The 72,089-nt window shown below is 32.3% G+C and overlaps 2 protein-coding genes across 2 annotated transcripts; both read left to right on the forward strand.

The window, feature by feature from the left end:
• The first annotated feature begins 14,932 nt into the window (after positions 1-14,932).
• Positions 14,933-19,049, forward strand: LOC131651443 (uncharacterized). Its single transcript, XM_058921108.1, has 2 exons — positions 14,933-15,036; positions 17,867-19,049. Exons 1-2 carry the CDS (start codon positions 14,933-14,935, stop codon positions 19,047-19,049), a joined length of 1,287 nt encoding a protein of 428 aa, XP_058777091.1.
• A 23,627-nt stretch (positions 19,050-42,676) lies between these two features.
• On the forward strand, positions 42,677-46,793 carry LOC131651444 (uncharacterized). Its single transcript, XM_058921109.1, has 2 exons — positions 42,677-42,780; positions 45,611-46,793. Exons 1-2 carry the CDS (start codon positions 42,677-42,679, stop codon positions 46,791-46,793), a joined length of 1,287 nt encoding a protein of 428 aa, XP_058777092.1.
• The last annotated feature ends 25,296 nt before the right edge of the window (positions 46,794-72,089 follow it).

A 72,089-nucleotide genomic window follows, 5' to 3' on the forward strand; every position in this document is an offset into this window, starting at 1 on the left:
ATTGGAAAGAAATAGATACATAATTGTGTAAATGATTGAATTTATTTAGTAACATAGAAAGAAAAATGTATTACATTAAAACTATTGAAATACTGTTGATTTTTTTTTTCCTAATGACATTTGTCTACATATATGTAGCTATTGTTCGTTTAGTTATAAGTTAAGTAGAAATTTTAGATTTTTAATGAAATCATTCCATTTACTTAAAAATATTACTTGATAGATTTTATTTGTCTAAAATTTTAATATTTAAATTAAAATTTTAAATCGGGTTTGAGTTTGATATAAATCCTAGCGATATAGTAAATCAAATACATTTTACATTGAGTGTTAGTCTGATGTGAAAAATATACCTACTACATCGGTTGACTATTACATCTGATGTGAAATATGGGGTTAATTTTTTTAAAATGTAGGTTTTTACATCGGTTGCCTTTCTAGCCCAATGTAAAATATGGGTTATTACATCAGTTGCAAGGCGCGCCAGAGGTAATATGTATACAATTATTCATACCTGTACTTTTTTTTTACCAAATTTTTCATACATGTACACAAGAAACTTATCATACATCTAACAAGAATTTCAAAACTAGTATAAAATTTATTCAACTCTCACATTTCTTACATAACAAACATGGGATATGAAATCCAACACAGAAAACTATATGAAGCTTATTTTACACACACATATGCATCTCCTAGTTATACAATGTGACATAAGAAAAGTTAAATTATAAGGAGCCTTTAATTCATAAATTACAACTTTTTTAGAACTGATTACTCTTGCAGCCTGCAACAACAGCTTCTTCAATAGTCAGATAAACTCTCCCACCTATTTTGTCGACAAACTTCGACACCTTCAACTTTTAATTGAGTGGTTTTCTCCAGCAGAGGAATTATATCTTTGATTGCTGAAATCTTCTGATCGGTAATTAAGCCACTTGCGTTCTCAAATTCAACCGTTGATTTCTCTGGATTTGTAACCAAAATTAAGGCGACAAAAATTAAGGAGGGAAGAGTTTCACACCTTTCTTGTGAGGTCAAGAGCTTCACATTACCAATCTGCTCAAGTTTCCTGTCAATTGCAACATCCACTCGACCGATGTAGAAAGCTACTGCACTTGAAACCTTTGATAGATCATTCATACCATAAGCCTCAAGACCAACCAAGTAAGCATTAGTAACTGACAGATATCTAGGGTGAGAGAATATGAGTTCAAAATACACAAGCAATAACCCAATATTAGTGTTGCAGCTTGTAAGGATCAATTTTTGTGACATAATTGTAGCATTGACATTTTCGATTGTATCGATATATCACTGTTCGTATCTGCGTTAGAGCTTCATATATAAGAATGTCCATAAATAAGAAACTTACCGTGACATATACACTTATCCCAAGAGAAATAACATCTTTTATTAAAGAAATGGATTCATCAATTGCAGGAATTTTAAAATAAACATCTGGACATGCAATCAATACATATTCATATAGACCCTCCAATTCAATGTAAATTGGTTCCAAGAGTTTGCAAGCATTATGTACGTCTTTCATAACCAATTACCGTAGATACTTTCTATGTCTTTTCCTGCCTCTACCAAGTCCCTGCTAAACCAAAAATTAACTCAATATTTGATCTAACTTCTCTAAATTGAATTTCTCACTTTAGACTATAAAGGGAGCAATAACAACTATTTCTAGAAGAAGGAAAAAAAACCTCAGTTGTTGATTGTAAGCATTGGATGGTGATATAGTTTTTTCAAATATCTGCAATATGAAAACATTATCATAGTACATGGTTGGTATAAAAAAACAAAAAGCGAAATCATGATGTTTTCAAGAGAGTAAATTATACAGGTGAAGAAAAAATAGAAGAATATTATGGGGTTGATCAATCAGTTTAAAATATAAATATTCTTTAAAGGGTTAAGCCATGAGCAAAGAATCAATAAAAAAACACAATTTTGAACCAAAATACTAAAACCCCTAAAAAAAGTTTAAAACTAAACAAATCTAAAATTCTAAAACCTTAGAAAAAATCATCAATATTGTGAAACAAAAAGGATTTGGAGAATAGGATTTATACAAGAATCAATTTGCCTGAGAGACGTTGAATTTGTGGATAGAATAAAAAATTTGAAGAATCTAAATAGCCCAATGAAGTTTATCAATATAAAAAACTTATCTGATTCTATCTAATCATTATGCATTTATGCCGATAAAATTATTTTGGTTTTTTACAAAGATCAAAGACATAAAAAAGAAAATCATTTCTATCAAGAGAGAAAAAAATAAACCCTAATTTTAATTTCAAAAATTGACTCGATGACTTGAGTACAAGACTTTCGAGTTCTAAGCCTCCTCTTGCGCTCTAATCCTCTATGGTATGGTGACAAGGTAATCCTTCATGTGGTGAATAAGTGGTGGTGAAGAAAGAGGAAGGTGAAGAAGAAGCATGTCGATGAGTACAGAGAAAAACTGAGGCGTATTCTTTAGGTAAACGCCGTAAAAAAACCGCCATAATTTACGTGTTTCTTTGAAGTGATCCCACTTAAAGAAACATTTAAAACTATGTAAGTTGGAAGTGCAAACAAATAAGTATTCTTTAGGATTCTTCTCTCTATGTAGTAGTTTCCATCTTTAATTTCTTGCTGCATCATCTTCCAATCTAGACAAACATAACATTAGTTAGACGAATTCACATAGATATAAAGAAGTATGGTTTTCAAAATTTTAATGTTCATACCTTTGAGTGGAGCATTGAGAGCAATTACATCATTTTGTAACTCATATGACAGTTTGAACATTTTTTCTACTCAGTCATATGACAATGGAAATGTCATGACAATAGCAATGCAGTATATTATAACTCCAAAAATAAAACAAATTCAAAACAATTGACAGTAGCAATGTAACTAATGACAGTAGAAATGTAATATGTAACATTAGTAATAAACCAAAATCGTGCAAAGGGTAAAGTGCCATAAACTTAATGTTTATGCAATGAAACTTAAATCAAAACCAATGACATCATTAAAATAAACATATCACAGTATAGGAATGCAAACATAAACCAATTAAGTTAAACACATGCCCTCAAATCAAAGTAATAATAATTGGGCTAAACACATACCCCAAAAATCCAAAGTAGACATACCTTAGGCCATGAAAATTAGTTCCATAACAATTGTGCGAATCGAAAATGTATTTCCAATACTAAGGGACATTTTTGGAGTTTTGTGTTGTGCGTTAAAACAACATGGGATGAAAAAGAAATTCCCTTTCTTGACCTCTGCTACCAATTGTTGTTGCGTTTTGTGTCTAGAGAGGAGGAGGAGGACTCTAGTCACTTGTTTGTTTTGTGCCCAATCTTGAAGAAAATTTGGGAGACTGTTGGATCTTGGATAGGCGATTCCAACCCGTTGACAAACCATGAGTTAAGAAATTATCTTGCTTTCTTCGACAAAATTAAGGTTTTAGAAAAATTAATTGTTGGTGTTATATGGATGGCGGTTGTTTGGAACATCTGGATTATGAGGAACGCAATTTCGTTTAGAGGAAGCATTTTAAATTTTTACAGTGCGTCAGTGCAATTGTGTTATCCTCTTGGAAGTGGTTTAGAGTAGTTAATGTTTCATTTGTGTCCTGTAATTTTCATTTTTGAAACATTTTGCCTCTATCGTGTATAAATAGGTAATTGTTCTTTCTGGGTTTTCGTTCTATAGCCTTTGGTTTCTGTGATATATATAGTTATTTTAAACTTTATTCATTGACAAATTAAAGACATCACATATCCAATTTCTAGTTTAAATTTTATTTTTAAAAAATGAGGATCATTATTTTAAACTATTTAATTTTTAAATTTATATTCCATTCTCACAAGATCAATTAATTTATAACTAAAGAGTTAAATTATGAATTTAATTTGTCTTAACAAATACATTCAATCACACTGGATTTTACATTTGACAAATTTCATTATAATTTCATTTTCTTTATTTATGTAAAATATTATATTATTTTACATAAAATTTAAGAAAATAAATTTTCGTTAACATTTTTAATTATATATAGATTTATAAATATATTTATACTTTTTATAATTAATATTTATTTATATTAGTTTAATAAAATTTATCTATATTAATCTAAAGTTGATAAGTGACGACAAATAAGGCTGCAGAAAATAATGCTACCGAAGATTCAATCTGGGAAGTAGATATTTTATAATGTTATAATATTAAATATATATTTAATGATATAAAATAATTAATAAAATAAAACAAAATAAATTAAATATCGAGAAGACCACGTCCTAGTACTGGTTATCATTATTGCATGCCCTACATAGTGGGGACTGGTCATGTATTTCATTTCCTATTTCTCATTACCTCTCTTATCATATACAAATAAGACTTGTTCTATTTTGTGAAAGAAGTTACCCTATTTTTATTTTTGTGATTCATGCTCTTCAGTCTTCACATGGCCAATTAAGAGTTGTTCTCTTTTCGAAAACTCATTCGATTATTAAAGAAAGAAATGTAATGATGAGAAAAAACTGAATGCCAATATTTATTTGTTGGAACTGATTAATGACTTTGGTGATCCACCACTAGGGGTGGGAATAGGCTAGGCTAGACTAGGCTTCATAAGGCCTGGGCCTGGCCTACGATAAATTTATAACGTCTGAGCCTGGCCTATGACCTACTATAGGCTCGTGTTTTCAGCCTGACCTGGCCTTTTTAAAAGCCTGACCTAGCTTGAAAGCCTATTTAAAAGCCTCTTTCTTATTAATGTTTTCAATTAATTCATATTACTTAAGAAGCCTTATAGGTCGCATATATATGAACATTTAGACCGACTTATTTAGCATTTTTTTATAATATATATATGCATATATAGACCAATCTATTTAACATTTTTTCTAATATATATGCATATATAGGCCAACCTAGTTAGACTAATTTTAAAATATATGAAAATATAGGCCGGCCTACAAAGCTTTATAGGTTTTTTTAATAGTCTAGGCCTGGCCTATTTTTATTAAATAGGCTTTTAAAAAAGCCCAAACCTGTCCTTTTTATCAAATAGACCTGACCTGGCCTTAAGTAGGCTAGGCTATAGGCTCCTATAGGTCGGTCTGGCCTATTCCCACCCCTATCCACCACCATTATCTATTTTCAATGTTTTATTTTATCAAAATTAATACAAGTCTAAAACCTTTAAGATTTACACCAACTATGTACATTAAATATAGTTGCACATTAAATATTTACACGGATTAAATAATGAGAAATGTTATTCTTAAACCACTTTGTATATTTATACAATAAATAGTGTTTTTTTTTTTAAATATAATGTTTTCAAAAAATAATATGATTAAAGTAATATAAAAGTTAATATGTATACGAGAATATGCAATTTTAAAAGTGTGTATGAATATTTTAATTTGGACACACTTTATTTTTCAATCTTACACATAAATATACAATGCATTGTTGTTTGAGAGGTGTTTATGGAGATTGTGTAAGGGTGTGTGTAGAGATTGTAATCCGAACACACTCTATTAATTATTTTTAAAACATGGTACTTATTTTACTAATAACCAACAACTCAATTCTATCAATGTCTCATCCATGAAAAATACTAAAGTAACACCTATGGTGGCCCCATGCTTCATTTGAATTTTAATCTTTGTTTGATTCATCTTTTTATGAAGATTTAAAATTCAAGTAACAACAATACATATAATGTTCTATGAACAAATTTCAGGTTTCAATACATATGCGAGATTGGTTTGTCCCTACATATATGAGATAAAAATAGAAGTTAAAAATAGACTACTTGAATTTTATTTTTGAAAAATGAGATAAACCTTGTAATTTTTTGACACCAATATTTAATTTGAAGTATTGAGCTTAGTATTAACAAATTGCGGTTTACAGTGGAGAGCCAAAATCCTGCCGTATCGACCACTTTACGGCATTGTTATAAGATACTATAATAGAAAAATATATATTATTGTCCGGTGTTATTTATTGTGACGAACCCAAAAAATACTATGTATAATTTTCATAGCGGTCATGGTGTTGCAATTTCATAACACTAGCTTTACTGTGCTCTTGATGGATTAGAAAATAACTATGCACAAATTTGCTCTAGGACTTGCTAGTGCTTACTTTGCCATTTAAGAAGTACACTCATAAGGTAAAAGAGGGACAGATTTTCTGGTTTGATTCCAGAATCTGATGCGACAGTTTTTAAGTACTTTTTTAAAAATATATTTAAGAATAAATATAGACATACACTTATTTTTTTTCTGTGATTTTTCTTTCTTCAATAATTTAATGAGAACTGATATGGTTAACTCGTTTCACAAAAGTGAAAACTCTGAGCTAGTCATGTGAAGGAATATCTAGAATTTACAAGTTTCATTAGTATCTTTTCAATTTTTATTTACTCTTTGCTCTTATCTCTCAAATATGATCCCTATTCTTCTATTTGAAATGAATGAAATCAATTTTATTACTAAAATTAATACAATTAATTATTACTTTAAAAATATATAAAATTAAAAAATGATTAATTTGAGACTAGAGTAATAATAAGGGGATGGGTGGTATGGGTTTCCGCGGTATCGGCGAGTTTAATACGAGTTTGCTGGGCAAGCAATACTGGCGGCTTCTGACTGGTGGTAACACTCTGGTTGCAAAGGTTTTTAAAGGTCGATACTACCCGAAGTGTTCGTTAGAGGAAAGTAAGTTGGGGTTTGCTCCTAGTTACGCTTGGAGGAGTGTGTTGAGTGCTCGAGAGGTTGTGCAGATGGGGGCCCGCTGGAGAATAGGTAACGGGGAGTCTGTTACGATTTTGAAATATAGATGGATCCCGGGTAACGCTGGTTTTACGGTAAAGGGGAGAGTGTCGGGTCTTGCTGAGGATGCAAATGTGAGTGCATTGATTGATAGAGACTTTGGAACCTGGAAGAGGGATCTTATTTTCTCCTGTTTTGCTGATGAGGATGCGGGAGTTTTCTCTCCGAACTCAATTGCTTTTGGTTGCGTTCTCAAAGCTCCAGATGGTGGTGTTATTCTATCGGCATGCAGGAAGGAGTCTTTGAATACAGACCCGTTGACGGCAGAAATGTTGGCTATTCGCTGGAGTATCCGTTTGGCTTTGGATCTAAAGATTGAAAGATTGGTGGTGCAGTCGGACTGCCTTAATGCTGTAGATTGTGTTAACTCTGTTGCGGTGTTTGCTACAATCGAACCGGTCGCTGAAGATGTTAGATATTTATTGAGTCATTTTCTTTTTGCTTCTCTTATGTATGTGGGGCGTAAGTTTAATACTGAAGCCCATAGTTTGGTTGGTGCTGGAAATATCCTAGGTTCAAAAACGTGGATTGGGGCTATCCCATCCCAAAACTCTTTTGTATCTGCTGTTGCTTCTGCTTAATAGAATCTTTGTTCACATCAAAAAAAATAAAAATAAATAAAGAAATCAATAGTTTTAGTTGTTGCCTTCATAGCTAGTATCCTATTTTATGCCACTATCTCATTATGGATGGAAATAGTTCACCATAAGTTTTTCCATTTGAAAACTTTTTTATCAAATTTTCCATGTTGTATGTAGTTTTATTAGATTGTGTAATGAAATTAATCAAACATGTTACGTGGAAAGTAAGTCGAGTTTATTATAGACTGAAAACATTAATTTTTACAAATTGAATCATTTTAATTATCAAATTATATTCATCTTAAAGTCAATAAACAATCTATATTGTTATATAAAATATATATAAATAAAATGGAATTCAAAGTCTCTTATACCCAGTAAGCAAATAAAACTCACAATCATCTGCATTTTAACTCTCACTAAATTTTTAAGGAGTAATTTTGTGAAGAAAATAAATTACGATAATCATGTTTAAAAATGATAAATTAAAAACAACATTTTGAGAAAAAATATCTGGGTAATCAGGTTTGGGGGTGCTCTACACATAGGCACTAAACCCCATGGCGCTAATATGTTTTTGTTTGTTAGGATGCGCCACCCCCATGGTGTCAAAATGCAAGCCCAAAATTCGACATATTGAGCAAAATTTTATGCCGGAGATCATGGATAAGGTTCTTCGGAAGACTCTTGTCAATGCTGGATATGCATTAACTCAACCAACGTTCCAGCATTATCGACGTAAAATCTTATTGTCAAATCCAGATGCAGGCAGATGGATAGATAATCTTGCCAAAGAGAAATCGACTAGGGCCTACGACAACGGGCAACGATGGGGCACATGACTACAAATCTTATGGAGTCAATGAACGGTGTTTTAAGGACATCAGACACCTTCCAATTACCGCCTTGGTGAGAATATCAACCTACTTTAGGATGGTTTCTCTTTCCGCAATATGAGGTGAGCGGTGGAGTGCAGTTTCAGAATCGAGACAACTATTCAGCGAAAGCTGCGTGAAATTTATCTGACAAAGCCAATAGCCACAATGTAACATCTTTTGACTGATTCAACCGTACCTTCAGTGCCAAGGAAACAATTGACTAGAATGAGGGCCTGCCGAGATAAGAATACAATGTTCTTCTAGAAGAAGGGTGGTGCGACTGCGGAAAGTTTCAAGCCTTTCGCATGCCTTGCTCCCATGTCATTGTAGAATGTTCGTATGCGCACCGAGATGTCTTAGCACTCTTATCTCCCATTTACAAGACGGGAACCAACTACAAGAAATAGTTGAATTTGCCAGGGAATTTAGCCAGGGGCAAAACACTTCACAAAAATTTAAGGTTGCTTGGGGTAAAGCCCCTCGCAAAGTGCAATTCAGAAAAGCAGAAAGAAAAAAAAATTATCTTGGGGTAACCCCTCGCAAACTAGAAAGAGGGAAAATTTAAATTTTGAAAAAAGCATTTTCCGAGGGGTAACACCTGGCAAATGGAAATGGCGCTAAAAAGTCAAATCTGAGGCAGATATTAGCGAAGGGTCACTCCTCCTAAAAAACAACTAGGACATTAGCGAGGGGCTTGTGTTTCCGATGTAACTTTTTAGCGAGGGGCTGCCCCACGCAGCAGTTGACTGTTTCATTAGCGAGGGGTCACCCCTCGGAAACATCCACTACATTAAGTATGCACACAACAACTCACCGCTTCAGTGTATTATTATTTATTTCTGCTTCTTCCCTTCCCTTCCCTTAACACTCTCAGAATTTTAGTTTGTAAATGATAATTTTATTTTTAGAGTTAATTTGTAATCTAAATTTTGGTTTTATTTCTTGTGTTTCATGTATCAACTAATTTATTTAAAGGGAGCAATATTTTGGGATTAAAAGCATCAAGAACACAACAATTTGTTCATCAATTCCAGGTACACATTAATAAACTTTTTATATATTTTGTGTATATATTTAAAAGGTGCATTAGATATATTAGATATATTTGGTGTTTATATATTTCATTTTGTATGTTTTTTGTTTGTTTGTATAATAATAATAATATAAACTATTTTTTTTAAAGTTAATTTCGAAATAATTATTAATTAATAGATATTTATATGATATTAACTGTTAAATAAAAATAGAAAATAAATTTTTTATGTTTATGTTAAGAGATATATTGTGTTGATTTTAAAGTGTGTATATTTATTTGTATTTATGTTAGAGATTAAATTTTTTTTTTGGTATGTTAAGTAACTATAAAGATTGTCTATTTATTAATTTCAAAAAATAATATCTTTTTATTTTAGAAAAAAAACTGTATATAAAAATGATATCTTTTTATACTATAAACATATTTGTTTATATACTGTAAACATATTTCTTTATATAAAACAGTTTATTTAAAAAAGTATATATAAAATAATATAAAAAATAGTATATTAAAATAAATAACAAAACAGTCTATAAAAATAAAATGTTTTAAAAAAATATCTTATATATTTTGAATAGTTTAAAATAATATATAAAAAACAATGATTAAAAATAAACTATGTATTTTTAAAAATTAATACAGAATACTTATTTATAGTTTAAATCAAAACAAAAAACAGTATATTATTTATAGTTTATATAAAACAGTTTATTTAAAAAAGTATTTAAAAAACAATATAAAAGAAAAGTATATAAAAATAAATAAAATTCAGTATATATATAAAAACAGTATATAAAATATCTTATATATTTTGAATAGATTAAAATAATATATAAAAATAGTGTATAAAAATAAACTATGTGTTTTTAAAAATTAAAACAAAATATTTATTTTGTATAGTTTATAGTATATATAAAAAAAATTATACAAAAATAAAATGTTTAAAAAAACAATATATAAAAAAGTAGTATAAGATTTTGCATAATATAAAAAACAATATAAATGTTGTAAAAAGTATATTTTGTATATAATATAAAAAAGTACTCCACAAAAACAATATGTTTAAAAAAACAGTATATAAAAAAAATAGTATATTAAAACTCCTCACAAATTTATGTGCTTTTTTGTATAAATTTTTTTAAAAAGCATTACAAATATGTATTCATATAATAGTTTAAAAAATAATATGTATTTAAAAAATTAAAATTAAAATTATATTTGATAGTTTATATTATATTTAATATATATATATATATATATATATATATATATATATATATATATATATATATATATATATATATATATATATATATATTTGTTAGTTTATTACATATGTGTATATATATATATATATATATATATATATATATATATATATATATATATATTTGATAGTTTATTGTATGTAATAAAAAATAGTATATAAAAACAATATATTTATTAAAACTGTATATAAATATTTTAAAAGCAAGTATGTATGTTTAGGACTAAAAACAAGTATATATATGTTTAGAAAAAGACAAATATTGAATATAATTAAACATGATTCACATGTGCAGTATGGAACATTACCAATTCTATCCTAGTTGGATGTATGATAGCATGTTTCCTGGACGACGTGGGCTTAAACCACTTTTTATGGAAGGAGTTGCCGCGTTTCTCTCGTATGCGTTTGCTCAAGAATGTTGTCGCAGGGAAGGAGGGGTAAGGTGTCATTGTTTAAAGTGTGGTTGCAGAAATATTATTAGTGACCCTAGTGAAGTGAAACGTCACTTGGAAAGAGTGGGTTTTAGGCCAAATTACTGGGTTTGGACATCTAATGGGGAAACAATGCAGGAGATGAATAGAGAGGCTTCTAGCAGTCAAACACATATAGAACCAGATATAAATAGAGTTGATCCAGGGAGTAGTTCATCACAAATGCAATGCCAAGAGCAATTTAATCTCGTCGAGGAGATGTTCACTGACGCATTAGGGGTGAATGTGGCGTATGATGAACCACAAGACTTAGATGGAGAAGAGCTCCCGAATGAGAAAGCTCAAAGGTTTTATCAGTTGTTGAAAGAAATAAATATACCAGTGTTTGAGGGGTCGTCTGACTCTAAGCTATCAATGTGTGTGAGACTTTTGGTCAAATTGGAATGTTCCTGATCAGTGTTTAGAATTCTTTGCGAGAATAATGTTGGACGCGACTCCTGTGAAAGAAAACATGCCTACAAGTTATTATGATGCAAAGAGGATGGTGTCGAAGTTGGGATTAGAAGTAAAAAAGATTGATTGTTGCATTAGAGGTTGCATGTTGTTTTATGACAACGAGTTTGGTACAAATGATGGGGAATTGGAGGAATGTAAGTTTTGAGAGAGTCTGAGGTATTTAGTTAGCAGTAAAGAATTTAACCAAAGGCAAAATCGCATTGCAGTGAAATCTATGTTCTATCTACCAATAATACCTAGGTTGCAAAGAATGTTTGCATCAATGCACAGTGCAAGCCAAATGGCATGGCACCATACAAACATAATTAGTTCAGGCATGATGCGACATCCATCTGATGGTGAGGCATGCAAACACTTTGATAGAGTTCATCCTGAATTTGCACTTGAACCCAGGAATGTCCGACTTGGATTATGCTCAGATGGTTTCACTCCTTATAATTTTTCAAGAAATGCATATTCTTGTTGGCCAGTTATTGTTACCTCGTACAATCTCCCTCCTGAGATGTGCATGACGAAACCTTACATGTTTTTGACATGCATCATTCCTGGACCGTCGAGTCCAAAGGCGGGAATCGATGTTTATTTTCAACCTTTAATTGATGATCTCAAGAGGCTGTGGGTGGGAGCGTGGACTTATGATGTGTCTCGTAAACAAAATTTTAATATGCGAGCGGCATTGATGTGGACAATTAATGACTTTCCTGCATATGGCATGTTGTCTGGATGGGGTACACATGGTAAAATGGGATGTCCGCATTGCATGAATCACACAAAAGCGTTTACTTTGAAACTTGGTGGGAAACGTTCGTGGTTTGACTGTCATCGTTGGTTCTTACCTACCAACCATGAATTTAGAAGGAATAAAGATGCTTTTGGTAAAGGAATAAAAGTTAAAGATCTACCTCCCCCTCGATTGTCATCGACTCAAGTATGGAATAGTATTTGTGACCTACCAAACGAAACTAAGGCTAGAGATCGCAATATGAAAATCATTTTAGCAGAAGCAGAAGAACGGCGAGCTTAATTCAAAGTTTCACCTAATTATTACAGAAAAAGTTAAACTAAAGAACTAAACGCTATGAAAATTGTTAGCCGAAGAACGTCAAAATTCACGTTTCGATTATGAAAATGGATCGATGATCGAAACTTAAAGAACGAAAGTAAAGCTAGATATAGATTGCAGTATGAAAATCGTTTATCGTAATCATTACCGAAGAACTGCTAGAAAATGGATTGATGAACGAAACCAAGGCTAGAGATCGCAATACGAAAATCGTTTTAGCAGAAGCAGAAGAACGGCGAGCTTAATCCAAATTTTCACCTAATTATTACTGAAAAAGCTAAACTAAAGAACTTAACGCTATGAAAATGGTTAGCCGAAGAACGTCAAAATCACGTTTCGATTATGAAAATGGATCGATGATCGAAACTTAAAGAACGAAAATAAAGCTAGATATAGATTGCAGTATGAAAATCGTTTCTCGTAATCATTAACGAAGAACTGCTAGAAAATGGATCGATGAACGAAACTAAGCCAAGAGATCGCAATATGAAAATCGTTTTAGCAGAAGCAGAAGAACGGCAAGCTTAATCCAAATTTTCACCTAATCATTACCGTAAAACCTAAACTAAAGAACTAAATGCTATGAAAATTGTTAGCGGAGAACGTCAAAATTCACGTTTCGATTATGAAAATGGATCGATGATCGAAACTTAAAGAACGAAAGTAAAGCTAGATATAGATTGCAGTATGAAAATCGTTTATCGTAATTATTACCGAAGAACTGCTAGAAAATGGATCGATGAACGAAACTAAGGCTAGAGATCGCAATATGAAAATCGTTTTAGCAGAAGTAGAAGAACGACGAGCTTAATCCAAATTTTCACCTAATCATTACCGAAAAAGCTAAACTAAAGAACTAAACGCTATGAAAATTGTTAGCCGGAGAACGTCAAAATTCATGTTTCGATTATGAAAAAGGATCGATGATCGAAACTTAAAGAACGAAAGTAAAGCTAGATATATATTGCAGTATGAAAATCGTTTCTCGTAATCATTACCGAAGAACTGCTAGAAAACGGATCGATGAACGAAACTAAGGCTAGAGATCGCAATATGAAAATCGTTTTAGCAGAAGCAGAAGAACGGCGAGCTAAATCCAAATTTTCACCTAATCATTACCGAAAAAGCTAAACTAAAGAACTAAACGCTATGAAAATTGTTAGCCGGAGAATGTCAAAATTCAGGTTTCGATTACAAAAATGGATCGATGATCAAAACTTAAAGAACGAAAGTAAAGCTAGATATAGATTGCAGTATGAAAATCGTTTATTGTAATCATTACCGAAGAACTGCTAGAAAATGGATCGATGAACGAAACCAAGGCTAGAGATCGCAATATGAAAATTTTTTTAGCAGAAGCAGAAGAACGGCGAGCTTAATCCAAATTTTCACCTAATTATTACCGAAAAAGCTAAACTAAAAAACTAAACCCTATGAAAATTCTTAGCCGAAGAACGTCAAAATTCACGTTTCGATTATGAAAATTGATCGATGATCGAAACATAAAGAACAAAAGTAAAGCTAGATATAGATTGAAGTATGAAAATCGTTTCTCGTAATCATTACCGAAGAACTGCTAGAAAATGGATCGATGAACGAAACTAAGCCAAGAGATCGCAATATGAAAATCGTTTTAGCATAAGCAGAAGAACGGCGAGCTTAATCCAAAATTTCACCTAATCATTACCGTAAAAGCTAAACTAAAGAACTAAACGCTATGAAAATTGTTAGCCGGAGAACGTCAAAATTCACGTTTCAATTATGAAAATGGATCGATGATCGAAACTTAAAGAACGAAAGTAAAGCTAGATATAGATTGCAGTATGAAAATAGTTTCTCGTAATCATTACCGAAGAATTGCTAGAAAATGGATCGATGAACGAAACTAAGGCTAGAGATCACAATATGAAAATTGTTTTAGCAGAAGCAGAAGAACGGCGAGCTTAATCCAAATTTTCACCTAATCATTACCGAAAAAGCTAAACTAAAGAACTAAACGCTATGAAAATTGTTAGCCGAAGAACGTCAAAATTCACGTTTCGATTACGAAAATGGATTGATGATCGAAACTTAAAGAACGAAAGTAAAGCTAGATATAGATTGAAGTATGAAAATCGTTTCTCGTAATCATTACCGAAGAACTGCTAGAAAACGGATCGATGAACGAAACTAAGGCTAGAGATCGCAATATGAAAATCGTTTTAGCAGAAGCAGAAGAACGGCGAGCTAAATCCAAATTTTCACCTAATCATTACCGAAAAAGCTAAACTAAATAACTAAACGCTATGAAAATTGTTAGCCGGAGAACGTCAAAATTCAGGTTTCGATTACGAAAATGGATTGATGATCAAAACTTAAAGAACGAAAGTAAAGCTAGATATAGATTGAGGTATGAAAATCGTTTCTCGTAATAATTACCGATGAACTGCTAGAAAATGAATCGATGAACGAAACTAAGGCTAGAGATCGCAATATGAAAATCGTTTTAGTAGAAATAGAAGAACGGCGAGCTAAATCCAAATTTTCACCTAATCATTACCGAAAATGCTAAACTAAAGAACTAAACGCTATGAAAATTGTTAGCCGGAGAATGTCAAAATTTAGGTTTCGATTACGAAAATGGATTGATGATCAAAACTTAAAGAACGAAAGTACAGCTAGATATAGATTGCAGTATGAAAATCGATTCTCGTAATCATTACGAAAATGCGCTTTTTTTATTTTTTATGTTTTTTTATCTTAGGCAGCGCTTTTAGTTATAAAGCGCTTTCGTAGGTGGTCCTTTAAGAGCGTTTTTTAAAAGCGTTGTCGTTGCTAAACGCATTATTTTAAAGTGCAACCTGTAATTTAAGCCTCCCTGTTTGACCTGTAATTTATATTTATTTTCAACCTATAATATTTTCGACCTGTAATATATTTTCAACCTGTAATATTTTCAACCTATATTTATTTTCGACCTGTAATATATTTTGAAGCTGTAATATATTTTCAACCATAGGTAGGACAATATATATATATATATATATATATATATATATATATATATATATATATATATATATAATACAATTATAATCCAAAATAATATATACATCATTATAGTTCATTCACATGTAACTAACTCATGTCAAACAAACTAAATCAGTAACATCAACAATATTATACTTCAAATATTGGCAGCAGTACATTAACAAAGTTATTAACCACCAAGACTATAATATTATACTTCAAAAGTTTGATCGTTTCTCGGCCTGGTCCTGCAAAGTATGAACAGAACAACACGGTCAATTAAAGGCTCCAACATCTGTAGTTCAAATTTTCCAAGAAAACAAATTGTCATTCAGTAACATCAACAATATTATTAGCAACAATTTCATGTGATTTGCAACTCAATCCACCAATATAATGTGTCATCAATCCAGTCTCAAATCAAACTATCAGCACCACTTAACAACAACAAAAACAAAGTTGATTCATATAACAACGTCATCATCGTCAACTAATATTAAGCAAAATGAACCAACATCCACCAAATAAACTCAAACACAAAGTCATTATCAAAATAATGTATTCATAAAACTGTTCACATAATAATGTATTTATACCTCTATATGATTAGTTGCTGAATATAAAATTGACACAATTCCTCTTTGATTTCTTCCAACTTAAGTCTCGCATAAGAAGCAGCATAAAAGTCATCAAATTACTACATAACAAAAACATTATATGAATGATTTAGTTAAATGTAATAAATTATAAGAAATTATCTTAAGCTATAAATTCATACCGTGATTGGAATCTCTAATTGATTCGTTTGAATGATTTTTTTCATAAACCTAAAAATATAGTATCCACAATCTGAACTGTTTCGCTATTGCGGACACTATATAGAAAAACAAATAAGATTTTATAGTTGTCTTGTTTTATCAAGTAGCATAAATATTATAAGCAAAATTGTGAAAATTAATGTACCTGCACTTTGATCCAAGTAATGTTGTTTGATTTAGTCTGGGATACCTGTGCGTCTCTTTGACTTCGGAACACTTGTATTGATCTAAAAAAAATATAAAAGCATATATTTAGATCAATCTCACAAATAATTAAATATATAAATATGCACGAATATTTAGAATGATCCCACTTACGTATCAATCATTGACTTCATAGCCGGATAATTGGTCCACTCACCATCTACCGAATTCAGAAAATATACCACGTATCTTATAGGATTGATAGCAAGCAACAACCAGTGTGCTCTATAAATTAAAACAAAAGTTTATATAAAAATTTTGCCACGGAAAAGAAACAAAGATTAGATGAACCAAGAATGAGAAACTAACCCTACTGGTCGGGTATTATACGCCCAAAGAAACAGACATTCTGTATTGTCGGTGGACAGGAATCTATCGACTAAGCGCTGTCTAACTGATTCTGGTTCCGTAACAATTGTCTGTCTGCTGCAATGGGCGGAAGACACGAAACGGAATCTGTTTGACAATGCAGTCCCGTGCAACACTTTGTCATACAACAACCTTAAATAAACACATAATAAACATTAGATTATTTTCATTGAAATGTGTAAATAAATTGTTCAACTAATTAAATAATATTTCAGATGAGTGAATATTACCGGATGTATGAGTGAATACTACTGACGCCCGTATGTAGATCATTCATTATATGTGTAGTGTTGAAGAAAGAGTCCATCAAGTGAATGAGATTCATGCGGTTCTTTTCTTCACTGTTTTAAAGAGTTCAATTTTGAAGTGGTGGTTGTGCTTGTGCATGTGAGAATGGAGACAAGTATAGACAAGTGAGTATAGAGAGGTATAAAATTTGAACTCAGAAATCCCCAAAATATTTGATTCTAACATCAAAATTCTTGTTATTAGCCTTAAGTTTTAAAAGACGATGGGTAAGTGAGAGAGGGAGCGGCGCTGAAGGTGTCGGGGGTTCCATCTCCGTTTTCGTATCTTGGTTCTTGACAGCTTTTCCGGTTAGGTGCTCTTTCATGGCTGGTTTTTCTTTGTCCTTCGGTTAGCTCTGAGCATCGGTTACATCATCTCTTCAATTTCGATTTAAACTCCTGGTCTTAGGATCAGGGATCTTGTTGAGGAGGTGGGTTGTTTCGGGTGTTTTCTAGGGTTAGCCGAGGATTCTGCTTTGGATCTGGGGCTGTGCTTGTGCTTTTTCTGCTAGGTTTTTTCGATCTTGTGTAGGTTGGGTATGCAGACGGGAGGGTGGTCAAAAGTAACCTATTTGAAGCGTTCAGCGGGGCGGTGGGACACCTTTCCTTATGGGGGGAGGAACAGAAATTCTTCAAGTGGCAAAGAGGTGATTTCCATGTACATTTCAGAGTTCCCTGAGTTTTACTCTGCTAGGGAGCTTTTTGAGCTTTTCGGTTGTTCTGGCCAAGTGGTGGAGGTAGCTATTTCTCCCAGAAGAAACAAGTTCGGTAAGCGATTTGGTTTCGCTAGATTCATCGATGTAGAAGATGCTCGAACGTTAGCGGTTCGTCTGGACAATATAATTATTGATGGCAGGAAAATTCATGTATACTTGCCGAGGTTTACGAGAGTTGCTTTCGGTTCAGGAGGTAGGCGTGAGTTTTTGGAGAAGGCGAAGCATCCTCAACCACAAATTAGGCCACAGAGAGCGGAAGTGGGGAAGAGTAGGGGCAATTGGCAAGCTGGTCCTATCAGTAATAATCCACTTTCCTATGCTGAGGCTGTGGCTTCTGAGAATTCTGGTTTTGTATCAAAAGTGAATGAGCAGGTCCTTTTCGATTTCAATTCTGATTATGTTCTTAGAGGTAGGATGGAGAAGGCTTATGTGGGTAAGGTTTGTATTCCGGGGTCTGCGTACACAATTCAAACTCACATGGAATTGGACGGGGTTTACGCGATTAAAGTAACTCCATTAGGCGGTAATTGTTGTTTGCTCGAAGAAAGGGAAGAAGGGTTCATTGAAGACTTGATTGGTGAAGGCGAGACTTGGTGGAAGTCTTGGTTTTCCGAAGTCAAGAAGTGGGAGGCGGATACGATAGACAAAGGTAGGGACGCGTGGTTTCGAATTTATGGTACTCCAGCTCATGTGTGGAGTTCTGAGTTTTTCGTAGCTTTGGCCAAAAATTGGGGGAGTTTCATCTGTTGGGATGAGCACACTGCTAGTGGCGAGGCTTTTGTTGTGGCTAGAGTTATGGTGAATATCCCTGTATCTTTATCGATTCCTGACTCTGTTTCGGTTAATATAGACGGAAGGAGGGTGGTTCTTTTTGTTAGGGAAGATGCGGCGGGTTTGTTTCGATCGTCGACTCGAAATCAGTTGCATAATTCTTCAGTTAGCGTGAGTTCTGACACTACAAAAAATGCTCCATTTGCGGAGGTTTTTTTTGCAATTTGAGGGGGTTTGAACCATCTTCAAATTGTTTAGCGGCAATTTTGAAAAATCCTGCAATTACGTGTGCCGCAGTATTTTTGCGGGGGTTCTATGCAAACGCTGGTATTTTATGCGGAGGTTAATTTGCAGAGGTTGTGACGTCTTTGTATGGAAATTTATTCTGCGGAGGTTTTTAACCTCCTGTATATTTCCCAAATATCAAAATGCACATTTCTACTGTGAGGGACTAGGTTATTTACCTCAATTAATTATAATGATTTCAAATATTTATGTAATTTCTTAATTTACAAAATTTGCAATAAATAAATCATAAGGCTCAAAATAATTTCTTTAAAAGTATAGTCATAAATATTAACATAAATGTACTCTAAATATTAAATGTATGAATACATCTCGAATTTCAAAATAGCTAAATAAAAATATTATACTAAGGAAAAACCTTAAAAAAATCAATTGTTGCTTCAACTGGTTAATCATCTTGCATCCATAAACAAATTAAACCCACTTTATGCATTATTTGGCTTTTTTTATCTCTAGTTCTACTTCTGGTTAATCATCTTGCATCCATAGACAAATTAAACCCACTTTATGTATTAGTTGGACTTTTCTATCTCTAGTTTTACTTCCAGGAGTTGTTACCTACAGAAAGCAAATGGCGTAGATGTTTAATATAAATCATGTAGAAATCAATGTCTCGGAAACAAATTAACATCAAAAAGAACAATATACTACTTACTTTAAGCATCAAATGGCATAAAAAAGAATAATAAACTACTTACTCTAAGTAATTTTTACAGTTTCATTTTTCTAATGAACAACCGCTGCATTTTTCATGGAGCTTCTAAGTTTCTTGGCATAAAAACAACATAAATTCTTGGTTTTAACATGAATGATTGTCTTACAAATTGCATAAACAAATCTGAAAAATATTATACTACTACCAGGAAGTAAATTATCATAACTACTTAATGGATTAGTAGAGTCATGCTAATGGTTTTAGATGTATACCCACACATACGACATAAACCATTCTATAAGATTAAAACATTATAGTTGAATGCCCATAATTAGTCTCTCATACCATGGAATGAAGAAACTAAATATAAGAAACTAATCAAATGTATTCAAAATTTTCATTATTTTCTCACACCCTTTTATCTAAAAAATCACAACCTCATCAGTAATTTAATTGGAAGTGTATGGTTATATCGTGTGTCTTATGCAAATGGGGGCTTAACAAGCTACCAGTATGTAAACTTAAGGTATATAAATCTAACGTATGTATATGTATAAGAAACAAAGCCAACTCTATCTTTTGATCCAAAACTAGGCACTCTATATACTCACTGCAAAGAAACATATATCAACTACTGGAAAATTCAATGTATGTAAATCTAAGGTATATAAATATAGTGTATGTATATATATATATATTTTCTATTACTTTAAGGATGGTAAAATTCAATCTCAAAACAGTAAATTTAGCAAATTATTTTCTACCATTGAGCAGCATACCCGTGGGAGTGGTTGACCTAGATTCAAGAGATAACTCGTGGGCAACTTTTGAGTAGAGAAATCCGTTACCATGAGATATCGATTGAGAGAGAAAATGAGAACTGCAAGGGACCAAAAGTGCACCATTCCTAGACCAGCAACATAGATACAAGTTTTTAACGTGAGAATCAAACAATTTCAAAAACATGAAGGCAATGTTTAAGTCTTGTGTTCTTCCCCCAACACCATTCAAAATTTAGAGAAAATAGTTACTTTGCCATTTGCGTATACATAATCATAGTTACTATGAGATAAGACTGTCCAGAAAACTACTAAAAGAAAATCAAAAACAAAGTTTATGCAGAAAACAATTTATACCTTGTTTATAGTCATGTAACTTTCCAACATCTTCACAAGACTCAAATAATAAATCCAAATTGGGATCAAAGTGTACAACAGGAATTTCTAGCAGCCAGCGCTGACGTTCCTCAATTTATTTGCTCTAACTTATCCACACATCCTATAAGCGTGTAATTTGGTCAAGGAACTGTGATGATGTTTGTGGCACATGAATGAATAAAAAAAGTAAATCGCCAAGAAACCAACTAACATGGAGCTACCCACTTATTACTGAACATATCTAGTTAAAGCTTATTGCACGTGTGCCTAAATCTTAGTTGAAAACGCAAGTCATATCATGTTACTGCAAATTCATATAAGGATTCAGAAGTAATAAATTAAAAGACAACGAAGTAAATAAAAATGTAGCTAGATACAATCAACTTAAAGATGCACTACAATAATAAAAATAATGATGGAGAAACAGAAAAGTAACACATTTCTCTAAAGGCATATACAGTTTTAGTGTGATTATAACATCCAATCAGCTGGGCACCCCTAATTTCTTAATTTGTATAAACTTATTTTCATTTATTAGAAAACATTTCACATATGAATGATCATACTCTATAAAAGCTGACATATATACACAATAACAACAATCAATCCATTTGAAAGCTCGTACTAGTTTGACAAAATTGCCTGTATTCATCCAAGTAGAATAAATATATTAATTGTTGGAAAACTCCCATGGAAGAAACTTGACTCCTCTACACAATTTTTAAGATTCATAACACTAAAAGTAAATTCCTATTTACCTTATAGAACTCCTAATTTGAATCTGATCTATCCATATGACATCTTTTTAGATTAATTTTAAAATTTCAAGTTTAATATAGTCCTTCTTCCCATTTTGTAAGGTTAAGTAACCTTTCTTGTACCTGCACAATTAGTTACCTGTGAAACTTACATTCTGTAAAATTCATCCAAAGAATTAATTTAAAACATTATTAATATAATACTCTTGAAAGGAATCAATTTAGATCATAAATACTCTTGAAAAGGATGGGCAATAAACAAGGAAATAACAACATATCTCAACTTTAAACCACAACACTAAAACCCTTAACAGTTATGAAGATAAAACAGGGTTAAGCATAATAAAACCCTAAAAATGACATTTTTAATTAGCACAAATTAAAAAAATTAAGAAATCATTCCACTAACAAATAGTGATAACAACATAATGAAAAGGTTGAGCGATCAAACAAGAGAGAGAGTAGAGAGGGGGCTAGTAGTAGTTTACCTGAGAATGTATTCGTTGAACGACAAAATTACAGAGAAATCAACGAGAGGGACGATAGATCAAGTGAGAGAGACCATCGAGCGAGAGAGACGATTGATCGGATGAGAAAGACTGAAGAGTGAGAGAGATCGGCATGTGACAAGTTTTCTTCAACCTATTGTTTCGTCATTCTTCAACCTATTTTGTATTTGTTTTTTTTTCTGATAAATTCTTTAGGTAAACTGAATGGCTATTTTGTTACTCACCTGAATGACTAATTTTAAAAATCAAAAATGTTTTTTTGGCACAAATAAAATAAATAATAAATTGAGAGCTAAACCGTATTAAACGCAAGAATAAAAAAAGTAAATTCTAAATTAAAGGGGTAGTACGACGCTTTTTTAAATAAAATTGCGGGGATTTTTAAAAAACCCCACTAACTAACTCTCGTTATTTATTAAATTTTTTGTAGTGTGAATCCATAGATGAATGGAATGTTGCTTCCTTGAATTCGGAGGAGGTGGTGGGATCAAATAGTGAGGAAGACGGTATAGAACAGTTTTCCGCGTCGGCGAGGGGACATACAGTCTTGCAGAGGGAGGAAGGAATTGCTTTGTCTGAGAATGTTCCTCTGGTTAATAATCTTTCCAAGGAACAGAACGTTTCATGTGATCGAATGGTGGGGCAAGACGGTTCGAAGGATAATGCTAACGTTGGATTATTTGACACTTCTTTGGCCAATTTCCGCAACACTGTGGAGGCTGGGGGATCAGGAAAAGGAGCTTTAAAAGGACTTTCTGCTGCTGTGTTAAGTGATACCATTGTTTCTTGTTCTTCTCTGGCTAGCGGAAAATCAAATCAGGGGGTCTCTTTTAAGGCAGCTGGAGACGTGAGTATGGTTTCAGATTCTATAGACGGAGGGCATAAAGATGTCAGTCCTGTCCGGTTTTGATAAGAAATTTGGCTGAAGCTGGTGGGGGGAGAAGCAGAGGGAAGAGGGTAAAAATTAAACAGCTGGCTGAACTGTACAGTGGTGGATGTGGTGGTTCTATAGGATTAAATTATCGGTTAAACACATGGGCTGCGAGGAAGGCGGGTGTGGCTGGCAGTAAGGGTTCTATAAGAAATGATAAAGGTAAAATCCATGATCACAACAAGAAGATGGGAGGTAGCTTGACTTGTGGGAGGTCGGAGGATTTTTACGGGGAACACCCGGATGAATCCGATATTCAGAGGAATAATGGGAGGCAATGGGAGTTCGTGAACTGCGATGTGGAGGAAAAACTAAAGGCGGCTTTTATTGCTTTGGGGGTCGTCGAGGTGGAGGGGCAGTACGAAGTTGTGAGTAAGGGTGTAGACTTGGACTATGGGAATGTAATCGTAAAGGAAGGAGGGAAGGTGATACACAAGGTTGATCAATGATTATCGGATCATTAAATATAAGAGGGGGAGTGAATGCAATCCAAAGGAGGAGAATTAGTTCCATCATCAATACTAGTAAGGAGGACATTTTTTTAATTCAAGAAACAAAGGTGACCGATATGAATGAGAGTATCGCTAGTAGTTTTTGGAGATCTATGAACATTGGCTTTTCTTTCTCGAATTCGGTAGGTAGAACGGGTGGTTTGATTACCTTGTGGAAGAACGACTCTTTGTCGGTGTTGAATAGTTTCAAAGGCGATGGATTTTTGGGAATCAAAATCAATTGGAAAGATAACCTTTATTACGTGGTGAATGTTTATTCTTCGTGTGACTTTATCAAAAAGAAATCCTTGTGGGAGGAGTTGTTACAATTGAAGAAGAATTGTGTGGATGGTGAGTGGATATTGGGAGGAGACTTCAATGCTATCAAAAATTGTGGAGAGCGAAGGGGGAGGAGGACAACGAGCAATAGGAAAGAAGCGGTTTTATTCTCGGAATTTATTTCCAAGAGTGAATTGGTGGATGTGCCTTGTAAAGGGAAAAAATTATCTTGGTTTAGCGGAGATGGGAAGGTTAAAAGTAGGATCGATCGGTTTCTTTTATCAAGTGTGGTGGTGAATAGATGGCATGTGACCGGTCAATTGATTGGAGATAGGGACGTTTCGGATCATTGTCCGATTTGGATAATGGTGGACAATCGAAATTGGGGTTCTAAACCATTCAAATTCAACAATGAATGGTTCTCTCATGATTCTTTCATTCCTTTTGTTGAATTAGAATGGAAAAATTTAAAGGTGGAAGGAAGAGGAGATTTTATTCTAAAGGAAAAGCTTAGGCTTTTTAAAGACAAACTCAAGAAGTGGAGTAGGGAGGTTTTCGGGAGGATAGACTTGGAGATTGAAGAAGGAGTTCGTGACATAAATTTCAATGACGAAAGGTTAGATCCCAACTCCTTAGTCTCTTTTGAAAGTAACTTGGCTAGTAGAAAGGAAGCGTCGAATAGATTTTGGAGGAATATGAGGATAAAAGAAAATATGCTACTTCAAAAATCTAGATTATCTTGGCTTAAGGATGGCGATGCAAATACTAATTTTTTCCATAAAGTGATGAAACAAAGAAGAAGAATAAACCACTTAGGTCCTATCCTTTCTTCAAAAGGTTTAGCGGAATCGGTGGAAGGTTAGGGAGGAGGTGTTTAATCACTTTGGGAATAAATTTTTAGAATCGGAATTAGTGAGACCTTTATTGGATGATATTGATTTTAGTGCTATTAATTCCGAGGAGGCGGAAGGGTTTGAAAAGCATTTCACCGAGGAAGAGATTAAGAGTGCGGTTGGAGATTGTGGCGGGAATAAAAGCCCGGGTCCGGATGGGTATTCCTTTCTTTTTTTTAAAGAATTGTTGGCATATCATTAAAGATGATTTTATTCTCTTTTTCAACTATTTCTTTGAAGGTGGTTCCATCTCTAAAGCTATCACTTCCTCTTTTTTGACGCTTATTCTGAAGAAAAAGAATCCGATTGGTTTGGATGATTATAGAGCAATTTGCTTGGTTGGTTGTTTGTACAAGGTGGTGGCCAAACTTTTGGCGGGGAGATTAAAGCTTGTTCTTAACTCTATCATTTCTCCTAACCAAAGTGTTTTTGTTCCCGGTAGGCAATTGTTAGATGGTGTGGTTGTGGCAAACGAAGTGGTGGATTTCGCTAGAAAAGAAGGTAGTAATTGTATGCTTTTTAAAGTGGATTTTGAAAAAGCCTATGACAAGGTTAGTTGGACCTTCCTTCGTTACATGATGAATAGAATGGGCTTTGGGGAAAAGTGGAAGAAATGGATGGATCTTTTGGTATTTTCTAGTAACATGTCGGTTCTAGTTAACGGTAGTCCTACTAAGGAGTTTAAAGTTCATAGAGGTTTGAGGCAAGGAGACCCTTTTTCTCCTTTCCTCTTCGTTTTGGTGATAGAAGGGCTCACGGGGCTAATTAGAAAGTCGATTGAAGTGGGGGAATTTCATAGTTTCAATATTAAAGGGGCTTGTAAAGTGGATATTCTTCAATTTGCGGATGACACCTTAATTGTGGGGAGTGGCAATTGGAAACATGCGTGGGCGATAAGGGCGGTGCTTAGCGCTTTTGAGGTGGTGTCGGGGCTCGAAATTAATTATCATAAAAGTAAGTTGATTGGTATTAATTCTAACCCTCATTTTTTAGAAGCCGCCTCCCATTTTCTCTCTTGTAAATTGGAAGATAGTTGCTTTTATTTTCTCGGTATTCCAATTGGTTTCAATCCTAGGAAGAAAGCTACTTGGAATCCTCTTTTGGCAAAAATGAAGAATAGGTTGGATGGGTGGACGAATCGCTTTTTAAATTTGGGTGGTAGAATTACTCTTCTAAAATCCGTGCTTAGTTCCTTGTGTATTTTCACTATGTCTTTCATGAAGATGCCGACGAAGGTGGTGAGGAAATTTACTAGCATTCAAAGTAGATTTCTTTGGGGAGGTGTAGAAGAAAAGAAATGTATTCATTGGGTAAAGTGGAGAAATGTTACTCTTCCGATGCAAAAAGGAGGTTTAAGGGTGAAGAATTTGGTGTCGTTCAATATGGCTCTCCTTAACAAGTGGAGATGGCGGATTCTACAAGGGCAAGATTCTTTGTGGTTCAATGTTTTAAAGGCCCGGTATGGAGACTTATCTTCAAAGATTTACGGGTTAGGAAGAGACACGAAAGTTTCTTCTTCTTGCTCTTTATGGTGGAGGGACATTTTAAAAATTATCTCCTATTCTTTAGATGATCCCATTGTTGCCTATGGTAGATTTATAGTTCATGACGGATTTAATTCGCCTTTTTGGGAAGCACCGTGGTTGGATGACAAAGCTCTAAAAGAGGTATTTCCGAATTTATTTCTTGCTTCTAGTCTTAAAAATGTGTCGGTAGCCGCTATGGGTGGATGCAATATCATATTATCTTGAGAAGATTTAAATGTTATTTTACAATATTTTGAATATTATGAAACTATTTATTAATTTAAGTTTGTTATTTATTTTTATTTTCAATAGTTTACTAATGTTTCTATGTTTTATTTACTTATTTATTTACGTAGCATCTATTTTGTTATCTTAAACACATGTAGCATCTATTTTGTTATCTTTATTGTTATGATGTATAAGACTCACTATTTTTACAATATAATTGAAATTTTCTTTGTTTTTGTTTTAAAATTTTGTGTCGTTCATAAATAAGTATTCTCAAATTTTGATTATTAAAACATAGTAATTATTGAAAAAAATATTTGTAAAGAAAAAAAAAAAAAAATATATATATATATATATATATATATATATATATATATATATATATATATATATATATATATAACGTAATAGTCACATATATATATATATATATATAGTCATATATATATATATATATATATATATATATATATATATATATATATATATATATATGACTATTTCGTCCTATATACATGACTGATGTTATTAAATAGTGTTATTAGCTAGTGATATAGCCCCAAAGAAATATATATATATATATATATATATATATATATATATATATATATATATATATATATATATATATATATATATATATATATATATATATATATATATATATATATATATAGACCTTTTTCGCCTTCTCAATCTAATGGTTAAAAGTAATAAGTAATGATTTTCTCTCTCCACATTTAATTACTTAATATTTTTAACCATTAGATTGAGAAGAATCAATGATCAGATTTGGAGTAAGTGTAAATAACTTACTCCTGGAGTAAGAATATCCCTCCTCATATATATATATATATATATATATATATATATATATATATATATATATATATATATATATATATATATATATATATATATATATATATATATATGACCTTTTTCGCCCTATACCAACGAAGATACATGACGAGTGATATCTGCAATAGGTGCAGACAACTTGTTGTCTAATATATGTTTCTACTAAGATTTTCAAGCTAAGGTTCAACATCTTTAATAGCTTTTGAAGCTTTAACCATTGTGTCCGCTTCTACATTACATGCTTGATTGGATTGATTTCTAGTCTATTTCAATTCGAAAATTGATTTTTTATTTCTTGTTTGGATAGTTTTGCAAAATTAATTCTCCTCCTAAAAACTTAATTCTCCTCCTAAAAACAATTCTCTTAAAAGCTACAATTGCTACCTTTTGAGTTTAATAAATGTATATTTTATTTGTTGCAACTCTTTTAATTTTCTTTTTTTACCCTCTAAAAATTTCACCAATTACTTCTTTTCTTTTTTATTTGTATTAGAATTTATTACCATTTTAACTATACATTTAAAACCGATTTTGATAAAATCATCTAAACAACATTAATTAATAACAATCACTTATATATTATGGTATCCAAACATAAATCAACTATTCTAAGTTTAATTATGTTAAAATCCATTCTTCCAAACTCAACTATGTTAAAATAAATTCTCACAAAATCAAGTTTCATTGCTCATTCATGTGTAAATAAAAAAGTTTAAGTATCCTTATTTTGAGCTGAGAACATTGTGAAAATTGTGAACTCTGATAACCCTGAAACCAAGTTAAGCGCACGGTCTTTTAAGATCTCCACAATCTATTGAAAACATTGTATGTGATATTGAAAGCAACTTAACTTCAATATCAAAATTAGTATAATATCATAATTGATAAAATCAAATGCCGAAAAACTTAACTTAATTGAATAAGAAAAAGCCAATATAAAGATTTACACAATATCACATGATCTCCATAACAACCAATTATTTGTGTATAGCGGTTTATTTCTTCCTAAATTTAAAAAATGACTTCGACTGAAACAATAAAATAGCAAATAATAAAATAGATAATATGCATACTAATGTGCTGCAAGGCGCTTAATTTAATTAAAATAATTATTAATCTTAATATCTCCTCCTATATTGAATTGTCCAATTTAATTTAACTTTGGTACATCACATATTCCTAGCTTCTTTTTTAGTCTCGATAAGGTTCTTATGTCGAGTGACATGATAAATATATAAGGAACATGTTTGCACGTGCTACAAAACCTTAATTAAACATCTCTCTCATTCTACCAGCTCACGTAGGAAGTTTTTATATCGATGTGTTTTCTTTTTTCGTGTATCACTAAGTTTTTAGATAACTTGATTGTTGGGTTGTTTGTTGGTGTAAGCCCTTTGATTCTTGCATCTAATTATTTATTAATAATAAATGAAATTTCTTTATTATGTCATTTCTAAAATAATAAAGTCCTTAATTAGAATAGTTAGTCTCTTTAATGAAAACCATTTTTTTGTTTCTCAAGTCCAAATCAAGAATCAAATTAAATTTAAAATCCATTTTTTCTATTTAATTGCTACAAAAATTATGGTGGTCCATTTCAGCCAATCACAAATCCAAAGACATTGTTAGAAAGTCCTTAACCCTAACTCATAAATTCAATGTCATGCCAAAAGAGCATAAACATGCATCAATTTATCATAGGAGATGCCATCATCATTTAAAAGTATAACATAATGACTTAAATTTTCTTTCTTGTCATGACAATAAACAATCCGAAAAATGTATGCAAACTCAAACTAATAGTGCTACTCTCACTGTCATGACAGTGCTACTTTGAATATTAATAACTTAATATAAAAATAGTGTGAAACAAAACATGGGAGGTTATAAATAGAAACTAACGTTGATGTAAAGAAAATTAGCAAACAATTATTTTTCATATCATGAATAGCATACAAATCGAACCATCCAAAATGCAGGTATTAATAACTTAAGATGCAAAACATAGCATAACATATTGGCTTCATGCTTACAAATTGTCAAAAATATCGCTATAAACAACATTTGTAGTGTCCGCACACGAATTTTTTTCACCATCTAAAATAAGAATCTTTAATCCTTTTTTAGACTTTACCCTTGAAATAGCCACATAAAATTGACCATGAATGAATATAGGGCGTTGAAAATACAAACCAACCTAAGAAAGAGACTGACCTTGGCTTTTATTTATGATCATTGCAAAACACAGCGCAATTGGAAATTATCTCCTCTAAAACTTAAATAGAAAGCTTGGATCAGATGGAATCAAATTCATCCTCAGAATGTAAATTTTATCACAAATATTTTTTCCTGTAATGACGGTGGCACCAATAATATTTGGACATAGTTTATTTATGAGCAACATTGTCCCATTGCAGAGGCCATTGGATTGAACTATGTTTCTTAGAAGCATAGCCGGGACTCCAACCTTCAGCCTTAATAGGTGGTTTGACATTCCTAAACATTTAATTTCATTCAAGAACTTAGGTGTGAACCAATCTGTAAGAACTACACAATTTTCATCAGAAAGAACTATTGATACGACACTCAAATATTCCTTTTCATTTAATCCCCTAGAATCGGAAGCCGTTTCAGGTGCATAAACAAAAAGGCGCGCGCCTTCGGATAAACGACAAAACAAAGTCATTAACAATATTTACAGAGTCATGAATCGAAAATAGTAACACCATCCCTTCATAGTTTGTCAAATTGTTCATGTTCTGTAAAAGTAGTGGATATGTTAATTCAACCAGACATAAAAGAGGATTATGAGAATCTGTAACCAATAAGTCTATAGGAATATGAAGTGTGCTTTCTCCGGACTCATTAGAGGATTTTCGACCATTTCCAATATCAAGCATCCAATATGAAAATTCGTTAGCTTCTTTATAAAATTCCTCGGAGTTGGGAGCTTCCAGATGCATGTTATTTGCAAAATCAATACCTTGCAAAATTTCCATAATTCGAAAGAGTTTATTGAAGTTAACACGATGTCATGCCTACAACCCTTTCTAATAACATGTAAGACTTGCCTGAAATATCCACCAAAAACAACCACTTTATGAAAAATGGTTTATATTGGCAGCTTCGGCACAAAATATATTTAGCATTGGAGCTTCATCCCATATAATAAACTTAGAATGCAAGCTAAGATCACACCTATTAGTGCATTTTTTAATGTTGCAAGTAGATGTTTCAATTGTAACTAAAGGAACTCAAATCATAGAATGAGCTTTCTTTCCTCCAGGTAACAACAAAGACGCAATCCCACTTAAAGCAACATTTAAAACTGTGTAAGTTGGAAGTGCAAACAAATGAATCTTAAAATAAAAAGTTAGTTTTATTGATATTATTCAAAATGAGTTTGATATTCCAATTACACTATAATGACATGATAATTTTAAATACAACATCCTAATCACTAATTTGACATAAGTGCCAAGATCAAATAAGTATTCTTTAGGTTTCTTCTCTCTATGTAGTAGTTTCCATCTTCAATTTTTTGTTGCATCATCTTCCAATCTGGACAAACATAACATTAGTTAGACGAATTCACATAGATCTAAAAAAGTATGGTTTTCAAAATTTCAATGTTCATACGTTTTAGTGAAGCATTGACAGCAATTACACCATTTTGTAACTCATATGACAGTTTGAACAATTTTTCTACTCAGTCACATGACAGTGGCAATGTCATGACAATAGCAATGCAGTATATTATAACTCCAAATATAAAACAAATTCAAAACCATTGACAGTAGCAATGTAACTAATGACAGTAGAAATGTAATGTAACGTCAGTAACAAACCCAAATCGTGCAAAGGGTAAAGTGCCATAAACATAATGTTTATGCAATGAAACTTAAACCAAAACCAATGACATCATTAATGTAAACATATCACAGTAGGAATGCAAACATAAACCAATTAAGCTAAACACATGCCCTCAAATTAAAGTAATAACAATTCGGCTAAACACATGCCCCAAAAATCTAAAGTAGACATACCTTAGGCCATGAAAAGTTCCATAACAATTGTGAGAATCGAAAATGTATTTCCAATTTTAAGGGACATTTTTGGGGTTTTGTGTTGTACATTAAAAAAGCATGGGATGAAAAAGAAATTCCCTTTCTTGACCTCTGCTACCAACTGTTGTTGCGTTTTGTACTTTAGAGAGGAGGAGGACTCTAATCACTTGTTTGATTTGTGTCCAATCTTTGAGAAAATTTGGGTGAAAGTTGGATCTTGGATAGGCGATTCCAACCCGTTGACGAACCTTGAGTTAAGAAATTATCTTGCTTTCTTCGATAAAATTAAGGTTTTAGAAAAATTAACTATTGGTGTTATATGGATGAAGGTAGTTTGGAACATCTCGATTATAAGGAATACAATTTTGTTTAGGGGAAGCATTTTTAATTTTGACGAGTGTGTCAGTGCCATTGTGTTATCCTCTTGGAAGTGGTTTAGAGTAGTTAATGTTTCATCTATGTCCTGTAATTTTTATTTTTGGAATATTTTGCCTCTATCGTGTATAAATAGGTAATTGTTCTTTCTGATTTTTCGTTCTGTAGCCTTTGGTTTCTGTGATATATATATATATATATATATATATATATATATTGAAAAAATAATAATTAATAACAAATTAAAGACATCACATATCAAATTTCTAGCTCAAATTTTATTTTTAAAAAATGAGGATTATTATTTTAAACTATTTAATTTTTAAATTTATATTCCATTCTTACAAGATCAATTGATTTATAACTAAAAAGTTAAATTATGAATTTAATTTGTCTTAACAAATACATTCAATTACACTGAATTTTACATTTGACAAATTTTATTATAATTCTATTTTCTTTAATTATGTAAAATATTATATTATTTTACATAAAATTTTAGCAAATAAATTGTCGTTAATATTTTTAATTAAATATAGATTTATAAATATATTTATACTTTTTAAAATTAATATTTATTTATATTAGTTTAATAAATTTATCTATATTAATCTAAAGTTGATAAGTGACGACAAATAAGGCTGTAGAAAATAATGCTACCGAAGATTCAATCTAGGAACTAGATATTTTATAATGTTATAATATTAAATTTATATTTTATAATATAAAATAATTAATAAAACAAAATAAAAAAATTAAATTAAATATTGAGAAGACCACGTCCTAGTACTGGTTATCATTATTACATGCCCTACATAGTGGGGAGTGGTCATGTTTTTCATTTCCTGTTTCTCATTACCTCTCTTATCATGTACAAATAAAACTTGTTCTATTTTGTGAAAGAAGTTAACCTATTTTTATTTTTGTGATTCATGCTCTTCAGTCTTCACATGGCCAATTCAGAGTTGTTCTCTTTTCGGAAACTCATTCGATTATTAAATAAAGAAACGTAATTATCTATTTATTTGTAGGCACTGATTAATGACTTTGGTGATCCACCACCATTATCTATTTTCAATGTTTTATTTTATCAAAATTAATACAAGTCTAAAACCTTTAAGATTTACACCAACTATGTACATTAAATATGGGTTGCACAATAAATATTTACACGTATTAAATATTGAGAAATGTTATTCTTAAACCACTTTGTATATTTATACAATAAATAGTGTTTTTTTTTTAAATATAATGTTTTCAAAAAATAATATGATTAAAGTAATATAAAAGTTAATATGTATACGAGAATATGCAATTTTAAAAGTGTGTATGAATATTTTAATTTGGACACACTTTATTTTTCAATCTTACACATAAATATACAATGCATTGTTGTTTGAGAGGTGTTTATGGAGATTGTGTAAGGGTGTGTGTAGAGATTGTAATCCGAACACACTCTATTAATTATTTTTAAAACATGGTACTTATTTTACTAATAACCAACAACTCAATTCTATCAATGTCTCATCCATGAAAAATACTAAAGTAACACCTATGGTGGCCCCATGCTTCATTTGAATTTTAATCTTTGTTTGATTCATCTTTTTATGAAGATTTAAAATTCAAGTAACAACAATACATATAATGTTCTATGAACAAATTTCAGGTTTCAATACATATGCGAGATTGGTTTGTCCCTACATATATGAGATAAAAATAGAAGTTAAAAATAGACTACTTGAATTTTATTTTTGAAAAATGAGATAAACCTTGTAATTTTTTGACACCAATATTTAATTTGAAGTATTGAGCTTAGTATTAACAAATTGCGGTTTACAGTGGAGAGCCAAAATCCTGCCGTATCGACCACTTTACGGCATTGTTATAAGATACTATAATAGAAAAATATATATTATTGTCCGGTGTTATTTATTGTGACGAACCCAAAAAATACTATGTATAATTTTCATAGCGGTCATGGTGTTGCAATTTCATAACACTAGCTTTACTGTGCTCTTGATGGATTAGAAAATAACTATGCACAAATTTGCTCTAGGACTTGCTAGTGCTTACTTTGCCATTTAAGAAGTACACTCATAAGGTAAAAGAGGGACAGATTTTCTGGTTTGATTCCAGAATCTGATGCGACAGTTTTTAAGTACTTTTTTAAAAATATATTTAAGAATAAATATAGACATACACTTATTTTTTTTCTGTGATTTTTCTTTCTTCAATAATTTAATGAGAACTGATATGGTTAACTCGTTTCACAAAAGTGAAAACTCTGAGCTAGTCATGTGAAGGAATATCTAGAATTTACAAGTTTCATTAGTATCTTTTCAATTTTTATTTACTCTTTGCTCTTATCTCTCAAATATGATCCCTATTCTTCTATTTGAAATGAATGAAATCAATTTTATTACTAAAATTAATACAATTAATTATTACTTTAAAAATATATAAAATTAAAAAATGATTAATTTGAGACTAGAGTAATAATAAGGGGATGGGTGGTATGGGTTTCCGCGGTATCGGCGAGTTTAATACGAGTTTGCTGGGCAAGCAATACTGGCGGCTTCTGACTGGTGGTAACACTCTGGTTGCAAAGGTTTTTAAAGGTCGATACTACCCGAAGTGTTCGTTAGAGGAAAGTAAGTTGGGGTTTGCTCCTAGTTACGCTTGGAGGAGTGTGTTGAGTGCTCGAGAGGTTGTGCAGATGGGGGCCCGCTGGAGAATAGGTAACGGGGAGTCTGTTACGATTTTGAAATATAGATGGATCCCGGGTAACGCTGGTTTTACGGTAAAGGGGAGAGTGTCGGGTCTTGCTGAGGATGCAAATGTGAGTGCATTGATTGATAGAGACTTTGGAACCTGGAAGAGGGATCTTATTTTCTCCTGTTTTGCTGATGAGGATGCGGGAGTTTTCTCTCCGAACTCAATTGCTTTTGGTTGCGTTCTCAAAGCTCCAGATGGTGGTGTTATTCTATCGGCATGCAGGAAGGAGTCTTTGAATACAGACCCGTTGACGGCAGAAATGTTGGCTATTCGCTGGAGTATCCGTTTGGCTTTGGATCTAAAGATTGAAAGATTGGTGGTGCAGTCGGACTGCCTTAATGCTGTAGATTGTGTTAACTCTGTTGCGGTGTTTGCTACAATCGAACCGGTCGCTGAAGATGTTAGATATTTATTGAGTCATTTTCTTTTTGCTTCTCTTATGTATGTGGGGCGTAAGTTTAATACTGAAGCCCATAGTTTGGTTGGTGCTGGAAATATCCTAGGTTCAAAAACGTGGATTGGGGCTATCCCATCCCAAAACTCTTTTGTATCTGCTGTTGCTTCTGCTTAATAGAATCTTTGTTCACATCAAAAAAAATAAAAATAAATAAAGAAATCAATAGTTTTAGTTGTTGCCTTCATAGCTAGTATCCTATTTTATGCCACTATCTCATTATGGATGGAAATAGTTCACCATAAGTTTTTCCATTTGAAAACTTTTTTATCAAATTTTCCATGTTGTATGTAGTTTTATTAGATTGTGTAATGAAATTAATCAAACATGTTACGTGGAAAGTAAGTCGAGTTTATTATAGACTGAAAACATTAATTTTTACAAATTGAATCATTTTAATTATCAAATTATATTCATCTTAAAGTCAATAAACAATCTATATTGTTATATAAAATATATATAAATAAAATGGAATTCAAAGTCTCTTATACCCAGTAAGCAAATAAAACTCACAATCATCTGCATTTTAACTCTCACTAAATTTTTAAGGAGTAATTTTGTGAAGAAAATAAATTACGATAATCATGTTTAAAAATGATAAATTAAAAACAACATTTTGAGAAAAAATATCTGGGTAATCAGGTTTGGGGGTGCTCTACACATAGGCACTAAACCCCATGGCGCTAATATGTTTTTGTTTGTTAGGATGCGCCACCCCCATGGTGTCAAAATGCAAGCCCAAAATTCGACATATTGAGCAAAATTTTATGCCGGAGATCATGGATAAGGTTCTTCGGAAGACTCTTGTCAATGCTGGATATGCATTAACTCAACCAACGTTCCAGCATTATCGACGTAAAATCTTATTGTCAAATCCAGATGCAGGCAGATGGATAGATAATCTTGCCAAAGAGAAATCGACTAGGGCCTACGACAACGGGCAACGATGGGGCACATGACTACAAATCTTATGGAGTCAATGAACGGTGTTTTAAGGACATCAGACACCTTCCAATTACCGCCTTGGTGAGAATATCAACCTACTTTAGGATGGTTTCTCTTTCCGCAATATGAGGTGAGCGGTGGAGTGCAGTTTCAGAATCGAGACAACTATTCAGCGAAAGCTGCGTGAAATTTATCTGACAAAGCCAATAGCCACAATGTAACATCTTTTGACTGATTCAACCGTACCTTCAGTGCCAAGGAAACAATTGACTAGAATGAGGGCCTGCCGAGATAAGAATACAATGTTCTTCTAGAAGAAGGGTGGTGCGACTGCGGAAAGTTTCAAGCCTTTCGCATGCCTTGCTCCCATGTCATTGTAGAATGTTCGTATGCGCACCGAGATGTCTTAGCACTCTTATCTCCCATTTACAAGACGGGAACCAACTACAAGAAATAGTTGAATTTGCCAGGGAATTTAGCCAGGGGCAAAACACTTCACAAAAATTTAAGGTTGCTTGGGGTAAAGCCCCTCGCAAAGTGCAATTCAGAAAAGCAGAAAGAAAAAAAAATTATCTTGGGGTAACCCCTCGCAAACTAGAAAGAGGGAAAATTTAAATTTTGAAAAAAGCTTTTTCCGAGGGGTAACACCTGGCAAATGGAAATGGCGCTAAAAAGTCAAATCTGAGGCAGATATTAGCGAAGGGTCACTCCTCCTAAAAAACAACTAGGACATTAGCGAGGGGCTTGTGTTTCCGATGTAACTTTTTAGCGAGGGGCTGCCCCACGCAGCAGTTGACTGTTTCATTAGCGAGGGGTCACCCCTCGGAAACATCCACTACATTAAGTATGCACACAACAACTCACCGCTTCAGTGTATTATTATTTATTTCTGCTTCTTCCCTTCCCTTCCCTTAACACTCTCAGAATTTTAGTTTGTAAATGATAATTTTATTTTTAGAGTTAATTTGTAATCTAAATTTTGGTTTTATTTCTTGTGTTTCATGTATCAACTAATTTATTTAAAGGGAGCAATATTTTGGGATTAAAAGCATCAAGAACACAACAATTTGTTCATCAATTCCAGGTACACATTAATAAACTTTTTATATATTTTGTGTATATATTTAAAAGGTGCATTAGATATATTAGATATATTTGGTGTTTATATATTTCATTTTGTATGTTTTTTGTTTGTTTGTATAATAATAATAATATAAACTATTTTTTTTAAAGTTAATTTCGAAATAATTATTAATTAATAGATATTTATATGATATTAACTGTTAAATAAAAATAGAAAATAAATTTTTTATGTTTATGTTAAGAGATATATTGTGTTGATTTTAAAGTGTGTATATTTATTTGTATTTATGTTAGAGATTAAATTTTTTTTTTGGTATTTTAAGTAACTATAAAGATTGTCTATTTATTAATTTCAAAAAATAATATCTTTTTATTTTAGAAAAAAAACTGTATATAAAAATGATATCTTTTTATACTATAAACATATTTGTTTATATACTGTAAACATATTTCTTTATATAAAACAGTTTATTTAAAAAAGTATATATAAAATAATATAAAAAATAGTATATTAAAATAAATAACAAAACAGTCTATAAAAATAAAATGTTTTAAAAAAATATCTTATATATTTTGAATAGTTTAAAATAATATATAAAAAACAATGATTAAAAATAAACTATGTATTTTTAAAAATTAATACAGAATACTTATTTATAGTTTAAATCAAAACAAAAAACAGTATATTATTTATAGTTTATATAAAACAGTTTATTTAAAAAAGTATTTAAAAAACAATATAAAAGAAAAGTATATAAAAATAAATAAAATTCAGTATATATATAAAAACAGTATATAAAATATCTTATATATTTTGAATAGATTAAAATAATATATAAAAATAGTGTATAAAAATAAACTATGTGTTTTTAAAAATTAAAACAAAATATTTATTTTGTATAGTTTATAGTATATATAAAAAAAATTATACAAAAATAAAATGTTTAAAAAAACAATATATAAAAAAGTAGTATAAGATTTTGCATAATATAAAAAACAATATAAATGTTGTAAAAAGTATATTTTGTATATAATATAAAAAAGTACTCCACAAAAACAATATGTTTAAAAAAACAGTATATAAAAAAAATAGTATATTAAAACTCCTCACAAATTTATGTGCTTTTTTGTATAAATTTTTTTAAAAAGCATTACAAATATGTATTCATATAATAGTTTAAAAAATAATATGTATTTAAAAAATTAAAATTAAAATTATATTTGATAGTTTATATTATATTTAATATATATATATATATATATATATATATATATATATATATATATATATATTATATATATATACATATGTAATATATATATATATATATATATATATATATATATATATATATATATATATATATATATATATATATATATATATTTTGATAGTTTATTGTATGTAATAAAAAATAGTATATAAAAACAATATATTTATTAAAACTGTATATAAATATTTTAAAAGCAAGTATGTATGTTTAGGACTAAAAACAAGTATATATATGTTTAGAAAAAGACAAATATTGAATATAATTAAACATGATTCACATGTGCAGTATGGAACATTACCAATTCTATCCTAGTTGGATGTATGATAGCATGTTTCCTGGACGACGTGGGCTTAAACCACTTTTTATGGAAGGAGTTGCCGCGTTTCTCTCGTATGCGTTTGCTCAAGAATGTTGTCGCAGGGAAGGAGGGGTAAGGTGTCATTGTTTAAAGTGTGGTTGCAGAAATATTATTAGTGACCCTAGTGAAGTGAAACGTCACTTGGAAAGAGTGGGTTTTAGGCCAAATTACTGGGTTTGGACATCTAATGGGGAAACAATGCAGGAGATGAATAGAGAGGCTTCTAGCAGTCAAACACATATAGAACCAAATATAAATAGAGTTGATCCAGGGAGTAGTTCATCACAAATGCAATGCCAAGAGCAATTTAATCTCGTCGAGGAGATGTTCACTGACGCATTAGGGGTGAATGTGGCGTATGATGAACCACAAGACTTAGATGGAGAAGAGCTCCCGAATGAGAAAGCTCAAAGGTTTTATCAGTTGTTGAAAGAAATAAATATACCAGTGTTTGAGGGGTCGTCTGACTCTAAGCTATCAATGTGTGTGAGACTTTTGGTCAAATTGGAATGTTCCTGATCAGTGTTTAGAATTCTTTGCGAGAATAATGTTGGACGCGACTCCTGTGAAAGAAAACATGCCTACAAGTTATTATGATGCAAAGAGGATGGTGTCGAAGTTGGGATTAGAAGTAAAAAAGATTGATTGTTGCATTAGAGGTTGCATGTTGTTTTATGACAACGAGTTTGGTACAAATGATGGGGAATTGGAGGAATGTAAGTTTTGAGAGAGTCTGAGGTATTTAGTTAGCAGTAAAGAATTTAACCAAAGGCAAAATCGCATTGCAGTGAAATCTATGTTCTATCTACCAATAATACCTAGGTTGCAAAGAATGTTTGCATCAATGCACAGTGCAAGCCAAATGGCATGGCACCATACAAACATAATTAGTTCAGGCATGATGCGACATCCATCTGATGGTGAGGCATGCAAACACTTTGATAGAGTTCATCCTGAATTTGCACTTGAACCCAGGAATGTCCGACTTGGATTATGCTCAGATGGTTTCACTCCTTATAATTTTTCAAGAAATGCATATTCTTGTTGGCCAGTTATTGTTACCTCGTACAATCTCCCTCCTGAGATGTGCATGACGAAACCTTACATGTTTTTGACATGCATCATTCCTGGACCGTCGAGTCCAAAGGCGGGAATCGATGTTTATTTTCAACCTTTAATTGATGATCTCAAGAGGCTGTGGGTGGGAGCGTGGACTTATGATGTGTCTCGTAAACAAAATTTTAATATGCGAGCGGCATTGATGTGGACAATTAATGACTTTCCTGCATATGGCATGTTGTCTGGATGGGGTACACATGGTAAAATGGGATGTCCGCATTGCATGAATCACACAAAAGCGTTTACTTTGAAACTTGGTGGGAAACGTTCGTGGTTTGACTGTCATCGTTGGTTCTTACCTACCAACCATGAATTTAGAAGGAATAAAGATGCTTTTGGTAAAGGAATAAAAGTTAAAGATCTACCTCCCCCTCGATTGTCATCGACTCAAGTATGGAATAGTATTTGTGACCTACCAAACGAAACTAAGGCTAGAGATCGCAATATGAAAATCATTTTAGCAGAAGCAGAAGAACGGCGAGCTTAATTCAAAGTTTCACCTAATTATTACAGAAAAAGTTAAACTAAAGAACTAAACGCTATGAAAATTGTTAGCCGAAGAACGTCAAAATTCACGTTTCGATTATGAAAATGGATCGATGATCGAAACTTAAAGAACGAAAGTAAAGCTAGATATAGATTGCAGTATGAAAATCGTTTATCGTAATCATTACCGAAGAACTGCTAGAAAATGGATTGATGAACGAAACCAAGGCTAGAGATCGCAATACGAAAATCGTTTTAGCAGAAGCAGAAGAACGGCGAGCTTAATCCAAATTTTCACCTAATTATTACTGAAAAAGCTAAACTAAAGAACTTAACGCTATGAAAATGGTTAGCCGAAGAACGTCAAAATCACGTTTCGATTATGAAAATGGATCGATGATCGAAACTTAAAGAACGAAAATAAAGCTAGATATAGATTGCAGTATGAAAATCGTTTCTCGTAATCATTAACGAAGAACTGCTAGAAAATGGATCGATGAACGAAACTAAGCCAAGAGATCGCAATATGAAAATCGTTTTAGCAGAAGCAGAAGAACGGCAAGCTTAATCCAAATTTTCACCTAATCATTACCGTAAAACCTAAACTAAAGAACTAAATGCTATGAAAATTGTTAGCGGAGAACGTCAAAATTCACGTTTCGATTATGAAAATGGATCGATGATCGAAACTTAAAGAACGAAAGTAAAGCTAGATATAGATTGCAGTATGAAAATCGTTTATCGTAATTATTACCGAAGAACTGCTAGAAAATGGATCGATGAACGAAACTAAGGCTAGAGATCGCAATATGAAAATCGTTTTAGCAGAAGTAGAAGAACGACGAGCTTAATCCAAATTTTCACCTAATCATTACCGAAAAAGCTAAACTAAAGAACTAAACGCTATGAAAATTGTTAGCCGGAGAACGTCAAAATTCATGTTTCGATTATGAAAAAGGATCGATGATCGAAACTTAAAGAACGAAAGTAAAGCTAGATATATATTGCAGTATGAAAATCGTTTCTCGTAATCATTACCGAAGAACTGCTAGAAAACGGATCGATGAACGAAACTAAGGCTAGAGATCGCAATATGAAAATCGTTTTAGCAGAAGCAGAAGAACGGCGAGCTAAATCCAAATTTTCACCTAATCATTACCGAAAAAGCTAAACTAAAGAACTAAACGCTATGAAAATTGTTAGCCGGAGAATGTCAAAATTCAGGTTTCGATTACAAAAATGGATCGATGATCAAAACTTAAAGAACGAAAGTAAAGCTAGATATAGATTGCAGTATGAAAATCGTTTATTGTAATCATTACCGAAGAACTGCTAGAAAATGGATCGATGAACGAAACCAAGGCTAGAGATCGCAATATGAAAATCGTTTTAGCAGAAGCAGAAGAACGGCGAGCTTAATCCAAATTTTCACCTAATTATTACCGAAAAAGCTAAACTAAAAAACTAAACCCTATGAAAATTCTTAGCCGAAGAACGTCAAAATTCACGTTTCGATTATGAAAATTGATCGATGATCGAAACATAAAGAACAAAAGTAAAGCTAGATATAGATTGAAGTATGAAAATCGTTTCTCGTAATCATTACCGAAGAACTGCTAGAAAATGGATCGATGAACGAAACTAAGCCAAGAGATCGCAATATGAAAATCGTTTTAGCATAAGCAGAAGAACGGCGAGCTTAATCCAAAATTTCACCTAATCATTACCGTAAAAGCTAAACTAAAGAACTAAACGCTATGAAAATTGTTAGCCGGAGAACGTCAAAATTCACGTTTCAATTATGAAAATGGATCGATGATCGAAACTTAAAGAACGAAAGTAAAGCTAGATATAGATTGCAGTATGAAAATAGTTTCTCGTAATCATTACCGAAGAATTGCTAGAAAATGGATCGATGAACGAAACTAAGGCTAGAGATCACAATATGAAAATTGTTTTAGCAGAAGCAGAAGAACGGCGAGCTTAATCCAAATTTTCACCTAATCATTACCGAAAAAGCTAAACTAAAGAACTAAACGCTATGAAAATTGTTAGCCGAAGAACGTCAAAATTCACGTTTCGATTACGAAAATGGATTGATGATCGAAACTTAAAGAACGAAAGTAAAGCTAGATATAGATTGAAGTATGAAAATCGTTTCTCGTAATCATTACCGAAGAACTGCTAGAAAACGGATCGATGAACGAAACTAAGGCTAGAGATCGCAATATGAAAATCGTTTTAGCAGAAGCAGAAGAACGGCGAGCTAAATCCAAATTTTCACCTAATCATTACCGAAAAAGCTAAACTAAATAACTAAACGCTATGAAAATTGTTAGCCGGAGAACGTCAAAATTCAGGTTTCGATTACGAAAATGGATTGATGATCAAAACTTAAAGAACGAAAGTAAAGCTAGATATAGATTGAGGTATGAAAATCGTTTCTCGTAATAATTACCGATGAACTGCTAGAAAATGAATCGATGAACGAAACTAAGGCTAGAGATCGCAATATGAAAATCGTTTTAGTAGAAATAGAAGAACGGCGAGCTAAATCCAAATTTTCACCTAATCATTACCGAAAATGCTAAACTAAAGAACTAAACGCTATGAAAATTGTTAGCCGGAGAATGTCAAAATTTAGGTTTCGATTACGAAAATGGATTGATGATCAAAACTTAAAGAACGAAAGTACAGCTAGATATAGATTGCAGTATGAAAATCGATTCTCGTAATCATTACGAAAATGCGCTTTTTTTATTTTTTATGTTTTTTTATCTTAGGCAGCGCTTTTAGTTATAAAGCGCTTTCGTAGGTGGTCCTTTAAGAGCGTTTTTTAAAAGCGTTGTCGTTGCTAAACGCATTATTTTAAAGTGCAACCTGTAATTTAAGCCTCCCTGTTTGACCTGTAATTTATATTTATTTTCAACCTATAATATTTTCGACCTGTAATATATTTTCAACCTGTAATATTTTCAACCTATATTTATTTTCGACCTGTAATATATTTTGAAGCTGTAATATATTTTCAACCATAGGTAGGACAATATATATATATATATATATATATATATATATATATATATATATATATATATATATAATACAATTATAATCCAAAATAATATATACATCATTATAGTTCATTCACATGTAACTAACTCATGTCAAACAAACTAAATCAGTAACATCAACAATATTATACTTCAAATATTGGCAGCAGTACATTAACAAAGTTATTAACCACCAAGACTATAATATTATACTTCAAAAGTTTGATCGTTTCTCGGCCTGGTCCTGCAAAGTATGAACAGAACAACACGGTCAATTAAAGGCTCCAACATCTGTAGTTCAAATTTTCCAAGAAAACAAATTGTCATTCAGTAACATCAACAATATTATTAGCAACAATTTCATGTGATTTGCAACTCAATCCACCAATATAATGTGTCATCAATCCAGTCTCAAATCAAACTATCAGCACCACTTAACAACAACAAAAACAAAGTTGATTCATATAACAACGTCATCATCGTCAACTAATATTAAGCAAAATGAACCAACATCCACCAAATAAACTCAAACACAAAGTCATTATCAAAATAATGTATTCATAAAACTGTTCACATAATAATGTATTTATACCTCTATATGATTAGTTGCTGAATATAAAATTGACACAATTCCTCTTTGATTTCTTCCAACTTAAGTCTCGCATAAGAAGCAGCATAAAAGTCATCAAATTACTACATAACAAAAACATTATATGAATGATTTAGTTAAATGTAATAAATTATAAGAAATTATCTTAAGCTATAAATTCATACCGTGATTGGAATCTCTAATTGATTCGTTTGAATGATTTTTTTCATAAACCTAAAAATATAGTATCCACAATCTGAACTGTTTCGCTATTGCGGACACTATATAGAAAAACAAATAAGATTTTATAGTTGTCTTGTTTTATCAAGTAGCATAAATATTATAAGCAAAATTGTGAAAATTAATGTACCTGCACTTTGATCCAAGTAATGTTGTTTGATTTAGTCTGGGATACCTGTGCGTCTCTTTGACTTCGGAACACTTGTATTGATCTAAAAAAAATATAAAAGCATATATTTAGATCAATCTCACAAATAATTAAATATATAAATATGCACGAATATTTAGAATGATCCCACTTACGTATCAATCATTGACTTCATAGCCGGATAATTGGTCCACTCACCATCTACCGAATTCAGAAAATATACCACGTATCTTATAGGATTGATAGCAAGCAACAACCAGTGTGCTCTATAAATTAAAACAAAAGTTTATATAAAAATTTTGCCACGGAAAAGAAACAAAGATTAGATGAACCAAGAATGAGAAACTAACCCTACTGGTCGGGTATTATACGCCCAAAGAAACAGACATTCTGTATTGTCGGTGGACAGGAATCTATCGACTAAGCGCTGTCTAACTGATTCTGGTTCCGTAACAATTGTCTGTCTGCTGCAATGGGCGGAAGACACGAAACGGAATCTGTTTGACAATGCAGTCCCGTGCAACACTTTGTCATACAACAACCTTAAATAAACACATAATAAACATTAGATTATTTTCATTGAAATGTGTAAATAAATTGTTCAACTAATTAAATAATATTTCAGATGAGTGAATATTACCGGATGTATGAGTGAATACTACTGACGCCCGTATGTAGATCATTCATTATATGTGTAGTGTTGAAGAAAGAGTCCATCAAGTGAATGAGATTCATGCGGTTCTTTTCTTCACTGTTTTAAAGAGTTCAATTTTGAAGTGGTGGTTGTGCTTGTGCATGTGAGAATGGAGACAAGTATAGACAAGTGAGTATAGAGAGGTATAAAATTTGAACTCAGAAATCCCCAAAATATTTGATTCTAACATCAAAATTCTTGTTATTAGCCTTAAGTTTTAAAAGACGATGGGTAAGTGAGAGAGGGAGCGGCGCTGAAGGTGTCGGGGGTTCCATCTCCGTTTTCGTATCTTGGTTCTTGACAGCTTTTCCGGTTAGGTGCTCTTTCATGGCTGGTTTTTCTTTGTCCTTCGGTTAGCTCTGAGCATCGGTTACATCATCTCTTCAATTTCGATTTAAACTCCTGGTCTTAGGATCAGGGATCTTGTTGAGGAGGTGGGTTGTTTCGGGTGTTTTCTAGGGTTAGCCGAGGATTCTGCTTTGGATCTGGGGCTGTGCTTGTGCTTTTTCTGCTAGGTTTTTTCGATCTTGTGTAGGTTGGGTATGCAGACGGGAGGGTGGTCAAAAGTAACCTATTTGAAGCGTTCAGCGGGGCGGTGGGACACCTTTCCTTATGGGGGGAGGAACAGAAATTCTTCAAGTGGCAAAGAGGTGATTTCCATGTACATTTCAGAGTTCCCTGAGTTTTACTCTGCTAGGGAGCTTTTTGAGCTTTTCGGTTGTTCTGGCCAAGTGGTGGAGGTAGCTATTTCTCCCAGAAGAAACAAGTTCGGTAAGCGATTTGGTTTCGCTAGATTCATCGATGTAGAAGATGCTCGAACGTTAGCGGTTCGTCTGGACAATATAATTATTGATGGCAGGAAAATTCATGTATACTTGCCGAGGTTTACGAGAGTTGCTTTCGGTTCAGGAGGTAGGCGTGAGTTTGTGGAGAAGGCGAAGCATCCTCAACCACAAATTAGGCCACAGAGAGCGGAAGTGGGGAAGAGTAGGGGCAATTGGCAAGCTGGTCCTATCAGTAATAATCCACTTTCCTATGCTGAGGCTGTGGCTTCTGAGAATTCTGGTTTTGTATCAAAAGTGAATGAGCAGGTCCTTTTCGATTTCAATTCTGATTATGTTCTTAGAGGTAGGATGGAGAAGGCTTATGTGGGTAAGGTTTGTATTCCGGGGTCTGCGTACACAATTCAAACTCACATGGAATTGGACGGGGTTTACGCGATTAAAGTAACTCCATTAGGCGGTAATTGTTGTTTGCTCGAAGAAAGGGAAGAAGGGTTCATTGAAGACTTGATTGGTGAAGGCGAGACTTGGTGGAAGTCTTGGTTTTCCGAAGTCAAGAAGTGGGAGGCGGATACGATAGACAAAGGTAGGGACGCGTGGTTTCGAATTTATGGTACTCCAGCTCATGTGTGGAGTTCTGAGTTTTTCGTAGCTTTGGCCAAAAATTGGGGGAGTTTCATCTGTTGGGATGAGCACACTGCTAGTGGCGAGGCTTTTGTTGTGGCTAGAGTTATGGTGAATATCCCTGTATCTTTATCGATTCCTGACTCTGTTTCGGTTAATATAGACGGAAGGAGGGTGGTTCTTTTTGTTAGGGAAGATGCGGCGGGTTTGTTTCGATCGTCGACTCGAAATCAGTTGCATAATTCTTCAGTTAGCGTGAGTTCTGACACTACAAAAAATGCTCCATTTGCGGAGGTTTTTTTTGCAATTTGAGGGGGTTTGAACCATCTTCAAATTGTTTAGCGGCAATTTTGAAAAATCCTGCAATTACGTGTGCCGCAGTATTTTTGCGGGGGTTCTATGCAAACGCTGGTATTTTATGCGGAGGTTAATTTGCAGAGGTTGTGACGTCTTTGTATGGAAATTTATTCTGCGGAGGTTTTTAACCTCCTGTATATTTCCCAAATATCAAAATGCACATTTCTACTGTGAGGGACTAGGTTATTTACCTCAATTAATTATAATGATTTCAAATATTTATGTAATTTCTTAATTTACAAAATTTGCAATAAATAAATCATAAGGCTCAAAATAATTTCTTTAAAAGTATAGTCATAAATATTAACATAAATGTACTCTAAATATTAAATGTATGAATACATCTCGAATTTCAAAATAGCTAAATAAAAATATTATACTAAGGAAAAACCTTAAAAAAATCAATTGTTGCTTCAACTGGTTAATCATCTTGCATCCATAAACAAATTAAACCCACTTTATGCATTATTTGGCTTTTTTTATCTCTAGTTCTACTTCTGGTTAATCATCTTGCATCCATAGACAAATTAAACCCACTTTATGTATTAGTTGGACTTTTCTATCTCTAGTTTTACTTCCAGGAGTTGTTACCTACAGAAAGCAAATGGCGTAGATGTTTAATATAAATCATGTAGAAATCAATGTCTCGGAAACAAATTAACATCAAAAAGAACAATATACTACTTACTTTAAGCATCAAATGGCATAAAAAAGAATAATAAACTACTTACTCTAAGTAATTTTTACAGTTTCATTTTTCTAATGAACAACCGCTGCATTTTTCATGGAGCTTCTAAGTTTCTTGGCATAAAAACAACATAAATTCTTGGTTTTAACATGAATGATTGTCTTACAAATTGCATAAACAAATCTGAAAAATATTATACTACTACCAGGAAGTAAATTATCATAACTACTTAATGGATTAGTAGAGTCATGCTAATGGTTTTAGATGTATACCCACACATACGACATAAACCATTCTATAAGATTAAAACATTATAGTTGAATGCCCATAATTAGTCTCTCATACCATGGAATGAAGAAACTAAATATAAGAAACTAATCAAATGTATTCAAAATTTTCATTATTTTCTCACACCCTTTTATCTAAAAAATCACAACCTCATCAGTAATTTAATTGGAAGTGTATGGTTATATCGTGTGTCTTATGCAAATGGGGGCTTAACAAGCTACCAGTATGTAAACTTAAGGTATATAAATCTAACGTATGTATATGTATAAGAAACAAAGCCAACTCTATCTTTTGATCCAAAACTAGGCACTCTATATACTCACTGCAAAGAAACATATATCAACTACTGGAAAATTCAATGTATGTAAATCTAAGGTATATAAATATAGTGTATGTATATATATATATATTTTCTATTACTTTAAGGATGGTAAAATTCAATCTCAAAACAGTAAATTTAGCAAATTATTTTCTACCATTGAGCAGCATACCCGTGGGAGTGGTTGACCTAGATTCAAGAGATAACTCGTGGGCAACTTTTGAGTAGAGAAATCCGTTACCATGAGATATCGATTGAGAGAGAAAATGAGAACTGCAAGGGACCAAAAGTGCACCATTCCTAGACCAGCAACATAGATACAAGTTTTTAACGTGAGAATCAAACAATTTCAAAAACATGAAGGCAATGTTTAAGTCTTGTGTTCTTCCCCCAACACCATTCAAAATTTAGAGAAAATAGTTACTTTGCCATTTGCGTATACATAATCATAGTTACTATGAGATAAGACTGTCCAGAAAACTACTAAAAGAAAATCAAAAACAAAGTTTATGCAGAAAACAATTTATACCTTGTTTATAGTCATGTAACTTTCCAACATCTTCACAAGACTCAAATAATAAATCCAAATTGGGATCAAAGTGTACAACAGGAATTTCTAGCAGCCAGCGCTGACGTTCCTCAATTTATTTGCTCTAACTTATCCACACATCCTATAAGCGTGTAATTTGGTCAAGGAACTGTGATGATGTTTGTGGCACATGAATGAATAAAAAAAGTAAATCGCCAAGAAACCAACTAACATGGAGCTACCCACTTATTACTGAACATATCTAGTTAAAGCTTATTGCACGTGTGCCTAAATCTTAGTTGAAAACGCAAGTCATATCATGTTACTGCAAATTCATATAAGGATTCAGAAGTAATAAATTAAAAGACAACGAAGTAAATAAAAATGTAGCTAGATACAATCAACTTAAAGATGCACTACAATAATAAAAATAATGATGGAGAAACAGAAAAGTAACACATTTCTCTAAAGGCATATACAGTTTTAGTGTGATTATAACATCCAATCAGCTGGGCACCCCTAATTTCTTAATTTGTATAAACTTATTTTCATTTATTAGAAAACATTTCACATATGAATGATCATACTCTATAAAAGCTGACATATATACACAATAACAACAATCAATCCATTTGAAAGCTCGTACTAGTTTGACAAAATTGCCTGTATTCATCCAAGTAGAATAAATATATTAATTGTTGGAAAACTCCCATGGAAGAAACTTGACTCCTCTACACAATTTTTAAGATTCATAACACTAAAAGTAAATTCCTATTTACCTTATAGAACTCCTAATTTGAATCTGATCTATCCATATGACATCTTTTTAGATTAATTTTAAAATTTCAAGTTTAATATAGTCCTTCTTCCCATTTTGTAAGGTTAAGTAACCTTTCTTGTACCTGCACAATTAGTTACCTGTGAAACTTACATTCTGTAAAATTCATCCAAAGAATTAATTTAAAACATTATTAATATAATACTCTTGAAAGGAATCAATTTAGATCATAAATACTCTTGAAAAGGATGGGCAATAAACAAGGAAATAACAACATATCTCAACTTTAAACCACAACACTAAAACCCTTAACAGTTATGAAGATAAAACAGGGTTAAGCATAATAAAACCCTAAAAATGACATTTTTAATTAGCACAAATTAAAAAAATTAAGAAATCATTCCACTAACAAATAGTGATAACAACATAATGAAAAGGTTGAGCGATCAAACAAGAGAGAGAGTAGAGAGGGGGCTAGTAGTAGTTTACCTGAGAATGTATTCGTTGAACGACAAAATTACAGAGAAATCAACGAGAGGGACGATAGATCAAGTGAGAGAGACCATCGAGCGAGAGAGACGATTGATCGGATGAGAAAGACTGAAGAGTGAGAGAGATCGGCATGTGACAAGTTTTCTTCAACCTATTGTTTCGTCATTCTTCAACCTATTTTGTATTTGTTTTTTTTTCTGATAAATTCTTTAGGTAAACTGAATGGCTATTTTGTTACTCACCTGAATGACTAATTTTAAAAATCAAAAATGTTTTTTTGGCACAAATAAAATAAATAATAAATTGAGAGCTAAACCGTATTAAACGCAAGAATAAAAAAAGTAAATTCTAAATTAAAGGGGTAGTACGACGCTTTTTTAAATAAAATTGCGGGGATTTTTAAAAAACCCCACTAACTAACTCTCGTTATTTATTAAATTTTTTGTAGTGTGAATCCATAGATGAATGGAATGTTGCTTCCTTGAATTCGGAGGAGGTGGTGGGATCAAATAGTGAGGAAGACGGTATAGAACAGTTTTCCGCGTCGGCGAGGGGACATACAGTCTTGCAGAGGGAGGAAGGAATTGCTTTGTCTGAGAATGTTCCTCTGGTTAATAATCTTTCCAAGGAACAGAACGTTTCATGTGATCGAATGGTGGGGCAAGACGGTTCGAAGGATAATGCTAACGTTGGATTATTTGACACTTCTTTGGCCAATTTCCGCAACACTGTGGAGGCTGGGGGATCAGGAAAAGGAGCTTTAAAAGGACTTTCTGCTGCTGTGTTAAGTGATACCATTGTTTCTTGTTCTTCTCTGGCTAGCGGAAAATCAAATCAGGGGGTCTCTTTTAAGGCAGCTGGAGACGTGAGTATGGTTTCAGATTCTATAGACGGAGGGCATAAAGATGTCAGTCCTGTCCGGTTTTGATAAGAAATTTGGCTGAAGCTGGTGGGGGGAGAAGCAGAGGGAAGAGGGTAAAAATTAAACAGCTGGCTGAACTGTACAGTGGTGGATGTGGTGGTTCTATAGGATTAAATTATCGGTTAAACACATGGGCTGCGAGGAAGGCGGGTGTGGCTGGCAGTAAGGGTTCTATAAGAAATGATAAAGGTAAAATCCATGATCACAACAAGAAGATGGGAGGTAGCTTGACTTGTGGGAGGTCGGAGGATTTTTACGGGGAACACCCGGATGAATCCGATATTCAGAGGAATAATGGGAGGCAATGGGAGTTCGTGAACTGCGATGTGGAGGAAAAACTAAAGGCGGCTTTTATTGCTTTGGGGGTCGTCGAGGTGGAGGGGCAGTACGAAGTTGTGAGTAAGGGTGTAGACTTGGACTATGGGAATGTAATCGTAAAGGAAGGAGGGAAGGTGATACACAAGGTTGATCAATGATTATCGGATCATTAAATATAAGAGGGGGAGTGAATGCAATCCAAAGGAGGAGAATTAGTTCCATCATCAATACTAGTAAGGAGGACATTTTTTTAATTCAAGAAACAAAGGTGACCGATATGAATGAGAGTATCGCTAGTAGTTTTTGGAGATCTATGAACATTGGCTTTTCTTTCTCGAATTCGGTAGGTAGAACGGGTGGTTTGATTACCTTGTGGAAGAACGACTCTTTGTCGGTGTTGAATAGTTTCAAAGGCGATGGATTTTTGGGAATCAAAATCAATTGGAAAGATAACCTTTATTACGTGGTGAATGTTTATTCTTCGTGTGACTTTATCAAAAAGAAATCCTTGTGGGAGGAGTTGTTACAATTGAAGAAGAATTGTGTGGATGGTGAGTGGATATTGGGAGGAGACTTCAATGCTATCAAAAATTGTGGAGAGCGAAGGGGGAGGAGGACAACGAGCAATAGGAAAGAAGCGGTTTTATTCTCGGAATTTATTTCCAAGAGTGAATTGGTGGATGTGCCTTGTAAAGGGAAAAAATTATCTTGGTTTAGCGGAGATGGGAAGGTTAAAAGTAGGATCGATCGGTTTCTTTTATCAAGTGTGGTGGTGAATAGATGGCATGTGACCGGTCAATTGATTGGAGATAGGGACGTTTCGGATCATTGTCCGATTTGGATAATGGTGGACAATCGAAATTGGGGTTCTAAACCATTCAAATTCAACAATGAATGGTTCTCTCATGATTCTTTCATTCCTTTTGTTGAATTAGAATGGAAAAATTTAAAGGTGGAAGGAAGAGGAGATTTTATTCTAAAGGAAAAGCTTAGGCTTTTTAAAGACAAACTCAAGAAGTGGAGTAGGGAGGTTTTCGGGAGGATAGACTTGGAGATTGAAGAAGGAGTTCGTGACATAAATTTCAATGACGAAAGGTTAGATCCCAACTCCTTAGTCTCTTTTGAAAGTAACTTGGCTAGTAGAAAGGAAGCGTCGAATAGATTTTGGAGGAATATGAGGATAAAAGAAAATATGCTACTTCAAAAATCTAGATTATCTTGGCTTAAGGATGGCGATGCAAATACTAATTTTTTCCATAAAGTGATGAAACAAAGAAGAAGAATAAACCACTTAGGTCCTATCCTTTCTTCAAAAGGTTTAGCGGAATCGGTGGAAGGTTAGGGAGGAGGTGTTTAATCACTTTGGGAATAAATTTTTAGAATCGGAATTAGTGAGACCTTTATTGGATGATATTGATTTTAGTGCTATTAATTCCGAGGAGGCGGAAGGGTTTGAAAAGCATTTCACCGAGGAAGAGATTAAGAGTGCGGTTGGAGATTGTGGCGGGAATAAAAGCCCGGGTCCGGATGGGTATTCCTTTCTTTTTTTTAAAGAATTGTTGGCATATCATTAAAGATGATTTTATTCTCTTTTTCAACTATTTCTTTGAAGGTGGTTCCATCTCTAAAGCTATCACTTCCTCTTTTTTGACGCTTATTCTGAAGAAAAAGAATCCGATTGGTTTGGATGATTATAGAGCAATTTGCTTGGTTGGTTGTTTGTACAAGGTGGTGGCCAAACTTTTGGCGGGGAGATTAAAGCTTGTTCTTAACTCTATCATTTCTCCTAACCAAAGTGTTTTTGTTCCCGGTAGGCAATTGTTAGATGGTGTGGTTGTGGCAAACGAAGTGGTGGATTTCGCTAGAAAAGAAGGTAGTAATTGTATGCTTTTTAAAGTGGATTTTGAAAAAGCCTATGACAAGGTTAGTTGGACCTTCCTTCGTTACATGATGAATAGAATGGGCTTTGGGGAAAAGTGGAAGAAATGGATGGATCTTTTGGTATTTTCTAGTAACATGTCGGTTCTAGTTAACGGTAGTCCTACTAAGGAGTTTAAAGTTCATAGAGGTTTGAGGCAAGGAGACCCTTTTTCTCCTTTCCTCTTCGTTTTGGTGATAGAAGGGCTCACGGGGCTAATTAGAAAGTCGATTGAAGTGGGGGAATTTCATAGTTTCAATATTAAAGGGGCTTGTAAAGTGGATATTCTTCAATTTGCGGATGACACCTTAATTGTGGGGAGTGGCAATTGGAAACATGCGTGGGCGATAAGGGCGGTGCTTAGCGCTTTTGAGGTGGTGTCGGGGCTCGAAATTAATTATCATAAAAGTAAGTTGATTGGTATTAATTCTAACCCTCATTTTTTAGAAGCCGCCTCCCATTTTCTCTCTTGTAAATTGGAAGATAGTTGCTTTTATTTTCTCGGTATTCCAATTGGTTTCAATCCTAGGAAGAAAGCTACTTGGAATCCTCTTTTGGCAAAAATGAAGAATAGGTTGGATGGGTGGACGAATCGCTTTTTAAATTTGGGTGGTAGAATTACTCTTCTAAAATCCGTGCTTAGTTCCTTGTGTATTTTCACTATGTCTTTCATGAAGATGCCGACGAAGGTGGTGAGGAAATTTACTAGCATTCAAAGTAGATTTCTTTGGGGAGGTGTAGAAGAAAAGAAATGTATTCATTGGGTAAAGTGGAGAAATGTTACTCTTCCGATGCAAAAAGGAGGTTTAAGGGTGAAGAATTTGGTGTCGTTCAATATGGCTCTCCTTAACAAGTGGAGATGGCGGATTCTACAAGGGCAAGATTCTTTGTGGTTCAATGTTTTAAAGGCCCGGTATGGAGACTTATCTTCAAAGATTTACGGGTTAGGAAGAGACACGAAAGTTTCTTCTTCTTGCTCTTTATGGTGGAGGGACATTTTAAAAATTATCTCCTATTCTTTAGATGATCCCATTGTTGCCTATGGTAGATTTATAGTTCATGACGGATTTAATTCGCCTTTTTGGGAAGCACCGTGGTTGGATGACAAAGCTCTAAAAGAGGTATTTCCGAATTTATTTCTTGCTTCTAGTCTTAAAAATGTGTCGGTAGCCGCTATGGGTGGATGCAATATCATATTATCTTGAGAAGATTTAAATGTTATTTTACAATATTTTGAATATTATGAAACTATTTATTAATTTAAGTTTGTTATTTATTTTTATTTTCAATAGTTTACTAATGTTTCTATGTTTTATTTACTTATTTATTTACGTAGCATCTATTTTGTTATCTTAAACACATGTAGCATCTATTTTGTTATCTTTATTGTTATGATGTATAAGACTCACTATTTTTACAATATAATTGAAATTTTCTTTGTTTTTGTTTTAAAATTTTGTGTCGTTCATAAATAAGTATTCTCAAATTTTGATTATTAAAACATAGTAATTATTGAAAAAAATATTTGTAAAGAAAAAAAAAAAAAAATATATATATATATATATATATATATATATATATATATATATATATATATATATATATATAACGTAATAGTCACATATATATATATATATATATAGTCATATATATATATATATATATATATATATATATATATATATATATATATATATATATGACTATTTCGTCCTATATACATGACTGATGTTATTAAATAGTGTTATTAGCTAGTGATATAGCCCCAAAGAAATATATATATATATATATATATATATATATATATATATATATATATATATATATATATATATATATATATATATATATATATATGACCTTTTTCGCCCTATACCAACGAAGATACATGACGAGTGATATCTGCAATAGGTGCAGACAACTTGTTGTCTAATATATGTTTCTACTAAGATTTTCAAGCTAAGGTTCAACATCTTTAATAGCTTTTGAAGCTTTAACCATTGTGTCCGCTTCTACATTACATGCTTGATTGGATTGATTTCTAGTCTATTTCAATTCGAAAATTGATTTTTTATTTCTTGTTTGGATAGTTTTGCAAAATTAATTCTCCTCCTAAAAACTTAATTCTCCTCCTAAAAACAATTCTCTTAAAAGCTACAATTGCTACCTTTTGAGTTTAATAAATGTATATTTTATTTGTTGCAACTCTTTTAATTTTCTTTTTTTACCCTCTAAAAATTTCACCAATTACTTCTTTTCTTTTTTATTTGTATTAGAATTTATTACCATTTTAACTATACATTTAAAACCGATTTTGATAAAATCATCTAAACAACATTAATTAATAACAATCACTTATATATTATGGTATCCAAACATAAATCAACTATTCTAAGTTTAATTATGTTAAAATCCATTCTTCCAAACTCAACTATGTTAAAATAAATTCTCACAAAATCAAGTTTCATTGCTCATTCATGTGTAAATAAAAAAGTTTAAGTATCCTTATTTTGAGCTGAGAACATTGTGAAAATTGTGAACTCTGATAACCCTGAAACCAAGTTAAGCGCACGGTCTTTTAAGATCTCCACAATCTATTGAAAACATTGTATGTGATATTGAAAGCAACTTAACTTCAATATCAAAATTAGTATAATATCATAATTGATAAAATCAAATGCCGAAAAACTTAACTTAATTGAATAAGAAAAAGCCAATATAAAGATTTACACAATATCACATGATCTCCATAACAACCAATTATTTGTGTATAGCGGTTTATTTCTTCCTAAATTTAAAAAATGACTTCGACTGAAACAATAAAATAGCAAATAATAAAATAGATAATATGCATACTAATGTGCTGCAAGGCGCTTAATTTAATTAAAATAATTATTAATCTTAATATCTCCTCCTATATTGAATTGTCCAATTTAATTTAACTTTGGTACATCACATATTCCTAGCTTCTTTTTTAGTCTCGATAAGGTTCTTATGTCGAGTGACATGATAAATATATAAGGAACATGTTTGCACGTGCTACAAAACCTTAATTAAACATCTCTCTCATTCTACCAGCTCACGTAGGAAGTTTTTATATCGATGTGTTTTCTTTTTTCGTGTATCACTAAGTTTTTAGATAACTTGATTGTTGGGTTGTTTGTTGGTGTAAGCCCTTTGATTCTTGCATCTAATTATTTATTAATAATAAATGAAATTTCTTTATTATGTCATTTCTAAAATAATAAAGTCCTTAATTAGAATAGTTAGTCTCTTTAATGAAAACCATTTTTTTGTTTCTCAAGTCCAAATCAAGAATCAAATTAAATTTAAAATCCATTTTTTCTATTTAATTGCTACAAAAATTATGGTGGTCCATTTCAGCCAATCACAAATCCAAAGACATTGTTAGAAAGTCCTTAACCCTAACTCATAAATTCAATGTCATGCCAAAAGAGCATAAACATGCATCAATTTATCATAGGAGATGCCATCATCATTTAAAAGTATAACATAATGACTTAAATTTTCTTTCTTGTCATGACAATAAACAATCCGAAAAATGTATGCAAACTCAAACTAATAGTGCTACTCTCACTGTCATGACAGTGCTACTTTGAATATTAATAACTTAATATAAAAATAGTGTGAAACAAAACATGGGAGGTTATAAATAGAAACTAACGTTGATGTAAAGAAAATTAGCAAACAATTATTTTTCATATCATGAATAGCATACAAATCGAACCATCCAAAATGCAGGTATTAATAACTTAAGATGCAAAACATAGCATAACATATTGGCTTCATGCTTACAAATTGTCAAAAATATCGCTATAAACAACATTTGTAGTGTCCGCACACGAATTTTTTTCACCATCTAAAATAAGAATCTTTAATCCTTTTTTAGACTTTACCCTTGAAATAGCCACATAAAATTGACCATGAATGAATATAGGGCGTTGAAAATACAAACCAACCTAAGAAAGAGACTGACCTTGGCTTTTATTTATGATCATTGCAAAACACAGCGCAATTGGAAATTATCTCCTCTAAAACTTAAATAGAAAGCTTGGATCAGATGGAATCAAATTCATCCTCAGAATGTAAATTTTATCACAAATATTTTTTCCTGTAATGACGGTGGCACCAATAATATTTGGACATAGTTTATTTATGAGCAACATTGTCCCATTGCAGAGGCCATTGGATTGAACTATGTTTCTTAGAAGCATAGCCGGGACTCCAACCTTCAGCCTTAATAGGTGGTTTGACATTCCTAAACATTTAATTTCATTCAAGAACTTAGGTGTGAACCAATCTGTAAGAACTACACAATTTTCATCAGAAAGAACTATTGATACGACACTCAAATATTCCTTTTCATTTAATCCCCTAGAATCGGAAGCCGTTTCAGGTGCATAAACAAAAAGGCGCGCGCCTTCGGATAAACGACAAAACAAAGTCATTAACAATATTTACAGAGTCATGAATCGAAAATAGTAACACCATCCCTTCATAGTTTGTCAAATTGTTCATGTTCTGTAAAAGTAGTGGATATGTTAATTCAACCAGACATAAAAGAGGATTATGAGAATCTGTAACCAATAAGTCTATAGGAATATGAAGTGTGCTTTCTCCGGACTCATTAGAGGATTTTCGACCATTTCCAATATCAAGCATCCAATATGAAAATTCGTTAGCTTCTTTATAAAATTCCTCGGAGTTGGGAGCTTCCAGATGCATGTTATTTGCAAAATCAATACCTTGCAAAATTTCCATAATTCGAAAGAGTTTATTGAAGTTAACACGATGTCATGCCTACAACCCTTTCTAATAACATGTAAGACTTGCCTGAAATATCCACCAAAAACAACCACTTTATGAAAAATGGTTTATATTGGCAGCTTCGGCACAAAATATATTTAGCATTGGAGCTTCATCCCATATAATAAACTTAGAATGCAAGCTAAGATCACACCTATTAGTGCATTTTTTAATGTTGCAAGTAGATGTTTCAATTGTAACTAAAGGAACTCAAATCATAGAATGAGCTTTCTTTCCTCCAGGTAACAACAAAGACGCAATCCCACTTAAAGCAACATTTAAAACTGTGTAAGTTGGAAGTGCAAACAAATGAATCTTAAAATAAAAAGTTAGTTTTATTGATATTATTCAAAATGAGTTTGATATTCCAATTACACTATAATGACATGATAATTTTAAATACAACATCCTAATCACTAATTTGACATAAGTGCCAAGATCAAATAAGTATTCTTTAGGTTTCTTCTCTCTATGTAGTAGTTTCCATCTTCAATTTTTTGTTGCATCATCTTCCAATCTGGACAAACATAACATTAGTTAGACGAATTCACATAGATCTAAAAAAGTATGGTTTTCAAAATTTCAATGTTCATACGTTTTAGTGAAGCATTGACAGCAATTACACCATTTTGTAACTCATATGACAGTTTGAACAATTTTTCTACTCAGTCACATGACAGTGGCAATGTCATGACAATAGCAATGCAGTATATTATAACTCCAAATATAAAACAAATTCAAAACCATTGACAGTAGCAATGTAACTAATGACAGTAGAAATGTAATGTAACGTCAGTAACAAACCCAAATCGTGCAAAGGGTAAAGTGCCATAAACATAATGTTTATGCAATGAAACTTAAACCAAAACCAATGACATCATTAATGTAAACATATCACAGTAGGAATGCAAACATAAACCAATTAAGCTAAACACATGCCCTCAAATTAAAGTAATAACAATTCGGCTAAACACATGCCCCAAAAATCTAAAGTAGACATACCTTAGGCCATGAAAAGTTCCATAACAATTGTGAGAATCGAAAATGTATTTCCAATTTTAAGGGACATTTTTGGGGTTTTGTGTTGTACATTAAAAAAGCATGGGATGAAAAAGAAATTCCCTTTCTTGACCTCTGCTACCAACTGTTGTTGCGTTTTGTACTTTAGAGAGGAGGAGGACTCTAATCACTTGTTTGATTTGTGTCCAATCTTTGAGAAAATTTGGGTGAAAGTTGGATCTTGGATAGGCGATTCCAACCCGTTGACGAACCTTGAGTTAAGAAATTATCTTGCTTTCTTCGATAAAATTAAGGTTTTAGAAAAATTAACTATTGGTGTTATATGGATGAAGGTAGTTTGGAACATCTCGATTATAAGGAATACAATTTTGTTTAGGGGAAGCATTTTTAATTTTGACGAGTGTGTCAGTGCCATTGTGTTATCCTCTTGGAAGTGGTTTAGAGTAGTTAATGTTTCATCTATGTCCTGTAATTTTTATTTTTGGAATATTTTGCCTCTATCGTGTATAAATAGGTAATTGTTCTTTCTGATTTTTCGTTCTGTAGCCTTTGGTTTCTGTGATATATATATATATATATATATATATATATATATTGAAAAAATAATAATTAATAACAAATTAAAGACATCACATATCAAATTTCTAGCTCAAATTTTATTTTTAAAAAATGAGGATTATTATTTTAAACTATTTAATTTTTAAATTTATATTCCATTCTTACAAGATCAATTGATTTATAACTAAAAAGTTAAATTATGAATTTAATTTGTCTTAACAAATACATTCAATTACACTGAATTTTACATTTGACAAATTTTATTATAATTCTATTTTCTTTAATTATGTAAAATATTATATTATTTTACATAAAATTTTAGCAAATAAATTGTCGTTAATATTTTTAATTAAATATAGATTTATAAATATATTTATACTTTTTAAAATTAATATTTATTTATATTAGTTTAATAAATTTATCTATATTAATCTAAAGTTGATAAGTGACGACAAATAAGGCTGTAGAAAATAATGCTACCGAAGATTCAATCTAGGAACTAGATATTTTATAATGTTATAATATTAAATTTATATTTTATAATATAAAATAATTAATAAAACAAAATAAAAAAATTAAATTAAATATTGAGAAGACCACGTCCTAGTACTGGTTATCATTATTACATGCCCTACATAGTGGGGAGTGGTCATGTTTTTCATTTCCTGTTTCTCATTACCTCTCTTATCATGTACAAATAAAACTTGTTCTATTTTGTGAAAGAAGTTAACCTATTTTTATTTTTGTGATTCATGCTCTTCAGTCTTCACATGGCCAATTCAGAGTTGTTCTCTTTTCGGAAACTCATTCGATTATTAAATAAAGAAACGTAATTATCTATTTATTTGTAGGCACTGATTAATGACTTTGGTGATCCACCACCATTATCTATTTTCAATGTTTTATTTTATCAAAATTAATACAAGTCTAAAACCTTTAAGATTTACACCAACTATGTACATTAAATATGGGTTGCACAATAAATATTTACACGTATTAAATATTGAGAAATGTTATTCTTAAACCACTTTGTATATTTATACAATAAATAGTGTTTTTTTTTTAAATATAATGTTTTCAAAAAATAATATGATTAAAGTAATATAAAAGTTAATATGTATACGAGAATATGCAATTTTAAAAGTGTGTATGAATATTTTAATTTGGACACACTTTATTTTTCAATCTTACACATAAATATACAATGCATTGTTGTTTGAGAGGTGTTTATGGAGATTGTGTAAGGGTGTGTGTAGAGATTGTAATCCGAACACACTCTATTAATTATTTTTAAAACATGGTACTTATTTTACTAATAACCAACAACTCAATTCTATCAATGTCTCATCCATGAAAAATACTAAAGTAACACCTATGGTGGCCCCATGCTTCATTTGAATTTTAATCTTTGTTTGATTCATCTTTTTATGAAGATTTAAAATTCAAGTAACAACAATACATATAATGTTCTATGAACAAATTTCAGGTTTCAATACATATGCGAGATTGGTTTGTCCCTACATATATGAGATAAAAATAGAAGTTAAAAATAGACTACTTGAATTTTATTTTTGAAAAATGAGATAAACCTTGTAATTTTTTGACACCAATATTTAATTTGAAGTATTGAGCTTAGTATTAACAAATTGCGGTTTACAGTGGAGAGCCAAAATCCTGCCGTATCGACCACTTTACGGCATTGTTATAAGATACTATAATAGAAAAATATATATTATTGTCCGGTGTTATTTATTGTGACGAACCCAAAAAATACTATGTATAATTTTCATAGCGGTCATGGTGTTGCAATTTCATAACACTAGCTTTACTGTGCTCTTGATGGATTAGAAAATAACTATGCACAAATTTGCTCTAGGACTTGCTAGTGCTTACTTTGCCATTTAAGAAGTACACTCATAAGGTAAAAGAGGGACAGATTTTCTGGTTTGATTCCAGAATCTGATGCGACAGTTTTTAAGTACTTTTTTAAAAATATATTTAAGAATAAATATAGACATACACTTATTTTTTTTCTGTGATTTTTCTTTCTTCAATAATTTAATGAGAACTGATATGGTTAACTCGTTTCACAAAAGTGAAAACTCTGAGCTAGTCATGTGAAGGAATATCTAGAATTTACAAGTTTCATTAGTATCTTTTCAATTTTTATTTACTCTTTGCTCTTATCTCTCAAATATGATCCCTATTCTTCTATTTGAAATGAATGAAATCAATTTTATTACTAAAATTAATACAATTAATTATTACTTTAAAAATATATAAAATTAAAAAATGATTAATTTGAGACTAGAGTAATAATAAGGGGATGGGTGGTATGGGTTTCCGCGGTATCGGCGAGTTTAATACGAGTTTGCTGGGCAAGCAATACTGGCGGCTTCTGACTGGTGGTAACACTCTGGTTGCAAAGGTTTTTAAAGGTCGATACTACCCGAAGTGTTCGTTAGAGGAAAGTAAGTTGGGGTTTGCTCCTAGTTACGCTTGGAGGAGTGTGTTGAGTGCTCGAGAGGTTGTGCAGATGGGGGCCCGCTGGAGAATAGGTAACGGGGAGTCTGTTACGATTTTGAAATATAGATGGATCCCGGGTAACGCTGGTTTTACGGTAAAGGGGAGAGTGTCGGGTCTTGCTGAGGATGCAAATGTGAGTGCATTGATTGATAGAGACTTTGGAACCTGGAAGAGGGATCTTATTTTCTCCTGTTTTGCTGATGAGGATGCGGGAGTTTTCTCTCCGAACTCAATTGCTTTTGGTTGCGTTCTCAAAGCTCCAGATGGTGGTGTTATTCTATCGGCATGCAGGAAGGAGTCTTTGAATACAGACCCGTTGACGGCAGAAATGTTGGCTATTCGCTGGAGTATCCGTTTGGCTTTGGATCTAAAGATTGAAAGATTGGTGGTGCAGTCGGACTGCCTTAATGCTGTAGATTGTGTTAACTCTGTTGCGGTGTTTGCTACAATCGAACCGGTCGCTGAAGATGTTAGATATTTATTGAGTCATTTTCTTTTTGCTTCTCTTATGTATGTGGGGCGTAAGTTTAATACTGAAGCCCATAGTTTGGTTGGTGCTGGAAATATCCTAGGTTCAAAAACGTGGATTGGGGCTATCCCATCCCAAAACTCTTTTGTATCTGCTGTTGCTTCTGCTTAATAGAATCTTTGTTCACATCAAAAAAAATAAAAATAAATAAAGAAATCAATAGTTTTAGTTGTTGCCTTCATAGCTAGTATCCTATTTTATGCCACTATCTCATTATGGATGGAAATAGTTCACCATAAGTTTTTCCATTTGAAAACTTTTTTATCAAATTTTCCATGTTGTATGTAGTTTTATTAGATTGTGTAATGAAATTAATCAAACATGTTACGTGGAAAGTAAGTCGAGTTTATTATAGACTGAAAACATTAATTTTTACAAATTGAATCATTTTTATTATCAAATTATATTCATCTTAAAGTCAATAAACAATCTATATTGTTATATAAAATATATATAAATAAAATGGAATTCAAAGTCTCTTATACCCAGTAAGCAAATAAAACTCACAATCATCTGCATTTTAACTCTCACTAAATTTTTAAGGAGTAATTTTGTGAAGAAAATAAATTACGATAATCATGTTTAAAAATGATAAATTAAAAACAACATTTTGAGAAAAAATATCTGGGTAATCAGGTTTGGGGGTGCTCTACACATAGGCATTAAACCCCATGGCGCTAATATGTTTTTGTTTGTTAGGATGCGCCACCCCCATGGTGTCAAAATGCAAGCCCAAAATTCGACATATTGAGCAAAATTTTATGCCGGAGATCATGGATAAGGTTCTTCGGAAGACTCTTGTCAATGCTGGATATGCATTAACTCAACCAACGTTCCAGCATTATCGACGTAAAATCTTATTGTCAAATCCAGATGCAGGCAGATGGATAGATAATCTTGCCAAAGAGAAATCGACTAGGGCCTACGACAACGGGCAACGATGGGGCACATGACTACAAATCTTATGGAGTCAATGAACGGTGTTTTAAGAACATCAGACACCTTCCAATTACCGCCTTGGTGAGAATATCAACCTACTTTAGGATGGTTTCTCTTTCCGCAATATGAGGTGAGCGGTGGAGTGCAGTTTCAGAATCGAGACAACTATTCAGCGAAAGCTGCGTGAAATTTATCTGACAAAGCCAATAGCCACAATGTAACATCTTTTGACTGATTCAACCGTACCTTCAGTGCCAAGGAAACAATTGACTAGAATGAGGGCCTGCCGAGATAAGAATACAATGTTCTTCTAGAAGAAGGGTGGTGCGACTGCGGAAAGTTTCAAGCCTTTCGCATGCCTTGCTCCCATGTCATTGTAGAATGTTCGTATGCGCACCGAGATGTCTTAGCACTCTTATCTCCCATTTACAAGACGGGAACCAACTACAAGAAATAGTTGAATTTGCCAGGGAATTTAGCCAGGGGCAAAACACTTCACAAAAATTTAAGGTTGCTTGGGGTAAAGCCCCTCGCAAAGTGCAATTCAGAAAAGCAGAAAGAAAAAAAAAATTATCTTGGGGTAACCCCTCGCAAACTAGAAAGAGGGAAAATTTAAATTTTGAAAAAAGCTTTTTCCGAGGGGTAACACCTGGCAAATGGAAATGGCGCTAAAAAGTCAAATCTGAGGCAGATATTAGCGAAGGGTCACTCCTCCTAAAAAACAACTAGGACATTAGCGAGGGGCTTGTGTTTCCGATGTAACTTTTTAGCGAGGGGCTGCCCCACGCAGCAGTTGACTGTTTCATTAGCGAGGGGTCACCCCTCGGAAACATCCACTACATTAAGTATGCACACAACAACTCACCGCTTCAGTGTATTATTATTTATTTCTGCTTCTTCCCTTCCCTTCCCTTAACACTCTCAGAATTTTAGTTTGTAAATGATAATTTTATTTTTAGAGTTAATTTGTAATCTAAATTTTGGTTTTATTTCTTGTGTTTCATGTATCAACTAATTTATTTAAAGGGAGCAATATTTTGGGATTAAAAGCATCAAGAACACAACAATTTGTTCATCAATTCCAGGTACACATTAATAAACTTTTTATATATTTTGTGTATATATTTAAAAGGTGCATTAGATATATTAGATATATTTGGTGTTTATATATTTCATTTTGTATGTTTTTTGTTTGTTTGTATAATAATAATAATATAAACTATTTTTTTTAAAGTTAATTTCGAAATAATTATTAATTAATAGATATTTATATGATATTAACTGTTAAATAAAAATAGAAAATAAATTTTTTATGTTTATGTTAAGAGATATATTGTGTTGATTTTAAAGTGTGTATATTTATTTGTATTTATGTTAGAGATTAAATTTTTTTTTTGGTATTTTAAGTAACTATAAAGATTGTCTATTTATTAATTTCAAAAAATAATATCTTTTTATTTTAGAAAAAAAACTGTATATAAAAATGATATCTTTTTATACTATAAACATATTTGTTTATATACTGTAAACATATTTCTTTATATAAAACAGTTTATTTAAAAAAGTATATATAAAATAATATAAAAAATAGTATATTAAAATAAATAACAAAACAGTCTATAAAAATAAAATGTTTTAAAAAAATATCTTATATATTTTGAATAGTTTAAAATAATATATAAAAAACAATGATTAAAAATAAACTATGTATTTTTAAAAATTAATACAGAATACTTATTTATAGTTTAAATCAAAACAAAAAACAGTATATATAAAAAAAATTATACAAAAATAAAATGTTTAAAAAAACAATATATAAAAAAGTAGTATAAGATTTTGCATAATATAAAAAACAATATAAATGTTGTAAAAAGTATATTTTGTATATAATATAAAAAAGTACTCCACAAAAACAATATGTTTAAAAAAACAGTATATAAAAAAAATAGTATATTAAAACTCCTCACAAATTTATGTGCTTTTTTGTATAAATTTTTTTAAAAAGCATTACAAATATGTATTCATATAATAGTTTAAAAAATAATATGTATTTAAAAAATTAAAATTAAAATTATATTTGATAGTTTATATTATATTTAATATATATATATATATATATATATATATATATATATATATATATATATATATATATATATATATACATATGTAATAAACTAACAAATATATATATATATATATATATATATATATATATATATATATATATATATATATATATATATATATATTTGATAGTTTATTGTATGTAATAAAAAATAGTATATAAAAACAATATATTTATTAAAACTGTATATAAATATTTTAAAAGCAAGTATGTATGTTTAGGACTAAAAACAAGTATATATATGTTTAGAAAAAGACAAATATTGAATATAATTAAACATGATTCACATGTGCAGTATGGAACATTACCAATTCTATCGTAGTTGGATGTATGATAGCATGTTTCCTGGACGACGTGGGCTTAAACCACTTTTTATGGAAGGAGTTGCCGCGTTTCTCTCGTATGCGTTTGCTCAAGAATGTTGTCGCAGGGAAGGAGGGGTAAGGTGTCATTGTTTAAAGTGTGGTTGCAGAAATATTATTAGTGACCCTAGTGAAGTGAAACGTCACTTGGAAAGAGTGGGTTTTAGGCCAAATTACTGGGTTTGGACATCTAATGGGGAAACAATGCAGGAGATGAATAGAGAGGCTTCTAGCAGTCAAACACATATAGAACCGGATATAAATAGAGTTGATCCAGGGAGTAGTTCATCACAAATGCAATGCCAAGAGCAATTTAATCTCGTCGAGGAGATGTTCACTGACGCATTAGGGGTGAATGTGGCGTATGATGAACCACAAGACTTAGATGGAGAAGAGCTCCCGAATGAGAAAGCTCAAAGGTTTTATCAGTTGTTGAAAGAAATAAATATACCATTGTTTGAGGGGTCGTCTGACTCTAAGCTATCAATGTGTGTGAGACTTTTGGTCAAATTGGAATGTTCCTGATCAGTGTTTAGAATTCTTTGCGAGAATAATGTTGGACGCGACTCCTGTGAAAGAAAACATGCCTACAAGTTATTATGATGCAAAGAGGATGGTGTCGAAGTTGGGATTAGAAGTAAAAAAGATTGATTGTTGCATTAGAGGTTGCATGTTGTTTTATGACAACGAGTTTGGTACAAATGATGGGGAATTGGAGGAATGTAAGTTTTGAGAGAGTCTGAGGTATTTAGTTAGCAGTAAAGAATTTAACCAAAGGCAAAATCGCATTGCAGTGAAATCTATGTTCTATCTACCAATAATACCTAGGTTGCAAAGAATGTTTGCATCAATGCACAGTGCAAGCCAAATGGCATGGCACCATACAAACATAATTAGTTCAGGCATGATGCGACATCCATCTGATGGTGAGGCATGCAAACACTTTGATAGAGTTCATCCTGAATTTGCACTTGAACCCAGGAATGTCCGACTTGGATTATGCTCAGATGGTTTCACTCCTTATAATTTTTCAAGAAATGCATATTCTTGTTGGCCAGTTATTGTTACCTCGTACAATCTCCCTCCTGAGATGTGCATGACGAAACCTTACATGTTTTTGACATGCATCATTCCTGGACCGTCGAGTCCAAAGGCGGGGATCAATGTTTATTTTCAACCTTTAATTGATGATCTCAAGAGGCTGTGGGTGGGAGCGTGGACTTATGATGTGTCTCGTAAACAAAATTTTAATATGCGAGCGGCATTGATGTGGACAATTAATGACTTTCCTGCATATGGCATGTTGTCTGGATGGGGTACACATGGTAAAATGGGATGTCCGCATTGCATGAATCACACAAAAGCGTTTACTTTGAAACTTGGTGGGAAACGTTCGTGGTTTGACTGTCATCGTTGGTTCTTACCTACCAACCATGAATTTAGAAGGAATAAAGATGCTTTTGGTAAAGGAATAAAAGTTAAAGATCTACCTCCCCCTCGATTGTCATCGACTCAAGTATGGAATAGTATTTGTGACCTACCAAACGAAACTAAGGCTAGAGATCGCAATATGAAAATCATTTTAGCAGAAGCAGAAGAACGGCGAGCTTAATTCAAAATTTCACCTAATTATTACAGAAAAAGTTAAACTAAAGAACTAAACGCTATGAAAATTGTTAGCCGAAGAACGTCAAAATTCACGTTTCGATTATGAAAATGGATCGATGATCGAAACTTAAAGAACGAAAGTAAAGCTAGATATAGATTGCAGTATGAAAATCGTTTATCGTAATCATTACCGAAGAACTGCTAGAAAATGGATTGATGAACGAAACCAAGGCTAGAGATCGCAATACGAAAATCGTTTTAGCAGAAGCAGAAGAACGGCGAGCTTAATCCAAATTTTCACCTAATTATTACTGAAAAAGCTAAACTAAAGAACTTAACGCTATGAAAATGGTTAGCCGAAGAACGTCAAAATCACGTTTCGATTATGAAAATGGATCGATGATCGAAACTTAAAGAACGAAAATAAAGCTAGATATAGATTGCAGTATGAAAATCGTTTCTCGTAATCATTAACGAAGAACTGCTAGAAAATGGATCGATGAACGAAACTAAGCCAAGAGATCGCAATATGAAAATCGTTTTAGCAGAAGCAGAAGAACGGCAAGCTTAATCCAAATTTTCACCTAATCATTACCGTAAAACCTAAACTAAAGAACTAAATGCTATGAAAATTGTTAGCGGAGAACGTCAAAATTCACGTTTCGATTATGAAAATGGATCGATGATCGAAACTTAAAGAACGAAAGTAAAGCTAGATATAGATTGCAGTATGAAAATCGTTTATCGTAATTATTACCGAAGAACTGCTAGAAAATGGATCGATGAACGAAACTAAGGCTAGAGATCGCAATATGAAAATCGTTTTAGCAGAAGTAGAAGAACGACGAGGTTAATCCAAATTTTCACCTAATCATTACCGAAAAAGCTAAACTAAAGAACTAAACGCTATGAAAATTGTTAGCCGGAGAACGTCAAAATTCATGTTTCGATTATGAAAAAGGATCGATGATCGAAACTTAAAGAACGAAAGTAAAGCTAGATATATATTGCAGTATGAAAATCGTTTCTCGTAATCATTACCGAAGAACTGCTAGAAAACGGATCGATGAACGAAACTAAGGCTAGAGATCGCAATATGAAAATCGTTTTAGCAGAAGCAGAAGAACGGCGAGCTAAATCCAAATTTTCACCTAATCATTACCGAAAAAGCTAAACTAAAGAACTAAACGCTATGAAAATTGTTAGCCAGAGAATGTCAAAATTCAGGTTTCGATTACAAAAATGGATCGATGATCAAAACTTAAAGAACGAAAGTAAAGCTAGACATAGATTGCAGTATGAAAATCGTTTATTGTAATCATTACCGAAGAACTGCTAGAAAATGGATCGATGAACGAAACCAAGGCTAGAGATCGCAATATGAAAATCGTTTTAGCAGAAGCAGAAGAACGGCGAGCTTAATCCAAATTTTCACCTAATTATTACCGAAAAAGCTAAACTAAAAAACTAAACCCTATGAAAATTCTTAGCCGAAGAACGTCAAAATTCACGTTTCGATTATGAAAATTGATCGATGATCGAAACATAAAGAACAAAAGTAAAGCTAGATATAGATTGAAGTATGAAAATCGTTTCTCGTAATCATTACCGAAGAACTGCTAGAAAATGGATCGATGAACGAAACTAAGCCAAGAGATCGCAATATGAAAATCGTTTTAGCATAAGCAGAAGAACGGCGAGCTTAATCCAAAATTTCACCTAATCATTACCGTAAAAGCTAAACTAACGAACTAAACGCTATGAAAATTGTTAGCCGGAGAACGTCAAAATTCACGTTTCAATTATGAAAATGGATCGATGATCGAAACTTAAAGAACGAAAGTAAAGCTAGATATAGATTGCAGTATGAAAATAGTTTCTCGTAATCATTACCGAAGAATTGCTAGAAAATGGATCGATGAACGAAACTAAGGCTAGAGATCACAATATGAAAATTGTTTTAGCAGAAGCAGAAGAACGGCGAGCTTAATCCAAATTTTCACCTGATCATTACCGAAAAAGCTAAACTAAAGAACTAAACGCTATGAAAATTGTTAGCCGAAGAACGTCAAAATTCACGTTTCGATTACGAAAATGGATTGATGATCGAAACTTAAAGAACGAAAGTAAAGCTAGATATAGATTGAAGTATGAAAATCGTTTCTCGTAATCATTACCGAAGAACTGCTAGAAAACGGATCGATGAACGAAACTAAGGCTAGAGATCGCAATATGAAAATCGTTTTAGCAGAAGCAGAAGAACGGCGAGCTAAATCCAAATTTTCACCTAATCATTACCGAAAAAGCTAAACTAAATAACTAAACGCTATGAAAATTGTTAGCCGGAGAACGTCAAAATTCAGGTTTCGATTACGAAAATGGATTGATGATCAAAACTTAAAGAACGAAAGTAAAGCTAGATATAGATTGAGGTATGAAAATCGTTTCTCGTAATAATTACCGATGAACTGCTAGAAAATGAATCGATGAACGAAACTAAGGCTAGAGATCGCAATATGAAAATCGTTTTAGTAGAAATAGAAGAACGGCGAGCTAAATCCAAATTTTCACCTAATCATTACCGAAAATGCTAAACTAAAGAACTAAACGCTATGAAAATTGTTAGCCGGAGAATGTCAAAATTTAGGTTTCGATTACGAAAATGGATTGATGATCAAAACTTAAAGAACGAAAGTACAGCTAGATATAGATTGCAGTATGAAAATCGATTCTCGTAATCATTACCGAAGAACTGCTAGAAAATGAATCGATGAACGAAACTAAGGCTAGAGATCGCAATATGAAAATCATTTTAGCAGAAGCAGAAGAACGGCGAGCTTAATTCAAATTTTCACCTAATTATTACCGAAAAAGTTAAACTAAAGAACTAAAAGCTATGAAAATTGTTAGCCGAAGAACGTCAAAATTCACGTTTCGATTATGAAAATGGATCGATGATCGAAACTTAAAGAACGAAAGTAAAGCTAGATATAGATTGCAGTATGAAAATCGTTTATCGTAATCATTACCGAAGAACTTCTAGAAAATGGATCGATGAACGAAACCAAGGCTAGAGATCGCAATATGAAAATCGTTTTAGCAGAAGCAGAAGAACGGCGAGCTTAATCCAAATTTTCACCTTATTATTACTGAAAAAGCTAAAATAAAGAACTAAACGCTATGAAAATAGTTAGCCGAAGAGCGTCAAAATCACGTTTCGATTATGAAAATGGATCGATGATCGAAACTTAAAGAACGAAAGTAAAGCTAGATATAGATTGCAGTATGAAAATCGTTTCTCGTAATCATTAACGAAGAACTGCTAGAAAATGGATCGATGAACGAAACTAAGCCAAGAGATCGCAATATAAAAATCGTTTTAGCAGAAGCAGAAGAACGGCGAGCTTAATCCAAATTTTCAACTAATCATTACCGTAAAAGCTAAACTAAAGAACTAAATGCTATGAAAATTGTTAGCCGGAGAACGTCAAAATTCACGTTTCGATTATGAAAATGGATCGATGATCGAAACTTAAAGAACGAAAGTAAAGCTAGATATAGATTGCAGTATGAAAAACGTTTCTCGTAATCATTACCGAAGAACTGCTAGAAAATGGATCGATGAACGAAACTAAGGCTAGAGATCGCGATATGAAAATCGTTTTAGCAGAAGCAGAAGAACGGCGAGCTTAATCCAAATTTTCACCTAATTATTACCGAAAAAGCTAAACTAAAGAACTAAACCCTATGAAAATTCTTAGCCGAAGAACGTCAAAAATCACGTTTCGATTATGAAAATGGATCGATGATCGAAACTTAAAGAACGTAAGTAAAGCTAGATATAGATTGCAGTATGAAAATCGTCTCTCGTAATCATTAACGAAGAACTGCTAGAAAATGGATCGATGAACGAAACTAAGGCTAGAGATCGCGAAATGAAAATCGTTTTAGCAGAAGCAGAAGAACGGCGAGCTTAGTCCAAATTTTCATCTAATCATTACTGAAAAAGCTAAACTAAGGAACTAAACGCTATGAAAATTGTTAGCCGAAGAACGTCAAAAATCACGTTTCGATTATGAAAATGGATCGATGATCGAAACTTAAAGAACGAAAGTAAAGCTAGATATAGATTGCAGTATGAAAATCGTTTCTCGTAATCATTACCGAAGAACTGCTAGAAAATGGATCGATGAACGAAACCAAGGCTAGAGATCGCAATATGAAAATCGTTTTAGCAGAAGCAGAAGAACGGCGAGCTTAATCCAAATTTTCACCTAATTATTACCGAAAAAGCTAAACTAAAGAACTAAACCCTATGAAAATTCTTAGCCGAAGAACGTCAAAATTCACGTTTTGATTATGAAAATTGATCGATGATCGAAACTTAAAGAACAAAAGTAAAGCTAGATATAGATTGAAGTATGAAAATCGTTTCTCGTAATCATTACCGAAGAACTGCTAGAAAATGGATCGATGAACGAAACTAAGGCTAGAGATCGCGA

The sequence above is a fragment of the Vicia villosa genome, linkage group LG2, assembly GCF_029867415.1.
Source record: "Vicia villosa cultivar HV-30 ecotype Madison, WI linkage group LG2, Vvil1.0, whole genome shotgun sequence".
NCBI classification, from domain to species: Eukaryota; Viridiplantae; Streptophyta; class Magnoliopsida; order Fabales; family Fabaceae; genus Vicia; species Vicia villosa.

Bases quoted from the DNA above. Each gene is read 5' to 3' on its own strand.
- LOC131651443 (XM_058921108.1), top strand. From the start codon at position 14,933: ATGAAAATTGTTAGCCGGAGAACGTCAAAATTCAGGTTTCGATTACGA. The intron at 15,037-17,866 runs GTATGAAAATCG...GATCTTGTGTAG, and splicing joins AAAGCTAGATATAGATTGAG to GTTGGGTATGCAGACGGGAG.
- LOC131651444 (XM_058921109.1), top strand. From the start codon at position 42,677: ATGAAAATTGTTAGCCGGAGAACGTCAAAATTCAGGTTTCGATTACGA. The intron at 42,781-45,610 runs GTATGAAAATCG...GATCTTGTGTAG, and splicing joins AAAGCTAGATATAGATTGAG to GTTGGGTATGCAGACGGGAG.